The 72,089-nt window shown below is 38.0% G+C and overlaps 1 protein-coding gene and 2 non-coding genes across 5 annotated transcripts; 2 read left to right on the forward strand and 1 right to left on the reverse strand.

Annotated features, from left to right (window-relative positions):
- Positions 1 to 7,010: 7,010 nt before the first annotated feature.
- Positions 7,011 to 7,083, forward strand: trnar-acg. The gene has a single exon. It is a non-coding gene; the product is annotated as a tRNA-Arg (tRNA).
- A 324-nt stretch (positions 7,084 to 7,407) lies between these two features.
- trnar-acg lies at positions 7,408 to 7,480 on the reverse strand. Its single transcript has one exon. It is a non-coding gene; the product is annotated as a tRNA-Arg (tRNA).
- A 17,830-nt stretch (positions 7,481 to 25,310) lies between these two features.
- Positions 25,311 to 38,853, forward strand: rergl.S (RERG/RAS-like S homeolog). Of its 3 annotated transcripts, none has more exons than XR_005966617.1 (5): positions 25,311 to 25,561; positions 26,736 to 26,789; positions 30,228 to 30,304; positions 35,927 to 36,688; positions 37,945 to 38,853. XR_005966617.1 is itself a non-coding variant. In XM_041588237.1 (4 exons), exons 1-4 carry the CDS (start codon positions 25,414 to 25,416, stop codon positions 36,353 to 36,355), a joined length of 708 nt encoding a protein of 235 aa, XP_041444171.1. In that variant the 5' UTR covers positions 25,311 to 25,413; the 3' UTR covers positions 36,356 to 37,008. The 3 variants fall into 3 exon arrangements, 1 of the variants encoding a protein (XP_041444171.1); XR_005966618.1 differs by having other exon boundaries at positions 35,927 to 36,408; XM_041588237.1 differs by lacking the exon at positions 37,945 to 38,853 and having other exon boundaries at positions 35,927 to 37,008.
- Positions 38,854 to 72,089: the final 33,236 nt, after the last annotated feature.

A 72,089-nucleotide genomic window follows, 5' to 3' on the forward strand; every position in this document is an offset into this window, starting at 1 on the left:
ACGCTAAAGACCATAGTGCCAGCAACACCTAGTCTGTTCTGATGAATAGTGTTCAAGTCTTCCTAACAGATGCAGGGGAGCCCTGTTGCTACCGCTGTATCAAACATTGTGGGCTGCACCAGTATGCACAGCACGTGTGCCTCTAAATATTACATTTGGATGGCAAACTCCAAGTATTATGCTATCCCAACTGAGGCAATTTTGAACTCAATTGCAACTGCTTTGTATCAAAATGCAAGCACAATTGTGCATGTTTTTATGTATCAGATGCAACTGTGCCAAATGCAACAAATCTACACAGGCTTGCAATTATGCTGGGGAAAAACATGGCAAATTGCATTTGCACACTGCACTTGCAGTTATTAATTACCGTAGTCTTTTTTTTCTTGTTCAGCTTTTTGACTCAGGGACCAGCATAGACAGTGGCCCTTCTTTTTAATGGTTTGCCACTTTCCACATCAATTTGCCCCATTATCACCAACTGGATACCTCAAGTCTATATTCATGTAAAATAGTTTCCTTTCTTTTACCTTTTTCTTTCAGCAGAGAAAAAATGAAGAGATTCCACAGAAAACAAGAGTTGCCGGATCTCAGAGCCACAGGTTGTGGTGCAACAGAATTTGCCTGTAATAATTAAGGCTGGTGAATGTGAAGTATTTCCACTTGTAGCAAGTGTGGAATGTGCAATTTATTTGGATGTTAATTTTTTTGCGTAAAGCTCTGGCCCCTTTTCCTTTCTGAGCACTCGTTCTCTATTTGAGTATGAAGACCTCAGAGAATGGGCATGCTCACTGCCTCTGCTCTAATGGAAATCAATCAGCCATGTGCAGTATGTATTTAAAGTATTCATAGTCAGAGAGAGAAGGAGTGCTCAGAAAGCAAAAGAGGCAGCGCTTAAATGCTAGGAAGTAACTAAAGAGCTGCGGTTGAACTGGCTGTAATAGAGAAACAAAATAAATCTGAATGCAGAGAGAAAGATGTTATTCTGGGGTCTATTTAACTTTAGATATAAAAAAAAAAGTTTACTTATTCTTTAATGTTCATTTTGTGATGAGTATCCTCTGCAAGCTAATGTGTATATAATGAAATGAAAAATAAAGAAGAAACACGAAAAAATAAATTACAGTTTATATAATGTTCTGGTCATTCTGGCGGGGCTATCAACAAGAAACTTCTGCTCTTGATGCAGCGATGGAGAACATGAAGCTCAAATATCTGTCAAGGTAACAGGCACAAACTGCTTTGGAAGCACATGGTTTGTGTGATATCCCTTAGTTACTGCCACCATTGTTACTACGGCTACTGCTCAGCCACAGAATGGAGATGGCCAAGGAAGACCACAGGAAGAGCTGGATTGCTTGATTTTTATAGTAGGATTTTTTTTATTAAGTGGCAATTAAAGCCTGCATTTATTATACTATGTAGTGGCAATTAAAGCCTGCATTAGTATAATATGTAGAGCTTATCACTTCAAATGAGAATATCAGAATAACATAGCCAGCCGTTCGGTACTTAGGTTTTTGGTCAAGGGCAGGGTCTGGGTTGGTAGGCACTCAGTCGCTCACACTCTTTATGGGAAGGGCATGTCGATCAGGAGCTCTTCCCTCTTGGCCCATTACTGTCTTAAAGGCTACACTGTTTTTATTATGATTATTACTTTTAATCCCCTCTTAAAGGTAATTTAAAAAACAGATTTAGTTATAGCATCCCAATACAGATATGTGCTACGCAATGTATTCCCCTGGCCAACTTTAGTTAAGAATGTTGACTGACACCTCTTTATACATAGTTTTACCATGGCAATGGCAACTTCTTATTAGACCTCATCCACCACATCACTATTCATCTTCCTATTCACTGAAGCAAGTACATTTGAAAATGATCTGTTGCTCATAACACTATTAAAGTTACTGATTATACTCCAAAACATGCTTTTACAAGTGATATGATAATAAACACTAAACTCCCCAACTACAGATGTCAAACTTACAGGTTTATAATCACCAGACGGAGACCTTTTGTTCTCTGACCCTGGTTACTCTATTGTACAATATGTGATGAGGAAAAGAAATTGCGCACATTCAACTTTCTATTTATTAATTTGTTTTTTCTTAAAGGCAATAAACCTTAATGGCTGTTGACTTACATTCTAGTTTCTGTGATTTGCAGATCATAAATGCCTTATTACCCCTTCCGCCATATTGCTTTGCTTATATTTGAAATACATTGCTTGGCTTTATAATGTTTACTATGGGAATAAATCAAGACTTGTAATTGTTTCAAGGAGTCTATGAGTAAGTGCCTTGTGCATGAAACATTTAAGGCTATTATGTGTCCTACATAATAGCCTTTTACAATTCTTTTACAACACATGGCTTGCTTGTGGGGGTCTCTGGATGCCTGCTGAAATCTTGTAGGTATGAATTGCCTCCTCATGCTGTAGGTCTGGTCAGATTGACCAGTTTACGGCTGCAAATTAATCTATGTACAGTATGTATGTATTAATATGATGATGATGCTTTCAGGTAAAGTGTTAGCCTGTTAAAAAAAGCAAATTTTGATATGAAGCATAACAAAATTGGTGTAAAGATGATACCTTTATTGGTTAACTAAGATGATAATCACAGCAAGCTTTCAGTATATTGCAGTTCCTTCTTCAAAGCTGATCATAAAGATATTGGAAGAAAAAGAGCGAGAAAGAAAAAAAAAGTGTATAATGAGCAATGTTTTGCCTTTATGCTCAAAGCACTGGAAAAGGAGCTTACCAGTACAAAGTGGAACAAAGTGAAACTATTCTGCCCCTTCAACTTTGTGCTATGAGTGACAGGTGGACATCACCATACCTATTGCACTAAAGAATGCGTAAAGGATTGTAAGCGAACATAAACTATATAGGCTCACAAGCAATACAATACATCTCTAGTAATAAAGTTTCTTATCAGCTTTCTCTTTCTCTACAGATCTGTATCCCTCTGGGAGCTGATAGAATGGATTGCATATTGCCTTACACGAGAACCAAAGCCTATACATGATGTACATCACATTCCATTATTTACACCAGTTGAGACACACAGCGGCCCTTATAGTAGAAAAGATCCCTGGTTTCAGACTTGCTTGTTGTTCAACCTCATTTTTTTATGGTAGGAGTGTGTGTATACAGTCAAGGGGAGCAAGTTTAAATATCTAACGGAACATAAAGTCAAGTTATATTTTTATATATACAGTATATGTTAAATCCAAATAAGTCAGTAATCGAAAGGTACATTTCTAGTCTAATCCTTTATTTAGAAAAAAAGAAGTGTACAATACTATACAGGTATTGGACCTATTATCCATAATGCACAGGACCTGGGGGTTTTCTGGATAAGGGATCTCCATACCTTAAATATTAAATAAACACAGATTGTCTTGCCTCCAATAAGGATTGCTTTTATCTTAGTTGAGATCAAGTACAGGGTACTGTCATATTATTATAGAAAAAAAAAATGTTTTAAAAATGTGAATTATTTAATTAAATTGCAGTCTGTGGAAGATGACCTTCCTATAACTTGGAGCTTTCTGGATAACAGGTTTCAACAGGTATAATAAATCCTATACCTAGAATAAAAAAGTAGTCTCAGAGCAGAGCGCCATCAAAACATTACAGCAAGTAAAAAAGACAATAACAATTCCAAGGAACTGACCTATACAGGTATAGAACCTAGTATGCAGAATGCTCGGGACCTGGTGTTTTCCGGATAAGGGATCTTTCCATAATTTGGCACTTCATACCTTAAATCTACTAGAAAATCAAGTAAACATTAATTAAACCCAATAGGCTTGTTTTGCTTTCAATAAGGATTAATTATTTCCTTAGTTTGGATCAAGTACAAGGTACTGTTTTATTATAAAAGAGAAAAAGGAAGCCATTTTTAAAAATTAGGATGATTTATATCAAGTGGAGTCTATGGGAGACAAGCTTACCGTAATTTGTAGCTTTCTGGATAACAGGTTTCCGGATAACGGATCCCATACCTGTATAATCCTTTGTTTACAGTGTCGCCCAGTCAAGTCACTGAGTCTGGCCAATTGGGGTAGAGCAGATGGACCAATTCAGGGCCGTATTTACATATCGGGCACCCCTTGGCCCACTGCCATTTGCCGCCCCTGTTTCCTCCTCAATATTCGTGTAAATAGGAATGGAACACAGGAAATTAAAAAAATTATTGTATCTCCTGTGCATCCCCAGTGTTTTTTTATCCAATGTGGGTTTGGTTGGGCAGCATTCCGACTCCCTAAAATCCTGCTGCCCTAGGCCCAGGCCTTGGTGGCCTTTCCAAAAATCCAGGCCTAGACCAACTGACTGACCAACCCAGCTCAGTCTATTGGTCCCTTTGTAAGCAGGTGGAAAATTTGTAAAACAGTATCTTTTTGTATATATAGATGCTGATCACGAAAACAAAATAATTATGCAATCACATATGATGTTAAACCATGTCTCACATAGCAAGAGCAGGGCATTATCATCCTTTTCTATGAAGTCTAAAATAATATGCAGATATGTTAGGTGCGGGCTCATTCAGGTCCACAGCCACACTTATTTTGCAGGCTGTGGGCAGGTTTGGGCTGAGCTTTACTATCTGCCCACCTTGTCTGTGACCATACTTCTCTCTGTTCTCACTCGATACATTGATATTTATAGACTTGCACCTGTGTGCCCCACCCCTTCTGTGACATCAGAGATGGGCGGGTAGGGTGTGGGTCTATTAATACTGGAGGCTCGGCAGGTAGGGTTGGGGTGTTGATCAGAAGTGAGCATTTTAAAAATAGCGTGGACCAACGTTTTGTCACTAATGTACAGGCCAAAAGACTGTGGGTGCACCAAATGCTGAATTCAGTTTGGGATTTGGCAAATCCTAAATTGGAGATTTATTGTTGTCCTGGGAAGTATTTTTAAATCTGGGCTAATATGCTCAAATAATGATATGGTATATGTACACAGCACATCTTGATCCTTTCATTGGCTCTCCCCTTAGATTGCAAGCTCAACTGGTGCAGGGATTGATGTGAATGATGTGTAATAAGAAGTTTTGCCTCATGTACAAATATACTTTGTCTGGCTCTGTTTACACTAGCGCTTGGGGAGCACCATACCGTGTGAACAGAGAAACCAAGTTGGCCAACTCATTGTTCACTCTCCAGGAAACTCTACCTTTTGGGAAACAGTGCCATTGTAACTGAGCCTTCTCATGCATTAATGATGGTATCACTATCTCCGATTTTGGCTTTTCAATGCTGTTCCAGTACACTTCAGTGAGAGCGGTGAAAGCTTGTAATAAAAAGGCAATACGTTTGCCTGGGAGCCTTAACCCCTATCAGCCAATTAGATATTTGCTTTTAAACAGGTGACCAGTAAATGCTAGCTACTGATTGGTTGCTATGGGTTACTGCTCCTAGGCAAACTTAGTGCCTTTTATTACATAACCCCCATAGAGTTTTGACCCTGGAAATGTGTATGCCTTCATCTGTGATAATGTATGCTCCAGCTGTGGGTAAGATTGCCATGCCAGGCCCCCTGTTACCCAGCATAATAATAATTAATAATATTTGCACCAGGGCTCATTTATTCATGGCTGGGTGCAGTCAACTAGAAACCCTTTGGGGTTGTACTTTATAGGGGGCTACATATTAGGAAGATGGTTGTCTGCTTACATGCAGTTAACCGGCTCTTCCCTAGAAACCCTTTTTTAGACTGTGGATGATTTTGCCACCCTAGGCCACAAATCTGGGCCTGGGCAGGTAGGCATAGAGGTTTGTGCCGAGCATGTATAAAATGTTTTTTTGCTTGGGGCCTAGGGCGCAACAATTGGGGGGCGCTGGGCAGTTACCTCTTCTGCCTACTCCTATACTGGACCTACCACTAGACTTGCACCCGACAATGTCCCTGCCACGCATGCACGCGCAAAAACTGTTGCTACGCGTGAAATGGAGATTGGGGGCGAGCTGGCCGGCTGGGCTGCCAAGGGTGCCCTGCCGGCCAGGCCTGCCTCTGCTTGGGGCCCAGTGTCCTGTAGTTATAACACTGGCGCAGGTCGACTTTTTGTCATATCACCATACCTGCCAACTGTCCTGTTTTTCGTGGGGCAGTCCTGATTTTGACAGCTCAACCCGCAGTCCTGGATTGTTATTGAAATGTCCCGACTTTCTCTTTGATCTCCTGCAATAAACAGCCAGAAAAAGATACGACGTTTCTAACTTAGTTGGCTATAATATGTGGCAGCTGCACTTAGATACTTTTGTAAGAATTTAAGATAAGCAAAGAAATAATTGTAACAATTTGATGCAAACCACAGTTTCCCCTAGACCTGCTTATCTCAATTACTTTTATTAGCAAAACAGTAATACATGAAAAAAAACACAGAATTGGTTTCATCCAATCACTATGAAGCTCCTGACTGTTTTGACCAACCCGCCCCCCAATGCTTCAGTTATACAGCAGGACACACTGACTGACTTGTGACGCCCACGTGACTGGCACATCAAACTGATATTTCCGTAGGAGCCGCTAATGAACACATTTGTATCTCACGGACTTGAGACAGCGCCTAGAACCAAGCCGAATACCCGGTCGCAGCTCTTCAGGATCACAACTTCCTTAGCGCGCCGTCTGAATCGCCCGCCCCGCGCGTCACTTCCGGGATTTCGAATCCCTTTCAAGTTCCCTGGCAATTGTAATGGAGGGCATTAGGGCACTACATTGTATGCGCGCAAGGATACACGTAGCTTAGCAATCACTTTACCTCTCACTGGCCAACTCCGCCTGAGCGTGTTACATTGTATCAAATTCCAGATTCGCCAGTGCAGAATCAAAGCGCACGGGAATAGTCACGACGAGTAACTGTCACTGAATAAAACAGAGACACTAAAAAGAGAAGAAGCCATTCACTGTTGAGTGTTGTACTTACTTCGTGCTGAGGGAACTTTTCGATTCATTTCTACTTCAGGGCTAAAAAGGACAGTGACATACACATGGGCCAGTGGCGCAATGGATAACGCGTCTGACTACGGATCAGAAGATTCCAGGTTCGACTCCTGGCTGGCTCGGAATCTTTTCCTCCTCCATCGCGTTCTTATTATTAATAATATATACACGGACACACATGTAACTATCTCAGCTGCCTGCATGCGCTGCAAAGCCAAAACACACGGAAACTCTGTGCACGTGTTATACAATATTATTCCGGAGCACAGTCATTGCTGCCCCTCCAGCCCAGATATCCACTGACTGTTATCCCTGTAACCCTGCCCTTCCTATATACTGACACCCGCTCTTGCATTTTATTTATATACATCAGCGCCAAAATAGTAAAGTGCAAAGAGAAAGTGTATTCCGAAATTTATTAAAAAAGTTAATAAAAAAAAAAAAAGCGAGCCAGCCAGGAGTCGAACCTGGAATCTTCTGATCCGTAGTCAGACGCGTTATCCATTGCGCCACTGGCCCACGTGAAACTTCTTTGGTGATATGGGACTTACCATAACATTTGTGCCCAATACACCCGCATGTCATCGTTTTTAAGGAGCTGTAAATTTAGTCTGTAAAAATATTTTTATTGCCAGTAGATGGCTTTTCCTTTCTAGTCCTATTTTACCGAGCCTTTACATTATTTAAAGGATTGGTTCACCTTTAAGTGAAGTTTTAGTATGTCACAGAATGGCCAATTCTAGGCAACTTTTCAATTGGTCTTAATTTTTTTTCTTTGTATAGTTTTTGAATTATTAGCCATCTTCTGATTCTTTAGGTGGCCATACATGGAGAGATCCGCTCGTTTGGCGATGTTGCCAAACAAGCGGATCTCCCTCCGATATGCCCACCTTGAGGTCGGCAATATCGGGTTGATTCGATCGTGGGCCCTAGGGCCCAACGATCGGATCCTTACGATGCCCAAACGGGCGGTCGGATCGCGGGACCGCATCAACGAATAGATGCGGCCGCGATCAGACGGGATTTTCTGTCCCATCCGATCGAGCTCTCGATCGATGAAGCTCGTCGGGGGTCCCATACACGGGCCAATAAGCTGCCGACACGGTCTGTCGGCAGCTTTTATCGACCCGTGTATGGCCAACTTTTCTAGCCTTCCAATGGGGGTCATTGACCCCATCTAAAAACAAATGCTCTGTAAGCCTACGCATTTATTAATATTGCTACTTTTTATGACCCATCTTTCTATTCAGGCCAGTGCTGGGCCACGCTGGGCAGGCGCGGCGCCTGCACAAATTTGCGTCCATGTGCGCATGCGCGAATTTGCGCTCCCATGCGCATGCGCAGAAGCGTTGAGAAGCGCAAAAAAATGCAGAGTCGGGGTAGGCGACAGAGAAGGTACGCGCCTGGCGCCCTCACAGCTTTGCGCCCTAGGCACGTGCCTACTCTGCCTACCCCTAGTTCCGGCCCTGATTCAGGCCCTCTCCTATTCATATTCCAGTCTTTTATTCAAATCAGTGCCTGGTTGCTAGGATGAAAGCAACCAGATGGCTGAAATTGCAAACTGGAGAGCAAATGATTAAAAAGCTAAATAACTCAAAAACGACAAATAATAAAAAATGAAAACCTGTTGCAAATTGTCTCAAAATATCACTCTCTATAATATCATACTACAAGTTAATTTAAAGGTGAACAACCCCTTTAAGACTGACTTAAAGGGGTGATTCACCTGTGAGATAACTTTTAGTATGATGTAGAGAGTGAGATTCTGAGACACTTTGCAATTGGTTTTTTATTTTGTTTTTATTATTTCTGGTTTTTGAGTTATATGTATTTTTTATTCAGCAGCTCTCCAGTTTGCATTTTAAGCAATCTGCTTGCTAGGGTGCAAATTTCCCTAGCAACCATGCACTGTTTTAATAAGATACTGGAATATGAATAGCAGAGGAGCTGAATAGAAAGATCAGGAATATCAAGTAGCAATAACAATACATTTGTAGCCTTATAGAGCATTTGCTTTTTAGATGGGGTCAGTGACACCCATTTGAAAGCTGCAAAGAGTCAGAAGAAAAAGGCAAATAACTATAAAACCATAAAAAAATAAATAATGAAAACCAATTGAAAAGTTGCTTAGCATGCCCTTTCCCTATCGGAGGCGAATGTTTCAGTGTTTATCATTATTCTTTGTAGTGTAAGTTTGAGCGGTTGATAAACGTCTACTTGTTTTTGTAACACAATATCATGTGCAATTGTCCAGAATGGCTCACTGTACCATTATTTCATTGAAATATCAGTATGCCTTTAAGCTTTACACTTCTTTGCTCTCAGCATATTATACACAATTACCCCATAATGTACAACTATGAGCGCAGATCGAATGAGCATAGTGACACTGTAACTGCTAAGGTAATGTAATACAGAGAATAATGGAGGGTAAATACTGTATCTGTAACATTGCAAGTCCTGGCTTTGATTTGGGCAGAAAGATCTGATCATGAAAGGCCCTATTGCTGGCATGCAGATGTTGGCACAGTGATGCTTGGAACTACATGTTTTTTAATGGCTAATTACATTTTTAATGTCCGTTTAAGGATAATAAGAACATACTGCAGATCTTTACCCAGTGCACTTACACACTAGATTTTTTGTATGTGTCCCCCTTTAAAGTGGCCAAATGTAGGGACCCTGTATTGGTGCTGCGAGCATTACTAGACATAGGCAGGTAGAATAGCAGCATTAGATGTACCTTTATGTACATTTATGGTGACAAAAAAACCTCTTAAACCACCCAACAAGGCACAATGGGACTGTTCTACTAATACAGGTGCTAAATTGCCCCATTGCAGTTGCCCATAGCAACCAATAAAATCTCGGCATTGCTGATAGAAGACTTATTAACAATAAGGGTAAGGACACACATAGGTGATTGTCCACTTTCCTCCATCTGCGTTTTGTAGAGACAGAGATGTTCCACCCCATAGCTCTACTGACAGGCCAGGTGTCAGCCTGTGTGGAGTTACACAGAGCGAATTTTTGCACCAATATGCACACCATGTAACGCTAAACAAGCATTGGTGCCTGTCAGTGATGCTATAGGGGTATACGCAATACGGCCTGTACTATTGCCATAAACCCTTTCTTATTTCCATCATAAGTCCATATATAACACCTATTATTTAGCACTACCTACATCTAATTTTTGTGAAAGTGGGCCCTGAATGTCAGGCTCTTTGATGGGCCACAAGTGTTCATGCAGCAGGCTTCCATAAGATTTCAGGTGCTAGTTGATCTAAATAGAATGGTATCAGATTTTGAAACTATACAATGGGAAAAAAAATACTTTACAGTAAAAGGAGCAGCATAAATGGAAATTATTGGCTGAAAACATAGAAATATTACAGAGCAAGATTTCTGCACCCTAATGTTTTGGAACACAGGAACCAATGAATCAATTGATATTCTAACATTTTATTATGGAGAATATAAAGATAGCCATACACATATCTATATTGTTAGATATTACTTTTTTTTAAAGATTCTTGTATGTGTTGACCTCAGCAGAGAAACTTCTACTGATACTATCAGTAATTTCATCTGAAAGGCCTTTGCGCACTATTGCGCACGTGCGTCCTCGGTTACGCGCGATTGCGCACGCGCGTCCCCGGTTGCGCATGGTTACACACGCGCGTCCCCGGTTGCGCGCGGTTACGTACTTGATTGCGCACTGCTGCGGCGGGGGCCGAAGTGGCCAGCCGGGTTGCCTACAGCGTTCGACTGGCCTGGCCCTGCACAGGTGGCAAGGGTTGATGTTCCGAACTGGCTTGTTTATCTGGGTGGCCCATCTGCCGACCACTTTTTCCCCCTAGAATTTTTGCATATTTAATCAATCATTTAAGATACAAAATAAGAAAATTATTGGTCTTATTATCATCAGAATATTGATGTACATGTGACCACCTGTATGCCACATGTTACTTTTTGCAGATGTTGATGATCTGTGGCTTTTTGAAGATCTGTGTATTGGGAACTGAAAGCCAGAGAAACTGACCTGTGTCCCACATTCAGAACAGTGACATCTTCTATATGTTATATCTTATATACTGTATCTTTTCTATGTCAATTGTAAGCACAAATGATACACCATGAAGCGCAGTTTTTAAATTGTTACTGAGTGTGAATTTTGCCTTAAAAGAGAACAAAATGAAGATGGGTTTGTATAAGAATAATCATGAGTCACATGCCCAGGCACTTTGCAATCCAGAAGCTCATAGAAGAAAACTATACATGATACTGTCTGGATTATTTCTCAGATGGCAATAAAAAAAGGGAAATTGTATTTACAAATGCCATGTCAGAATTCAATGGGATTTCCCCCTTCCCCCTGCTCACATACGGAGGATGCTCCTCAAACCTTTACAAGGCCACATTTTGCATCAGTGTAATTTACCAGACCACATTTTGCATCTGTGTAATTTGTGTGTTGCTCCCTGTTTTTACTCACAGAATGGAGCACAAAGAACAGCTCACTCTGTATGCAGTGCAAGTATAGGAGGCGGCCGCACATGTGTATCTCCTGGGACACCCCTTAGCTTGCAGGCCACGTAGAACACACAAATTGGGGAGGACCAGGGGTTGGAGACGCAATGTGCAAGTGATCCCCGTACTTAATGTTTGCAGTGTACAATTTGCATCTTCCTGCACTTGTGTCATTGGTTAATGAAACTACATGACTAATGTTACTCAGGCATAGAATTGAGAGGGAAAGCAAGATATAAAAAGAATGAGAATTTTAGTGAATACAACAAGCACAGTGTTTGGTAGATATATTCTACATGGCACATGTTATGTCAACAGAACCTGTTTCCTCTAATATGTGAAACCCAACAGGTTCTACAAAGGGTTTTGAGGCCTGCAACTAAATATTTGAAAGTTGCAGGTTTCAGCTTTACCTGTACACCTGACTACAAGACTCCCACTCTCTTACTAAATGATTTATATGTTTATTTGCAAGGAAACAGCATCATCAGGGGTGTAACTGCCGAGGAAGCAGACCCTGGCACTGCTGTAGAAAGTTCCCCAGGACAGTTTCCAAAAAAGGAGCACCAGCCTGGGAAAAACAGTTAAATTTAGGTTTCCTAATATATGATGCAGAACTATTTTGAGTTATTTTTTGTGTACATAGACTAGGGAATAGTCCAAATTAGATTTGAATTTGAAAAAAATTCAAAAATTCAAATATCAAAATTTATTATGTACTGTCTCTTTAAAAATTTGACATCGACCATTCACCATCTAAAACCTGCTGAATTAATGTTTGGACTTTGAAAAATCAAAGTCTTGGACTTTGAAAAATCGAAGGTTTTTTTGGAAAAACTTAGAATCGAACTCGGTCGAATGTGCTATTCCTTCGAATCGTATGATTCAAATTTGCCGAATACGGACCTTTTCGATCGAAAACGGGCCTATTCGAACATAAAAAAACTTTTCTTTAATTTCGGGTGGTCATTTTCGAATTCGAATTTTCAAGTTTTTTCAATTCGAAATTCGACCCTTGATAAATATGCCCCTTAGTGTTTGTGAGAGTCTATTCTAACTAGAATGGTGGTGACTAGTACAATGGAGCATAGCTGTCTTTTGAAGTGTTTAATTAAGATACTGTTTGAAAGGGGCAGGTAGAATTAAACAGGAGTCCAAACAGTTAATGACATGCTGGGGATTTAGTTAAACCTTTAACTTTTGGTTTAAAAGAAATGCTGGTTGTGTGTGGGACTTAAAGGGAGCCAAGGGACAGAACCAGAATGGTTATATTGAGTTGTGCTGAAGGGGAAGGAAAAAAACTATACGTTTTTAAAGACTACTAAAAAAAAAGGTATTGAAATTCTTAAAGGGACAGTAACATAAAAAATTAAAGTGTTTTAAAGTAATACAAATATAATGCAGTGGTGCCCTGCACTGGTAAAACTGCTGTGTTTGCTTCAGAAACACTACTATTATTTATATAATTAAGTTGCTGTGTAGCAATGGGGGCAGCTATTCAAAGGAGAAAAGGCTCAGGTTATACAGCAGATAAGCTCTGTAGAGCATGGTGTTATCCGTTATCCACTGTTTAACCTGTGCCATATAACCTTTTTTCAATTTCCACCATTGCTACACATGTGCCGGAATGTCAGCTCTTATCATAGACTGACATTTCCAACGTGATTGCTTCTCGGCCTTTGGCCTTTGCATGGCCCCTTCTACTCGGCCTTGAGTCCCTTCCCTAAGGGGTTGGGCTCTCGCTGCTATTGGGTTTAAGGCAATTCCAGCAAAATCTCAAGAGGACCCTGCTCTCGGCCCTCCCGTTACTCCTTAAATGGTTAATGGGCTGCTGCTATAGGGAAACAGGCATGCTCTTGTGAGAAGGCAATCCTCTGATGGCGAATGATGGCGTCTGACGTTCCTCCTGACGCTCCCCAGACAGTTCGGCTGTATGTTCCAGAGGAGAAGAAACAGACATGGGGATTGATGCATATCCAGAAGAAGATAATCGAGGGGATTCTTGGTATGACGCATGATTCCATTTTTTGCGTCCAATCCTTTCCCCAGCAAGGATTTTTTGACGTTACCTTTTGTACCGTGAACGAACTGCATACCTGCTACCAAAGGTATTTGGAGATTGGAGAGCATGCTGACTTGGAAGGAATCCGTTTTGTGATGTACCGTGCAAGGCAAAGAACACCAGTGATGGTGCATATGTTTAATCCTTTCATGAGGAATGAAGAGATCCATGCCTTTTTACGGAAATACTGTAGTTATGTATCACTTGGTGAAAAACGGAATAATGTTTTTGGGACCTTTAATGGTCAGAAAAGGTTCTGGGTTGAGTTTGAACGGGACCCAAATGGTGTTGGTGGTTTGTGCCATCCTCCCCAGTCCTTTTCCATTGGAGAAAATAAAGGCTTTTTGTATTACCCAGGACAACCAACTTTTTGCCGGAGTTGTTTTAATTTTGGCCATAAAAAAGAGGACTGTACAATTGGTCAATGCTGTAGAAACTGCTGGAAACCTGGGCACAAGACTGCTGAGTTCCAGATGGGAAGAAAAATGTCACCTATGTGGCTCAGACGTGCATCTCGCGAGACAATATCCAAAAGTAAAGTCTTATGCGGCAGCAGTTCGCGGTCCTTCTTTGGAGATGGAACATGGAACAGGTGAGACTGAAAGCAAAGATTTAGAGATTGTGGAGCCTGTTTCCCCATTAAAAGAGGATTCAAGGGATGTTCCAGAGGTAGTCCCTGATCTATTAAGCGCGGAAGGTGAAAACCCAGAAAATATTTTGGCTGAAAATGCAGAAAATCCTGGTGAGATGGAAGTTGACAAACTCTCCCTTAAGAGAAAGAGTGATCAGGAGAGCAACACTTCTACTCCATGGACTGATGACTTTTCCAGCTCAGAAGTAACAGGTGGTGAATCTTCAGCAACCATTGATTCTGATTCATCTGTCCCATCTGCTGCCTTTTTGGATAAAGAGAGAGTTGAGGAGTTGACTCGAACTTTGTTTTTTTCAGAGACAGAAACTGTTATTTCTAAATCAAAAAAGAAAAAAGAAGATGCTTTCCAAAAAATGCAAGGTACTAGGGAAGCTCAAACGGCTGAGCCAAAAACAAGTGCCAGAACAAATGCTAGAGGGATGGCAAAAAAAAAGAACGATACATGAAGTTGTTTTGTTTTTTCCTTTTCTTTAAATATGCAGCTCCGAATAGGTTCTATGAATGTGAGGAGCATTAAGACTTTGCATAGGAGAACTGCAATATTGAAAAATGTATCATCATTTCATTTTGATATTTTATGTCTACAGGAATGCTTTTTGTCTGAAGAGCCAAAGATAAGCGGGTGGGAGAGTGGGTCATGCATATGGTCTACAAGTACTGAAAGAAATGCTGGAATTGGTGTTTTATTTAAAAATAATTCTTTTGTTGTGAGTAATGTTGTACATATTTTGCAAGGCAGGGCACTCTTAGTACAGTTTCATATTAATAATACTCCCTTTAAGTTAATAAATGTATATGCTCCTGCAGGAAGAGAAAGAGAAAGACTTGAATTATTTGAAAAACTAAAAAATTTTCTAAGTGGAAGAGAACAGGTTATTCTGGTGGGGGACTTTAATTGTATTCTAAATGCGGGTGATAGAGAGGGTACTAGGGTAGAGGGGAGTGGTTTAGATAGTTCAAGTAAGGAACTTAAAGATTTAATCAACACTTTTGGTTTCCAAGATGCTTTTAAGAATTTAAGCGGTAATCAAAAAAGGTTTACATATTTCAGTGATACAGGAAATGTGTGCTCAAAAATTGACTTTATTTTTCTTTCTAGATCATTTCAAGTCCAGAACTGTAATTCGCGAAATTTCCTTTCTCGGATCATGTATGTTTGGAGTGCATGGTAAACATAAGTGGTGAGAGTGAATATGGCAAAGGAATATGGAAATTAAATTTAACTTTGTTAGATGATGAAGTAATAAAAAAGGAATATGAGGGTCTGTTTAAAAAATGGCATTCGAGAAAACATGAGTTCATTAACATAGTGGAGTGGTGGGAATGGGTGAAGATGGCAACAAAAAGATTTTTTGTTATAAAGGGATGTGAAAAAGTTAGGAAGGAAAGAAATGAATTTCATATGTGGCAAATAAGACTTGAATACTTAGAAGAATTGAGAAGGTTGGGGGAGGAAGTGAACGATGAAATAAAAGAAGCAAGGGAAAAAGTGAGAAATGTATTGACGGAAAAAGGGAAGAAAATTGTAGCACAGGCAAAATTGGTAGTTAAGGAAAAGGATGAAAAATGTTCTAAATTTTTCTTTAAAAAGGTGTTTGGAAAGAGAACAAATATGGTGAATGTGCTTGGAAAAAATGGGGAGTTGGTACAAGGGAACCATGACGTTTTGAATGTAATAAGAGAGTTTTATAATGATCTCTATACAGAGAAAGTGCAAGATAGATCTATAGAAAAAGAATGCTTAGAAGAAATTGAGTGTTGTTTGGATGATTTGGAAAAAGAAATTTTAAGTAAGGATATTTCAAAAAGTGAGTGTGATGAATGCTTGAGGAGTATGAAGAAAGGTAAAGTTCCAGGCAGTGATGGGCTGTCAGTGGAATACTACTGTGCATTTTGGCATTTAATAGGGGAAAGTGTGTATGAAGTATGTAAGAATGTTTTGGAAATGGGTCAAATGTCAAAAAGTATGAAAGAGGGTATTATTGTTTTGTTATATAAGAAGGGAGAGAAAAGAGATCTGAGAAATTGGAGACCTATATCGTTATTAAATGTACAATATAAGCTGATAGCTAAGATTATTGCAAATAGGTTGAGAGATGTGGTTGAGAAAATGGTGGGAGTGGAGCAAGTATGTGCAGTTCCAGGAAGGCAGATAAGGGAAAGTTTGATGTTGTTACGTGATGCAATCTGGTATAGTAGAGAGAGAGGAGTGTCTGTGGGGGTGGTAGCTGTGGATTTTGAAAAAGCTTTTGATCATGTAGTGCATGAATTTATGTTTAGGGTGTTAGAGTGTATGGGTGTTCCAGAGAGGATGATGGGATGGATCAAATGTTTGTATAAAGAGATTGTAAGTAAAGTGCAGGTAAATGGGTTTTTGAGTGAGGAAGTGGATGTGCGTACAGGAGTGAGGCAAGGATGCCCACTATCTCCAGTATTATTTATTTGTGTGATTGAACCTTTGATGTGTATGTTAAGAAAAGATAAATTGGTAAGGGGAGTGGAAATACCTGGTAGTGGCGGAAGAGACTTGAATGTTATAGGCTATATGGATGATGTAACTGTAATATGTAAATAAAATTTGGGTTTGAGGAGGGCAAAGATGTTGATTGAGATGTTTTGTATGGCAAGTGGTTTTAAATTAAATGTAGAAAAGAGTGTATGTAAGGTGTTTGGTGTATGGGAGGAAATAGAGTGTTGTGGGTGGCCCGTGGAAAAAAAAGGGATTGAAGTGTTAGGTGTGATTTTTGGAGAGGATTTGTATGGGAAGGATAGTTGGGAACGAGTGCATAATAGAATAAAGAAAAAAATTGACTTCTGGGCTTTAAGGTCTTTAACTATAGAAGGAAGGATACTTGTAATTAAAGCAGTATTGTTACCAATTTTGCTATATATAAGTTGTGTGTTTCCGGCTCCGGATAAATGTTTGAAAAAGATTATAAGACTAATTTTTGTGTTTTTGTGGAATTCTAGGATGGAAAAACTGAAGAGAGTAAAAATAACAAAGAATAAGAAGAATGGGGGTAAAGGTTTGATGATGATTGAAAGATTTTTGGCAGTAAAGTATGTGAGTATATGTGTAAATGTAAGTAGAAAAGAGGGTCTGGAAGGTTGTATGGTGAGATATGCGGCTGGAAATGTTTTGCGAAAGTATGGCCTGGGGGTGATAGATTTGAGAAAGCCAGTGTGTTTTAAGGTACCCTGGTTTTATGTTAGGATGGAAAGGTGTATAAGGAGGAATCATTTGGAAGGTGTTGGTGTGGAGGAGTGGCGTGATAGTAAAAGTGTGATGAAGATTATTGAAGCAAAAGAAGAAATGGAAGTGATTGGAGGTTTGACTGTTGAAGAAAGTGAAACGGTGTGGAGTTTGGTTAATGAAAAATCTCTAATAAATAGACAGAAGGACTTGGCTTGGATGGCTGTGCATGGATGTTTGCCAACGCGTGAGTTTCAGAAAAAAAGAAGTCTAATCAATAGTGAAATATGTGAGAGAGAGGGGTGTGGGAGGAATGAAAATATTCCTCATGTGTTTTGGGAATGTCTGTATGCAAAAGAAGTATGGTGGAAAATGGGAAAGATGATTAAAGGCCTAACGGGTGTACAACTTTTAACATTTCACATGATGTTATATGGTTTATGTGACATTGATAAAAAACAAAGTCAAATATTATGATTAATAGTTAATTGCATAAAGGAGGTTTTGTGGGATGTCAGAAACATTTTGGTCTTTAATAAAACTGTGATTACAGTGGATGAATGTGTAAATATGATCCGAGGAAAACTTTTTCTTTACGTTTTAAGTGATCAAAATAGATTGGGAACAGTAGATTCAGAAGGTATATGGAAATACAAAAAGTGGAAGTTCTGGATTTGAAATGATGAATTCATTTTGTCCTTTTTCTCTGTAGAAAACTTCAAGTTAAAATGATACATTGTTGATTGTACTAAAAGAAATGCAACATGATTTTGTAACATTGATGAAGTTTTTGAAGTTTTGTTTTTTATGATGTTTTACAATAAAAAAAAAAAGAAAAAAAAAAAAGGCTGTTACATAGCCTGGGAGCTTTATGCATTGCATTGCATTGCATTGCATTGCATTGCATTGCATTGACTTGCATTGACTTGCTATTGTGGTATTGAGGGCACTGTATAAGTCTTGCTATGCTGCATAACTTATGAATGCTGATTCATCATTGGGCAATTATATTGCATACATTATAAAAGATGTTCTCTCATTGGTCAATTATTTTGCATAAATTATGAAAGCTGTGCTCTCATTGGTCAATTATTTTGCAAAAATTATGAAAGCTGTGCTCTGATTGGTCAATTATTTTGCATAAATTATGAAAGCTGATTCCTCATTGGTCAATTATTTTGCATAAATTATGAAAGCTGATTCCTCATTGGTCAATTATTTTGCATAAATTATAAAAGCAGAGCTCTGATTGGTCAATTATTTTGCATAAATTATGAAAGCTGTGCCCTGATTGGTCAATTATTTTGCATAAATTATGAAAGCTGTGCTCTCATTGGTCAATTATTTTGCATAAATTATGAAAGCTGTGCTCTGATTGGTCAATTATTTTGCATAAATGATGAAAGCTGTGCTCTGATTGGTCAATTATTTCGCATAAATTATGAAAGCAGAGCTCTGATTGGTCAATTATTTTGCATAAATTATAAAAGCAGAGCTCTGATTGGTCAAATATTTTGCATAAATTATGAAAGCTGTGCCCTGATTGGTAAATTATTTCGCATAAATTATGAAAGCTGATTCCTCATTGGTCCATTTTTTTGCATAAATTATAAAAGCTGAGCTCTGGTTGGTCCATTTTTTTGCATAAATTATAAAAGCTGAGCTCTGGTTGGTCCATTTTTTTGCATAAATTATAAAAGCTGAGCTCTGATTGGTCCTTTTTTTGCATAAATTATGAAAGCTGTGCCCTGATTGGTCAATTATTTTGCATAAATTATAAAATCTGTGCTCTCATTGGTCAATTATTTCGCATAAATTATGAAAGCTGATTCCTCATTGGTCCATTTTTTTGCATAAATTATGAAAGCTGTGCCCTGATTGGTCAATTATTTTGCATAAATTATAAAAGCTGTGCTCTCATTGGTCAATTATTTCGCATAAATTATGAAAGCTGATTCCTCATTGGTCAATTATTTCGCATAAATTATAAAAGCAGAGCTCTGATTGGTCAATTATTTTTGCATAAATTATAAACGCTGTGCTCTCATTGGTCAATTGGTTTGCATAAATTATGAAATCTGTTCTCTCATTGGTCAAATTTTTTTGCATAAATTATGAAAGCTGTTCTCTCATTGGTCAATTGTTTTGCATACATTATGTAAGCGGTGCTGTCATTGGTCCTTTAGTTTTATTTTTGCATACCCCCACCGGCCCTCTCCATATGTTGTATAATGGAAATGTTAAAGCCGTAGCGATGGAAAGTGAGTGCATTGGTTCTCTTATGACTGTGGTGTTAAGGTCCATGTAGCAGTCTTGTGCTGGTTCCGCTGATCCTCCTTTTGGCTGCTGGTAGTGATTTAGCCATGTGCTCTACTCCTAACTGGCAGTTAGGCTGGTGGCAACCATGCGAACCATGCATGCTGTGTCCAGATTAGTCAATTTTTTTTGCATTAATTATGAAAGCTGTGCTCTCATTGGTCAATGTTTTGGCAGAAATTATGAAAGCTGTGCTCTCATTGGTCAATTTTTTTGCATGCATAATGCAAGCTGTGCTGTCATTGGTCCTTTATTTTCAATTTTTGCATACCCCCACCGGCCCTCTCCCTATGTTGAGTAATGGATATGTTAAAGCCGTAACGATGGAAAGTGTGTGCATTGGTTCTCTTATGAATGTGGTGTTAAGGGCCACGTAGCGGTCTTGTGCTGTTTTCGCTGATCAGCCTTTTGGCTGCCAGTAGTGTTTTAGCCATGTGCTCTACTCCTGACTGGCAGTTAGGCTGGTGGCAACCATGCGAACCATGCATGCTGTGCCCAGATTAGTCAATTTTTTTTGCAATAATTATGAAAGCTGTGCTCTCATTGGTCAATGTTTTTGCAGAAATGATGAAAGCTGTGCTCTCATTGGTCAAATTTTTTGCATACATTATGTAAGCTGTGCTGTCATTGGTCTTTTATTGTTGCATACCCCCACGGGCCCTCTCCCTATGTTGTATATTGGAAATGTTAAAGCCGTATCGATGGAAAGAGTGTGCGTTGGTTTACTTCTGACTGTGGTGTTAAGAGCATTGTAGTAGTCTTGTGGGTTTTCTGCTGGCCAGCCTTTTGGCTGCCGGTAGTGATTTAGCCATGTGCTCTACTCTTAACTGGCAGTTAGCGACCATGCGACCATGCGACAAAAAAAGTTGTCGCATGGTCTTTTATTGACCAATAGTCATTGGTCTTTTATTGACCATGCGACCATGCGACCATGCGCTTTTCGCTTGCTATTTGGCTGTTGGGAGAGATTTAGCCTTGCACTGTTTCATAGTTTGGGAGCATTTTTTGTCCCAGGTCTTGCATGCCAGTATTGCCTTGCGATCGTGGCATTGCGGGCACTGTATCTGTGGTCTCGTTGGTCCAATTTTTTTGCATAAATTATGAAAGCTGTGCTCTCATTGGTCAATTTTTTTGCATGCATAATGCAAGCTGTGCTGTCATTGGTCCTTTATTTTAAATTTTTGCATACCCCCACTGGCCCTCTCCCTATGTTGTTTAATGGATATGTTAAAGCGATGGAAAGTGTGTGCATTGGCTTTCTTATGAATGTGGTGTTAAGGGCCACGTAGTGATCTTGTGCTGTTTTCGCTGATCAGATTTTTGGCTGCCAGTAGTGTTTTAGCTATGTGCTCTACTCCTGACTGGCAGATAGGCTGGTGGTGACCATGCGAACCATGCATGCTGTGTCCAGATTAGTCAATGTTTTTGCATTAATAATGAAAGCTGTGCTCTCATTGGTCAATGTTTTGGCAGAAATTATGAAAGCTGTGCTCTCTTTGGTCAATTTTCTTGCATAAATTATGAAAGCAGTGCTCTCATTGGTCAATTATTTTGCATAAATTATGAAAGCTGATTCCTCATTGGTCAATTATTTCGCATAAATTATAAAAGCAGAGCTCTGATTGGTCAATTATTTTGCATAAATTATGAAAGCTGTGCCCTGATTAGTCAATTATTTTACATAAATGATAAAAGCTGTGCTCTCATTGGTCAATTGTTTTGCATAAATTATGAAAGCTGTTCTCTCATTGGTCAATTTTTTTTGCATAAATTATGAAAGCTGTTCTCTCATTGGTCAATTGTTTTGCATACATTATGTAAGCGGTGCTGTCATTGGTCCTTTAGTTTAATTTTTGCATACCCCCACCGGCCCTCTCCCTATGTTGTATAATGGAAATGTTAAAGCCGTAGCGATGGAAAGTGAGTGCATTGGTTCTCTTATGACTGTGGTGTTCAGGTCCATGTAGCAGTCGTGTGCTGGTTCCACTGACCCGCCTTTTGGCTGCTGCTAGAGATTTAGCCATGTGCTCTATTCCTGACTGGTAGTTCGGCTTGTGGTGACCATGCATGCTGTGCCCAGATTGGTCAATTTTTTTGCTTAAATTATGAAATCTGTGGTCTCGTCGGTCAATTTTTTTGCATAAATTATGAAAGCTGTGCTCTCATTGGTCAATTTTTTTGCATGCATAATGCAAGCTGTGCTGTCATTGGTCCTTTATTTTCAATTTTTGCATACCCCCACCGGCCCTCTCCCTATGTTGTTTAATGGATATTACAAAAAAAAGTCAAGAGATTTCCCTCCCGCCCCTAATTTGCTTATGCAAAATAGGATTTGGATTCAGGTCGGCCGAGAGCAAAGATTCTGCCGAATCCAAATTCTTCTGAAAAAGGCCGAATTCTGGCCTAATCCCGAACCAAATCCTGGATTCAGTGCATCCCTATTCAGAAGTACCTCTAGGGCTTTCTTTATGATGTATGTGTCTAACTTAATCCCATTAAGGGTATAAGTGGCCCAAATGTACAACCTTACATCAACATTAAATCTAATTTACCCAGTCCACCAATTTGTCCAGATCTTTCTGCATTGATGCCACATCCTGAATAGAAGTATATGGCCTGCATAGGTTTATGTTAAAGCTATCAGCATACAAATGCAAATTGCTTCCATTGGCCACCCCTAAGTCATTAATGACAAGGCCGGATTTCACAGATCTGCGGCCCGAGGCCGTATGGTACCAGCGCCGACCATTCGCGTGTGCATGCCCCCCGCAGGCTGCATGGTCCTAGTGCTGAATGCTGGCCATGTGCAACCCCTCCTTCACGAGCGTGCTCTTAAGCACCGGAGTACTGGGGAACTTTAAGTCCTTTTTACTTTACTTTTACTTCACTTTACTTTAATACGGGCCTGATTAATTAACAAAGTTAATAAAAGTGGGCCTAGTACAAAACCCTGCGGCTCCTCAATAGACCCATTTATAGAATGTTTCATTGACAACCACCCTCTGTACATGATCTGTATGATATGTACCTTGGACTGGGTACGGACCAGTATGACTGGTGCATAATCTCTAAAGTTCTTCCTAATATGTTGGTTCTATACAAATAAAGGATTATTTTCCATTATCCAGGAGTACTTTAAAAATACATGTGGCATTACATGTCATACATAAGGTTTATGAGTGGCTATTGAAAAATGTGTGCCAAAACGTTGTGTAAAATTTTAAGTAAACTGCTGCAATTCCTGCCCTTGGGTATCAGCATACTGGGCAGAAGTCATACAATACATCAATGTATTTCTCTCCTTTCCAAGAATCTAGTCCCCGGAGTTTTGCCTATTAGGTATCATAGATGAAGTAGTGCCATTACAGAAATCCAGAACACTTCTAAGGTCGATCCTTTTCTGATCATAACTTTGTAACTAAACTTTGTAACTAAAAACCCCTGTCTTTGTTAACACATGCATTTGCATATCTACTGAATTACTTAGACAGGGGCCCAGGGAATGTGCACTGACCCATTTGGATATGCCAGTAGCACTTCCCTTATACTTCTATATATTTTTACTTAGCAATGCGGGTGCTCCCACAACCCCCCTTTTGTATTTGCTCTTACAGCCTGGAGCTTTGGCTAAGCTTCTTGTGGCTTGTAGCACCCCCATACCCACCCCTATTAATTAATAGTGGCCCTATGCTTTTAACTGCACCATATTTATACATTTTTTTAAAAATGGGCTGTTGGTTTGGGCAATCACTCTCTCTTAAAAGCTGAAATTCAGCAGCGGGGGAGGATTTAGCCCTCAGACAGAAACCAAGGTTCAGCAGACTTTTACTTTTTACTTTACTAATGCTATTATGCAGAGAGACACAGGATCCTCAATGCTATGACTGGTAGGTAAACAAGTTAGGGACCGCCATATGGGGTTTACCTTGACGTGATATGGTGGCTTTTCAACTTTATGATAATAACTTTGTAACTAAAAACCCCTGTCTTAGTTAACACATGCATTTGCATATCTACTGAATTACTTAGACAGGGGCCCAGGGAATGTGCACTGACCCATTTGGATATGCCAGTAGCACTTCCCTTATACTTCTATATATTTTTACTTAGCAATGCGGGTGCTCCCACAACCCCCCTTTTGTATTCGATCCTTTTCTACGCAAAAAAACTAGTAATTATGAAGTGGATGAGCCCTATTCCACCCTCACTGCAGCAATGGATTGACTTAATCAGTGGTACATTACCATTAATCAAACTGACATACAATGCTAGGGGAACACCTGGGAAATTTGGGAAAATATGGGACCCTTGGATAGACATTAACCCCCATGCATCCCTTTCGGATGATTGATAATACTCTGAAATAATTGAGGTTATTTGCTAATTATTTCTCTATACATATAAAATACTTGTAAACGAAGCTGCATAAGTGTAAGGGCTCTTACACATGAGCGTTCCGACCTGCGCTCCCCTGCGTTCCGTTTTTTGGCGTTCAGCCGCAGGAGAGCGCAGGAATAGACGCAAGTCATTATTTGAAATGGGGCTGTACTCACTCAGGCGCGTGTAGGCGCCGAACGCAGGAAAAATGCAGCATGTTGCGTCTGAACCTGCGGTCGGCACCTACACGCGCCTGTGTGAGTACAGCCCCATTTCAAATAATGACTTGCGTCTATTCCTGCGCTCCCCTGCGGCTGAACGCCAAAAAACGGAACGCAGGGGAGCGCAGGTCGGAACGCTCATGTGTAAGAGCCCTAAAGCATATATGTGCTGTTTATTGTTTGTTTTTTGTTTTTGTTTAAAATGCAAAATAAAAACCTTTAAAAAAAAGAACTGCTGCACCTCAAGTTTACCCTATAACCATACCTGCCAACTAGAGTTGCCACCTGGCCGGTATTTTACTGGCCTGACCAGTAAAAATGTTCCTTGGTGCCAATGTTATTTATAGGAAAAAAACACAAAAATATAGGAAGGTTGGTATTTTTTTCCAGAAAAGGTGGCAACCCTACTCCCAACTGTCCAGTTTTCAGCTGGACAGTCCCGCTTTTGACAGCTCAACCCGTCCCGACTTTCTCTGCACTGAACAGCCAGAAAAAGAAACAAAGTTTCTAACTTAATTGGCTTTCGGCGCCAACTTTTTTGTCCCTCTTTTTTTTTTATCCTGACAATTTTTATTAGTTTTCAACAATACAATCATTATATGGTATATAATGGTTCAAAACATTGCACTCATTACATTAGCCAAAATAATATACACACAATTAAACAAACAAACAAACAGAAAAGAAAAATAAATAAATAAAGAAAGGGTAGGGGTAGTGTAACCTTTATTATATCTGCATGACTCTCAGGGTAATTACCATTCATAAAATACATATAAGCTGTAAATAAACTAGATATTGACCTTAGACATCCAAACTTTTTGAGCTTCCAAAACTGTTTTTTTCCCCCTTAAATTCATAAATAAAATGTACATACACATGATTTGTTATGTTTTAATATAATAACATAGTAGAAAAAGTGCCATCGATAAATAGTTTTGTCCTTTTCCTGTTATGCTTACAGAACCCCATTCTAGAAAACGAATGGTACATTCCATTGAAATGCCTTTGCTGCTGCTGCTACGCATAGGCTCATTCCCAGTCAGTGCTTGAGGAGGGCACATCTTACAGGGCTCTACTGTGGAGTCTGATCTGCAAATGGTGCTAAAAATCCCTCTGCGCAGATCTGTCAGCCTCAGCCCTGAGCATCACTCCTCTGCAGCTCCAGCAGAGATGACTGGACCCACCACACTGAAAATGGAAGCAAATATCCTGGTCCTTGGTGCAGAGGGAGTGGGGAAATCAGGTAAGGATGTAAATATGTCCAAACATATACAGAGTTATGACATGTCTCTTTATATACATCTCTAAACCACTAAGGGGAGACCTTTTGCTTCAAGAAAAAATAAGTTGCCAAGAACACAAACTCAGATGTATGACTTATTTTTCTGTTTATTTGCACACATTTGTCCTCATTTTACTGTGTAGAAAAAATGCCAAAATTACTCTAGGGTAGTGATGTACATTAACAGACTATCAGAGGATGCTGTGTATTGTAGTTTTAAAAAAGCTAGTGGGGCACAGTCCTGGCAAGCAATCAGCCCTGGCAAGCAATCCCTTTGTTTTTTAAAAGTGCTGTTTAATACATTTCCTTGTATGTATTTTGTGCGAATCAGGTATAAACTCTTTTTCAATGTTAAATGTGCCAGTGAAGATTTCGCATTTTATAAGGTAAAATTAGTGTCACTGGGTGCAATACATGTGCCTCCTGTTAATTGTTGTTCCCTTCCCGTTAGGTTTTCTATTTATCAGGATATTGCAGACTGGTCTGTTAACCTGATGACTTATTTATTTGAGATAGGGCAGGTGGTTGTACCATTACAGAGAGTCTTTTTTAAAAGGGTAGGGTGCGCTATTAATTGCTGATAAATTAAATCCCAGGGACCTGTATAGGGAGACAATATATAGAGTACGTTTGTACGATATACGTTTATTCAAAACACCAAACATGTGAGTAGTTCCATAGAAAATCTGTAAAGGTTCTCTTCTGGGCGTACTACTCTATATATTGTCTCCCTATACAGGTCCCTGGGATTTAATTTATCAGCAATTAATAGCGCACCCTACCCTTTTAAAAAATTCATATTTGAACACAGTGGACAGGTGGATCCACAAAAACCAGCGGTGCAGCTTTATCACACATATTTGGGTGACCGCGCAAACCTCAACTCCATACCGCACAAATTACAGAGAGTCTGTTACCTCAAATTGGGTAACAGGCCAAATGCAGAATAACCATCCTTGAACCACCCAGAGGCTGTCATAGGCAGCTGGGTCTTGTAGTTTAGTGACAAATAAAGGGTTGCACGTTAGCAATTCCAGGACTAGAGCAGAGCAGGGGTAATGAAATCTAATCTTGTTTATTTATCATACACTTTGTTCTTCCATGTGTTTGTAACATTTATTGTGTTCATTTCTAGCACTAACTGTAAGGTTTTTGACAAGACGCTTCATTGGAGAGTATGGGGAGCTTGGTAAGTATCCACTTGACAAGACACATTTCTCTCTGTACATTTAGGGGCTGATTCACTAACTTAGAGTGAAGGATTCGAAGTAAAAAAATTTTGACCATCGAATGGGCTACTTCGACCTTCGACTGCGACTTCGAATCGAAGGATTCGGAGTAAAAATCGTTTGACTATTCGACCATTCGATAGTCAAAGTACTGTCTCTTTAAAAAAAACTTCGACCCCCTAGTTCGGCATCTAAAAGATACCGAAGTCAATGTTAGCCTATGGGGAAGGTCCCCATAGGCTTGGCTAACTTTTTTTGATCGAAGAATATTCCTTCGATCGTTGGATTTGAATCCTTTGAATCGTTCGATTCGAAGGATTTAATCGTTCGATCGAAGGAATTATCCTTCGATCGAACTATCTGCGCTAAATCCTTCAACTTCGATATTCGAAGTCGAAGGATTTCAATTCCTAGTCGAATATCGAGGGTTAATTAACCCTCGATATTCGACCCTTAGTGAATCAGCCCCCTAGTTTATGATCTTACTAAGGGGGAAATCCAGCCAAATACCCCCCTTCCAATTTTTGGCACAATGAAGGTATATGTAATTCTAAGCATAATTCCATTATAATTAAAACTTGCTGCTGATTGTAAAGGTATTTGTACTAGTATGTAATTGCTATTAAAACAGTATTTGTGCTATTCCCTGCACTGCTGGCCCTGTATACATATAACATTGAAACTATTTAGCAAGCCGGCTCTCCTATAGCCAATACTCAATTTTCCACAATGCCGTGAAAACCTCTCTGATGTTCTTTCTTCATAAATCCCTTCAATGAGTATGCAAAGCTTTGTGGGAACTGGAGATTTGGGTAGGGGAGCTGACATTATGTCATTAGCAATCCTGCATAAATTGCAGAGTGTAGTTCCAATGCTCCTTACTGTCTATCATAGGGCATAGGGACCTGCAGCAATTCTCCTACTTGCAAGTGCAAGAAAAAAAGTGTCGATTGCACCTGTTTTTTGTAATTTACCCTGCATGTAGTAAATGATTCCTACAGCATTTTGAATTACACCATCATGCCATACTATACACACTATTCACACACACTATTCACTCTCAAAAAAAGATGTAATTGTGAGGGTGCAATTTTGTTTTTTTATACTCCACACTCTTACTATTATAATTAACACTACAAGTAACAAATACATATGTAATATACCTATACTCAACTTCAGTATCTAACACATGATTAACTTCCCTTAAATTAGTAGTAATCCCCTCTCTTTTCTATTATTATGCATTAAAATAGCAGCAACTTCATTATGCTGCACGGTGGTGTGTCAGGGGCTGAAAGCAACACCAGTATTGTATTGTAGTGCAATAATTCGATAATGTCGATTTTGTCAAGTTTTTTTTTCAATCTGATTTTTTCGAGAAAAATTATTAGTAAATTCTTGGATGGGAGTTAAGTTGAGTTTGTTTTAATGAAAAAGGTGAGTTTTAGTAAATAACCCCATGCATGGTAAATTTAAAAATTCAAATTTTTTTTTAAACTCAAATCGAATCTGGACAAATCCCTAGTTGAATTACACTAAGATAAACTCGAAATTCAAATTTAAAAATTAAAATTTTCAATTCGACCCTTAATTAATCTGGCCCTAAGGGGCTGGAAATCAATTTGGAGTTGTTTGGTGGACTTTTAAAATTATTAGTTTTTTGATGAAAAAATTTGAATATAATTTGATTCGAGTTAGCAGGTCGGATCTATTCACCTGAATTTTAAAATTTCAAATGTTTTAATACATTTCAATTGGTCGTTTTCTTCCAATTTCGAGTTTATGGGAGTTTTTATAAACTCCCATAAACTCTAAATTCGACCCTTGATAAATATGCCCCCACTGTCCCTTTAAGAATTCAAATTTGACTATTCTCCATCTAAAACCTGCTGAATTGTTTTTTTAGCCTATGAGGGACCTCCTACAATCAATTTGGAGTCATTTGGTGGACTTTTGGAAATCACATTTTTTTTTAAAAAAAAATTTTGGTAAAAAAAACCTCAAATCGAATTTGATTTGAATTCAATTCGAGTTTGCAGGTTGATCCTATTCAACCGAATTTAACACATTTTTAATATATTTTGATTGGTCATTTTTTTTCCGAATTTCAAGTTTATGAGAGTTTATGGGAGTTTTTATAAATATGAAAATATATGTTAAATTATATATATGTATATATTATATATATGTTAAATAAACATGTTTTATTCCTCTTACACATCTGCAGTTATATAGTACAAATAAGTTGATTCAGCACCTGTGAAGAAACAGCCATACTACTTGCTGTTGCTAAGGAAAAATTTTTAGGCATTAACTCTAAAATCAGCTTTTTTCTAATCGCTATGGATACTGTTGTTATTGCAGTCTGTGGGGTATGACTTGGGTGGAGTAAATGGTAGCTACTGCCCATATAATAATGAATTATATGCCATAATAACATCTATTGAAATTGTTCTAAGGTACTGTAGCTTTAGGGATAATGGCACATGGGACTCTTTCTTAGACAAGCTTTTTAGTAGCCAGAATATGCCTTCTAGCAAGAGTCAAAACAGTATATGGTTATCAACTTGTATTCTAATATTTCCCATCATTTATACTATGAATGATGAAAAGCTAAACATATTTTTATTGTTTCCACTGTTACCAAAGCTAGCTCCTATCTCAGGAGTGTTCTCATAAACATTTTTATGCACATAGGTGTTCATGAACTTTTGCAGTACAATTCCATTGATTCTGTCCCCTTATAGAGGTTAATATATATCCTACAGGGAGAAGTGGCTTTACCAACAATTTAAGATTTGCCCCCATCTACCCAAGAAAAAAACCTTCGGTTTTTCTGATGGGGAATCATGTTTTATACATTCTTTGGGTTTGGACCATATTGTGGCTCTTGTTTTTTGGACAACAGCTATTAGCAATGTCTATGAGATGCTGGGACGTATGGGCCACCAACATCTTAAAAGTCAAAAGCTGGGTATCCCAGAAAGTTAATTTCCATAGGTGCTATTTCTGTGACACAGTGGAACTTAGCACGGGCACCTCATTTATCTACAATGCAGATATTGAATTTCCTACACATTGTCTGGGAGACATCAGTAACGTTATTACTGAGCATGCTGTATCTGCTCTTCCCTACATAAAACCATAATATCATAATGTCACTATATTTAGATGTATCTGATCATTTCAAGAAACTGCCTAATTCACTTAGAAACCAAAGAATAACATCATTTATCTTCAGAATGCATCACAGACCACATATTTTCCACTATAACAAACTTTGTGAAAATGAACAAAAGCAGATGTGGGAGACTTGTAGGAAGCAGATCAGCAGAACATACTGCATATACTAATGAAACTGTTTAGCTATATAATAGCATGACTCTTTTTTATTGCAGAATCAATATATAGTCACAGTGTCTGTGTGGATGGGAAGGAAGTGATATTTAATATCTGGGATTTTCCATATTCAAAGGTGAGGCTTTTTATGCATATCAGACTGTTAAAGAAGAGGGCCCTTTATTTTTTGGCATTTTAGTTAATAGACCACTCTAAATCAATTGTATTGTCAGATTTTCAAATAAGATGAATATTAACTATAAGCATATTCAGGTTTATTAATGATAACGTATGATTATTTTACTCAATAGAATACATACTCATGATTGATATCATGCATATTTGATTAATCATATAGTGTTGAGTAATGAATGTTATATTTTGTTTTATATAAATTAATGTTTAGTTGGTAAGAAACTTCTGTTCTGAAAAGGATGTTTTATCAAACTCCTAACACAGGTGTATAACCTTTGTGCTTAAAGCAAATCTCAAAGATTGTATATTCCTTGGTGTCTGTGTGAATAAGATGAGAACACCTTGAAGGATTTTACAAACTATCCACAGTATAGAGCACACCTGTTTGAGAGGGTAATAATTAATCAAGGACAAACCAACTTTGAATGGCTAGTGTGTTCACAAGTATATTGTATGTGTACTGAAGGTATTAAGGAGTTACACAGCATTGTTCTAGTCTGAAGCAATGTCAAAAATAATGTGTAACATCAAATTAAGAAAGGTCAAAGGCTATTATGTATTTTTTAGATATTTTTAGGTCACAATGTTTGAGGCAATAGTGCCATCTACAGGTAGTGTAGGACATCACGCCCAGGGGTAAATGATTGACATTTTACAAAATATTTAGATTAAATGGTGATAGTTTAACTTTTGGAGACTACCCTTCAATTCCAATTGGTTAGTTAATTAATCCCAGGGGTTGAGTTTTAGACAGAAAGGAGGGATAAATTAGGAGACACTGGGATACTAAGGGGAATTAAAAAAAAAGAAACTAAAGAAGGATAAGAAAGGAGGGCTAACTGAAGAAGAAATAGTCTACATCTGAAAGAAAGAGAAAGGAAAGAAATCTAAAACTACTTGGAGACTCTAACTATAAGAAGACTCATTCTTCAACTAAAAAGAAAAAAAGAACCAGTGGGTTTTAAAGATCCAGAAAGTGAGATCAGGGCATCCAGAAAGTGAGATCAGGGTGACATCACAGGCCAGTGAAAACTCTACATGTGGTAAATATAAATTTTTGTTATACTTTTTCTCGATTAAGTTGTATGCTTGGATATTTATTATTCCTATGTGTATTATAGTCATACCCTAAACATTGACTTTCCCAAAATTGCAAACTGGGAATAATCTGTTTAATTTGGGTCCATTTTATTTTTCATTAATATATATGATATCCAAGTTAATGACTTAATGGGAAAATAAAAGATTGAGGGTAGAATTCCTTAAACAGACCAGATCAGTCACATATTCCTCCTTTGATTCCAATACCTTATTATTAATAAGAGTGTATATTGTCTTGTGGATGCTTGCCATATTGATGATTTTGGTCTTATCAATTAATATCTGTTGATACATTTTATCTTGTGTTTATATCAAGAAGTATTTGGTGGATTTTAAAAGAAGTGATAATTTGATTTGTTATTATTATATATAAATAAATAAATTATTTTGTTAAATAGTTGTCCTGATTTTTCACCCTTTGTACCAATTGATTGGGAAAGCTCGATATCGAATTCAGAGTTGGGCATATATTATTTAAGACTCCTCCTGTTTATTACTTATAAGGAGCCTTAAATTCTTTTAAATAATTTTATATAATTTCATTAAATATTCGCACAAATAGCCCGACAGTATTAGCTGTCAAATTCCTTCCAATGCAGAATTATACAGGGCCATAGCCCTGTAACCCATGTCAACCCATCAGATGTTTGCTTTTATTACTGTTACTTTTTTAGACTGGCGAAGGCTGATTGCTGATTGGTTAAAGGGTTCAAATGATATTTACCCATGTTTGTTCATAATGCTGCGAAAAATTTTAATTGGCTCTGGATAAATGAATTCAGGGGTACTAGTCAGACCTTGATCAAATATCCCAAAATATTTATTTCAGTGTGAATATTGCCTGTGTTGCTCTATCCTTAAAGGACATGTCAACCCAAAAAAAAAATAATAATAAAAAGCAAACATAATCTAAGCAATTTTGCAATATATATTCATTACACATTTTCTATGGTTTTTAAATTATTTGTATTTGTATTGCTTTTGAAAGCAGTATTTAACAATATTTAATAAATCCATATTGTAACATTGCCTATAATTGCGTTATCTTTTATTAGACAAAAAATTATTTTTTGGGTTGACATGCCCTTTAAGGATCATGACACATCGTTTACCAGATGCCCCTTTTTTGGGTTGCTTCAGAACTGGACACTCTCTTCTAATGTCAATAGAGAGTTTTCATTTATATGTACATTTTAAAAGCATCTGTAGGCACCCTGGCAACCTCATGCTGGCAGTGGTTTGCTTAGAATTCAATGCCACAGCCGTTTGCCCTAAACTTCTTTTACTGCTAACTGACCGCCACTCACCCTCACTCACTATACGCAACACTTTCCAGTGTTCATGTTCATGAGTGTATGGATTCTTAACTCATTAACAGGTGTATTGACATCAATGCTCATTCAAAAGAGAAAATTCAATAGAAATGATCCCTATAGAGATGCCTTCAGTTTCATCTTGCCCCTGTGTGCATGATCACGGCCTGATATCCATTAGGGTGCATGCACATACGAAGTCCTTGACTTATCAACTGTTAAAGAAAGGTTTTATGTACAGGGGTGATTTGTACCTTGTCCCATATTTGCATATATGAGCATATTCCATATGTATTTATTAATATTATGCAGGCAGCATGGATATTTGAGGCCATTATTGTTTCTGGCCTACAGTTTTCATTACTCCTCCCTGCTCCTGTTTAATAAAGTAGATACTGTGTATTTTTACCAGCAACACTGGTAAAGAAATAAACAACTCTGATATATTTAGGGGCATATTTATCAAGGGTCCAATTTTAAATTTATGGGAGTTTATAAAAACTCCCATCAACTCCCATCAACTCGAAATTCGGAAAAAAAAAAAGACCAATCGAAATTTATTAAAAAATTAAATTGTTTTAAATTCAGGTGAATAGGATAAACCCGCAAACTTTATTCGAGTTTTTCACCAAAAAAATAATAATTTATAAAAAAATTATTTTACATTTTTTTTTAAAAGTCCACCAAATGACTAAAAATTGACTAAAAATTTACTGTAGGAGATCCCCCTTAGGCTAAAACACCATGTCGGCAGGTTTTAGATGGCTAATAGTCGAATTCAAATTCTTAAAGCGACAATACATTTTGATTTTTTTTTTTAAAACTCAAATCAAATTTGGACTATTCCCTAGTTGATTACACTAAAATAAACTCTAAATTCACATTTTAAAAATAAGAATTTGCAATTCGACCCTTGATAAATCTGCCCCTTAGAGTACTATAGTACTTTTAACCTATAATATTGTTTCCTGGAACTAGTAAACTGGGTTAAAACATGGCTAAAAAACTATACTGATACAGTCAGTCCCAGTGGTACTATGTCTATTAAATTAGTGGTTTTTCAGAGACCATATATTTAAACTTCAGTTGGAAAATAGCTGGATTGTGTACAGTGTTTTTTTTTCATAATAAGTTCTACAGAGACAGGGGACCTAGTAATGCAGTAGTCTGTAGAGCTAACAGAACACAGTACTGTAGTGAAAGATTTGTTGACACACCTACCTCTGTTATCTTAATTCAGAGTGATTCAGAAGGTGCATGCAAAGACTAATGACTTCAAATGCAGCTTCAATGAGGAAAATCTGGGTTTAAAAGGGCACTGTATTGGATTCATTTTATGGTACAGCCTACATGCAGACTGTTTCCGGTAATGCCATTCTTGGAATGTTCATTTACAGCCTTGGTCAGTTGTCCTTGCCCCACTATCGCAACCCTATGCTGCTTTATTGCAGTGGGATATTAAAGGGATTCTGTCATGATTTTTATAGTGTAGTTGTTATCTTTAAATGACACTGTTTACACTGCAAATAATTCACTCTACCATGTAAAATCTATTTTTTTAGTTGTAATATTGGTGTAATATTGTTTCTCCTAGTCAATGTACCTGAAGGAATTTTTACGATTGAGCACTCTTCTTATATCTACCAGGGAACTGTTATCTGGTTACCTTCCCATCTGGTTACCTTACCACTGAAGTTTATCAGAGCACAAGTCACATAACTGGGCACACCTGGGAAACTGACAATATGCATAGTATCATGCCAGATTTCAAAATTAAAGTGATACTGAAACTAACATTTTTCTTTTCAAAATATTAATCTATATAAAAGTTTTTCACTAATTTTCACTGCTTTTGTAAGTAATTGTCCCTTGAAGTTCCTAAATCTGACTGTTTTGCCAACCTGACTGTCCCTTCTAAACCTGTCAGTTAGAGTTTCTAATGCCAACAGTCTACTGCTTCACAAACATGGCAGTAATGTAAAAGCATCAGGCAAATACATTTATGGCACAATTATAAATAGCATTCAAAGACAATGTTATGATACATAAGAAAATAATCTTTTTAATTATCTAAGTATCTCTATAAATATAAAAAAATCTGTTTGATCTTTTGAAAAGCTAATTTCAGTGCAGACGTCTGCTGGAGCAGCATTTTGAAAAAAAAACATGTTTTCCCGTGACAGTATCTCTTTAACTGTTCAGGAGTGCTGGGGGAGGTTATAAGAAAGGGTAGTTCTCAGGCAAGCAATAAGTATTGGAAGCACTGGTAAAAATTACATTTATGTGGACTTTGCATAAATCTGCCCTGGGTAGTTTACTATTTATGTTTTAAAAAAAGTCTTGTTTGCAGTGGTGCAGCCTATCAGACATCCGATCACTGTACCATTAATATGTGGTTGGAATAGTGGCTATATTTTCCTGTCCTTGCAGCCAGCAGTATAACATCCATAGCTGTTTGACATTTGATCTTTAGCAGCCCAAGTAAAGATTTCTTATAGAAAAAAGTGCCCTCACCACAATATTGGGTCCCGCAGGTGACACTTGCAGTCGGGTTAGATAACAGCAAAGACACAGTCAGGCAGTTGCATGTCTGGGCTCCTGGGGTGGCAATGAATGGGCCCCCATTGACATAACATTAGACATTTGAAAAATTGGTATTTAATGTTTGTATATCTACTTCATTTACATGTATTTATTAGCTGTAGCCCCAATTTCTTTCTAACATTTGTGTATGCCCCCCCCCAATCAGAACAAGTTTATAGATCTAAAAATTATATTTTATATAGGCAGCAAACGACACATGCCTAGGGTGGCTGCATTGGGTGGTGGGGACATTGGGAGTAGAAAAAACAAAAACTTAAGTTGTTGTAGGTAGGGAGGAGGTACCCCTTTCTTGCAGGTGTGCTGATTGGAATGGCTACATGACATTCATTGCTCTTAGGCTTCTTGAGGAATTGTCACTGTCTTTGCTGTACACTGATGCTAATGTGCAAAAAGTGGCGCTTACACTATATATGATACCTATGTATGTTCAGCTGCATGTTTAACTGGCAGTGGGACAGAGAATGCTGTGGACTAATGAACATGCATCATTTATCTTATTAGTGAAACTGTAAATTAAATTTGTGCTGGTCTTGTTTTCTTTCAAGGATCCAACTGAGGAGAGCTGTGCTGAGGAAGAAAAGCGTATGCAGTGGGCTGATGGCTATGTCCTTGTGTATAGTATATGTGACAGAGCCAGTTTCAATGTCATCTGCCAAACAATCCAGCTTATTAAAGCAGCAAAAGACTGTCTAGGAACAGAGAAACTTCCCATTGTAATTGTGGGAAACAAACGGGATCTCCATCACCTACGTGTTGTGTCTAGTGAAGAGGGCAGGCTTTTAGCTCTGTCTATGGACTGTGACTTTTATGAAGTTTCAGCAGCTGAAGCATACCATGGTGTTCTTATGGTTTTTCATGGGTTAGTGGACAAGATTCGTGAATCCAAGCTGGTTATAAAGAAGGGTATGGGAATACGTGGCATTGTAAAGAGCATGTCTGCAGTGTTCGCGAGAAGAAGAACAGATTCTCTGTGATGCCTCTTACACATGGCTTGTAGATTCACATGATTTCAAATCCTGTGGTGCAGGTGCCTTTATTAACAAGACTATGCCTATATATATTGCATTTGAGTCATTGATTGTTCTAACAGTATTTATAGGGCTATTGTGTTGAATATAATCAGCTTGATATTCAGTGGATGTTTACTGTAGAACAACAGCTGTCACTGTGAGATAAGCTAATGTACCGCATCAAAGCAATCACAGATTCACAATGTTTCTGCATCAAGGACCACTTTGCAACATTCATCATTATATTTTGTGTCTACTCGTTGATGGGAAAAACAGTCACTTTAATGATCCCCTGTTGTGAGTACCACTTCAGACATAGAAATGCTAATCATAATAGCCTGACTCAACAAGCCCCTACTGAATTGTAAAGGCTTTGCTGGAATCTACAACTGTATAAATGTATTACAGTATATGTAGCAGGGTGGAAAGAATGGCACTCTCTGAAACCAGATGATAGCACATGTATATTTTCCACTAATGTTTTTATGCACAAACCCAAGATTTGCTTTCCTGAATTTTCCTAGGGTGATACAGTTAACTACTGTAAAAATACATTTTTATAATACACAAAAGCCATGAATATCCTGTAAATTATATCCTTATAAACGGTGAGTTCTGATGTCATCAGTTATAAACAGTGAGTAGTGATGTCAATTCTGTCTCATGACGCACTGAAATTTGTGTATTATAATAAATAAAGTACCCCCAGTTGTAAAATACGAGGATATTAGAAGTTACCTCGGAGTTCCATGACCTGTATAAAAACACTCGGCCTTCGGCCTCGTGTTTTTATATGGTCATGAAACTCCTCGGTAACTTATAATATCCTTATATTTCACAAGAGGGGGTACTTTATTCACTATATAATGCTACTGTATACACAGCACTATTTATTTTTCCAGTACTGTAATAGTACAACCAGGGGGACAAAAGATTGAAATGAAAAAAAATATACATTAATAAAGCTTAGGTTCCGCAAGGGGGAATGCAATTAAAAGTCACAAGCATTATTTAAAATGGCGCCTTTGCGAATATTTAGCAATGTAAAATCAGTTTCTGGCAAATATTACATTGAGCATTTTCGCTAAGCAAAGGTTTAGTGTTAACAACTGCTCTGGAGTTTTTTTAAAATATTTTGTTACAAAAAAGGTTTTGCGATTGCGAAATGTTATTACATCCACTGCAAACATTCACAAAAAACATTTGTTCGCAAACTTTGCAATGAAGTTGTTGAGGTCTTTATTCAGTCAAGGACGCAAACATGGTCGCTAACATTCACAAGCATCTTTGCGCATGATTTTTGCAAAACATATTACATTCCCCCGACAGTCCATGACAAAACGAAAAACGCCCGCATGTAATACAAGGCACTTAATTTGCCCAGTAACTAATGGCAACCAATAATATATTTGCTTTTAAACAGGTGACCAGTAAATGCTACGTGCTGATTGCTTGCTATAGGTTACTGCTCCTGGGCAAACTTAGTGTTTTCTTTTACATAACCGCCTAATTAGTCAGTCTTGATGCTCATATCTTTTTCTTTCTTCTAACAGGCAAGATCAGAATTTCCACTAGGTACAACGGATATTTGTTTAAACAGGGAGTCAACCTGCCAGCAAGACCCTATTGTTTTATGAAGGAATTTGCACTACATCTGATTTTGGCATTGGATGGGACATGTTTTCTGTTTTGTTCATCCAATGCTATCTCCAGAGATTTGCTACAGTGGTTTTGCAGACTCGTCTTGGAGAATTCCACTGTTCAATCATCGCATTCATTCTGGGATAATGCTTCCAGTTCCATGTCATGCAAAAGGCATTACTACAGAGCTTGGAACTGTTCTGCATTCCACGATTGTGTGGACTCTGCAACTTTGTTCTCTCCAACATAGACATCACTGTTATAGATTAGATTTTGAACTGTGTTGTGCTTTTTCAGATAATACATTGTTATATGAATGTAAAAGAATGATGGAGGGCATCACTGAAAATCATCTATGGGTAACACCACAGAGAACTTGCTTTTGCAGGTCATTATCATCATTTTGGGATTGGACAAAAAAATTGTGGTCTACAATCATTGTAAATTATACACACATTTCTGTAAACTCTGTAAATAATGTATGTTGTTTTATGTTTGGAACAAAGTGAAATCTTCATGTTTAATTATACAAAATCTTGCGTGTAATGAACTTGAGATGTGTGCTGTAAGTATCTGTTGCAAATATATAAATGTACACATCATTATAGATTACTAGTTACTAGTGGGAGGCTAGTTCAGGAAGTGTACTTTAAAAAAGGAATGTTGGATTGGTAGAGTTGTGTGCAACTTAAATGCTTTCCCTTACAAGCCTTTGGGGTAGGTTATGATGTTAACCTGCTAGGTTAATGACCTCACCAAACCAGAGGTTCTTAAAGGAGAAGGAAATCTACCGAAGCAGTTTATTTTACCACTTCAGTAAACAGCTCTAGAAGCTCTCTCTGTTTGTTTAGGATATCAGCTGCCATATTGGTGTGACATCACTTCCTGCCTGCTCACTCATAGCTCTGGGCTCAGATTACAGCAGGGATGGGGGAGAGGAGCAAACTGAGCATGCTCAAGCCCTAGCCCTGAAGGTTTCAGCTGAAAGAAGGAAGTCTGATACAGAAGCCCATGTATGTGCTGTGCTGTGTTTCTTTTGACAGAGGACTCAGAGCAGCATTACTTTGAGGGTTTACTGGTGTATTTATATAACTCTTATAAAACTTACTTAATTTTAGCCTTTCCTTCTCCTAAAAAATATGTATGACCAGTTTAAGTGCTTTTCTAGACATTTTCTGTTATGCATTTACAATTGCATAAACAGTACATGAAGTGTCTAAGTCTGCCTATGTTTAAGATACTAGAATCTGTAGGATGTTTCAGTATTCAGGGCCTGGCGTAATCCTTATAAACAGATCCAGCTGCTAATGCAAACAACTCATGCCATGTCATATGTCATGGGAAAGGAAAATATGAAGATGTGAATATTATAAAATATAGTGTTGTGCATCTGAGCTATAGTTTCCCTTTGGTATATGTTTGACTCATACATGTAAGTGGTAAGTAGCTTCTCTTCTTCGTTGTATTTAAAGGAGAATAAAGCTTAACTAAAGAAGTAGGCTGCAAATGTTGTACATTATGGTTTGGACTTCTGTACCAGCCCCAGGCAACCACAGCCCTTTAGCAGGGAAGATCTGTGTCTCCAAAGATGCCCCATTAGCCCCCCCCTTTTTTCTTTTCTGCTGATTCACTGCACATGCTCTGTGCTGCTGTCACTTACTGATCATAGGGACCAACTCAAAATATACAGTACACATCGATTATAAATGTCACTATATAAGGTTGCTTTGTAATTAATATAGATATCTCCTACATAAAATCAGCCCTGTAACATCAGCTTATATTACAGACAAACCTCATTTTGGACAACGACTAAGCTTAGCTTCAGAGCACACTGAGCATGTGAGTGTTACAGACACTTTACAAGATGGTGACCCCCTGTGAGAAGTCCTGGATCATTGCTGCTATTGGGAAGCTGTAACTTTAAGCTAGTGCAATAAGTTTAACCATATAAATTTTTAAGTTTTAGTTCTCCTTTAAATGCAATCCTATTTGGACTGATGATAAACAGGGATACTGGTGTACAAGTACAGACAAAGTACTGTTTTTATTTTTTTATATTTTTTTGCTGACAAAATTGTAAAAAAAAATGTATACCAAGTGCTATTTACAAAATCCACTTGACATTTTCCCATAAAAAGCAACAGTGCTCTAATGGTATGGTAAACATACGCCTTAGGAGAACAATGTCACTGGTTATGAGAAAATAGTTGTTGTGACAATGAGTAGTGAAACCAACTTTTAAAAACCCTGACTAAGTCTACATAATGCCGCCATGACAGGGATGTTTATCCACACTGGAGCTGGAAATTCACAACAGGATTTCTGTTTCTGGCATGTTTAAAATTGTGAATGAGTCTGAAAGCAAAGCTCTAGACATCTGGGAGTTTATACCTTTTGCTCTCTCTAGATTTAATTTTCCTAATGTCTTTTGTTTTGTTTGTATTTACTAATTTTAATGGAAGCCAGTTGCCAAGAAAATGGTATGTTGCAGTTAAATACAGTTGACTTTACTGTAATTTTCCCTGCAGAACTTTGATAGATTGGAAGCACAAAATGGATTGCAAATAGAAAATCTCTAAGGAATCAGAGAAGGAGAAAAACAAATGTTAGAAGTACTTAGTGTTTCCAAAATAGCCCCAGGATTAATATGCAACTTATTTCAATCAAGAGTTGTTCTTTCATTTCACGAGTTTTGCCTTATCAGTTTCTTTAGAAAGTTTTTAGAAGCATTTCCTATGTGATTTCCAAGGTTCTGGGATGTTTAAATGCTTTTAATGTACACTGGCTCAAGCCATAAGGTGGGGCTGCAATTGTCGGCACATTAAAGGCACCCAGCTTCTCCTTCTCTCTCTCTCTCTCTCTCTGTTGCCTAGCAGTCATTCTTCTCTGGAAGGATGTCTCTACAGCAGCCTCCCCAGTGACACACAGTCACCATCACACCCTTAATTATTCTTCCTTGTCACCCAGGACCTCTTTTCTCCTGCCCTTGTAATGAAGCAACCCATATACTCTTTGCAAAGCCTTTGTCTTGCCAGCAGTTTCCATAGCACCAGGACACTTGTGGTCTCCCTGTCAACTAACACAGATATTTTGTGTGATGATTACTAGTGGTCACCACTGTTGGTGCCATTGTGCACTATATAGCAGATAGCACCAGAGGTGGGCCGCTATACCAATGCAGTGGGACCAGAGTCAGTCTCTGTGTAGAGGGTCTGGGCCGTTCCATTTACCAACACTCTTTGTAATCTATCCTTCAAACAATACTATGTTCCAGAACAATAATCCATAATTTAAACAGTAACCATCAGTGTGGTACTTTATCAAACTATTAAACAAAGTCTAAGTAGATCATATCCACTGTCATCCCAAAGTCATGTTTTTTGCTCACCTCCTCATAAAATGCAATTTAATAAGTCTGGTAAAAAGTTTTGTGTATGAAACCATTCTGGCACAAACTTGTAGTCAAGTATCTAATCACCCCTTCCAAAATCCTCAATTGTGTAGACAGTCAAAAAATAGCAGTTCAGAATTTCTGCAAATGTAGTGCAGTGTTCAAAGTGCAATTCTCACATGCCAATGACAATTTTTTACCCACAATGCAGAGTTTTCCCCAGATTTCCAGTGTAACTGTAGCCACATGGGAAGTGAGCAATGCATCAAAATGAATGCAATTACATGTGAGCATTTGTACACAAATCACATGGAAGTTGCTGCTGACATGTTCAAAGTAGGGATTGTGTCAGATTTTGTTGATTTTTAGTATGCAATGCTAAACCCCATTAGCACACAATTCTTTTGTTGCAAGTTTTCAGTGCCTAATGACTCAATCCACCACAGGCACCCTGAAATTAACTCTACTCCTGGGGAAAGCTTGTGTGGCAGCCTCACCACAGTTCTCTCTGCATGGCCAGCTTTATAAGGCTGTTGTATTTCTGATAGGCTGGATCTTTATCAGATCATCCTCTTACATTGTGTTTGCTGCCTAGTACGGACAACTTAGAGAGCACTTTGATTTTTTTATAAAATACTTTGAAAATTTAATATTTTATATTAAATATATGTATTTTTATTTGTTCAGTAGAGAACTGAAAATACACATGGGGTTCTTTTTCAGATACTGGAAATCGCATGTGCCTCGTTCACTTGGGCCTTGCTTTATCTTTATTTGCTGATTACTAGGAGCTTTGCCATATCAGGAAGCCTACAATTAAGATTTCCTGCTATCTAATTAAACCCTCGTCAGATGTAAGGCTCTGATTATATGTAATGATCCAGCAGAAATCCTAATAAACATGTCATCTTTAAAGGATGACAGTTCTTTGTAGTTGTATATTAAGATTAAACAATTGCAGGATATTGTTTTCAAATCACTTTCCTACACTTTCACTTCATTTTCTTAAATCAATTTGTAGTTTTTTCACCGATGATGTGATGATGTGAGCCTTATGTGGACAGATTTTATGGTACGCTTAGTCACCCACATGTTTAGTGTGTTCATTATAACAAACAAGGGAAAGTTGTGCTCACCACTCATTTTTAAAAACATTAAGCGGAGATGAAATGAGGCTGTGAACACAAAATTCACAAAGACAAATACAAGAGGTCCTCTGCATTCAACCTATTATCAATATATTAAAGGGATACTGTCGCGGGAAAAATTTTTTTTTACAAAATGTATCAGTTAATAGTGCTACTTCAGCAGAATCTGCCATTGAAATCCGTTTTTCAAAAGAGCAAACAGATATTTTTATATTTAATTTTTAAATTTGCTGTGGGGCTAGACATTTTGACATTTTCCCAGCAGCCCCCAGTCATGTGACTTGTGCTCTAAAAAACATCAGGAACACTTTACTGCTGCACTGCAAGTAGGAGTGATGTCATTAGCCCGCCCTCCTACAAGCTGAAGTAATGTAAACCGAGCCTTTTCTAGTCAGCCTGTTAATTGAACAATAGGCAGGTATCAAGATAACAGCTCTCACTGACAACTGTTCAGAAAGATTCTGCTGAATGGACTGAGAGGAGTTCTGTAGCTGCCTGCTGTTACCAGTGCTTTGCTCCACAGCCTTAGACCCTGGTAATAGTGGGCAGGGAGGAGAAAGGCAGTGTTGGGCTTGGAAATGTTAACAGAGCTATGGTAGTGAAGAGTGCAATTGTGAATTATTTATACCTCTTATAACAAAAGCGCAATGCCAAGACTGATGATAGGGAACAGAAAAGGGAAAAAAAGGACATTCTCGAGAAGCAGGAAAAACTAAGAGGGATGAAGTGTAGGAAGGGTTAAATAGTTCAGGGTTGCTTTCTATAGTTTATCAATGAAGAGAGAAGGGAGTAGATAGTTATATATAAACACTGCAGGCACGGAGTGAGTCTGTGTGGGGGTGGGATAGCAGAGGGAACACGGTCACAGTTCTATCACCTTATCTTGTGACCAGCCTCAAACAAACAAATGAAGGCAGCAAGGAGTAAAATCTCCCCCCTCCCAACTCTGCAAACGCTATCAAAGGAATGCAGAGAGTAAATGTACCGAAGGGCAGGAGCTGTTTTAGTTTTCCTTTATGCAAAGGGCTGCTCGTGGACGCTGGAGAGCAAACCGGAAGTGGGAAGTGAAAGCAGTAGCTGTTCTGCATACCATGTGACCGCTCTCCTGGTGACATCACACGCATGAGCAGAGAGGGGAGGGGGAGGACACAGAAGGGGAGGGGGAGTGCACAGATGGATCCTCATGTCGCAGCACGACTTGGCTTTCTACCAGAGGCTGGCTGCCTCCAAGCACACAGGTAATGCCGTGCCTGCTGTTAGTGTAGCCCTTGATGCATGTATAATGAGCAAATATGGAAGCCCCCATGACAAAATAAAAACTATAATAACTTATGTATTGAAATGTGAATTAACATTTTATTTGCCAGACAGTGTTTATTGAGGTGTACTTTTTAGAAAAAGGCAAAAAAAAAAAAAAGTTTAAAATGATGACAGATTCCCTTTAAGGACATTGAGATATTTTGTGCCTTAATCTACTAAAAATACCCTTTAAACAAAACAGGGATTGTTTGTCCATATATTGCACTATATTTAAGCTGGCCAACTACGTCAAAGTCATCCCCAGTATGGCCAGTCCTACACTCAACTTTCAACTGATGCATTAAGAATCCAATTGCTTCATTATACATTTTATAAAGTGACTAAGTTTTACTCGCAACTTACTTGCTGCTTTCAAAGTAAAACTTTCAAAGTAAAACTGCCATTTTATTGGCCACCAGTGGGATCACCTGACAATAGCTCAGATCAAAGAGAAATTCGGGACTCTTCATTAGGAGATGCAGCTCAGCCCTGTCCTTACTACCTGCCTAAGGCTAATGCCACATGGGGGCTGATCTTGGTCTGCAGAAAAGAGCAGACTGAGAATAAGACCAAACTTTGACATTAGCTTTCTTCTTTTGCCTACACCTGGAACCATTGCATTGTCCTGGATGCAGGCACATGTTGTGGATTTTGGTGTCGAAATGCTAGAATTTGCATTTTCACACTGAAATCTGCCACACGTTCCTGTACCAAGGCCGATGCAGCAGTTTCGGGTGCAAAGAAGAAGCTAATGTCAGCAAAGATGAGTTTGAGCTTTTCTGCTGGCTGAGATCAGCCCCCATATGGCATTAGCCCTAAGGCAGGAGGGGAGGATGCCTACATTCCAAAATATTTTGTTCACTGTCCCTCGACTCTTCTTTAAAAATGTAAATAGAATCATCAAGGCTAGCAGCACTTACCTGGGAAAAACTTACAGCAGCCATTGAAAAAGGGGCCACTTCTATTTTTATTACCTAGCCTCCCTAGCTTCCCTAGTTCAAATTTATTGCTGTTTCACAAAATATGTCAGATTTGCCCATCACGACGTATAATATGTAGTTAACATGATTTTGCTTTGGGAAGCATACCCCATAGAAAGAGTGCATCCAATTCTCTTTAGCACCTTAGTACAACTGTCCTTCCACATATGTTATTCTTAAACAATGTCGGTTTTTTTCTAGTAATTGCACTGTGATTTAATGGGAACATATGTGCAGCTGGAAAATTTCCACTGCTCTGAAGATCAACTTGAGACAAAATAAAAAAAGAGGGAGACAGAGAACAAAAGAAAACGCATTGGAAGCTCAGGTCTTGTATCCTTAATATTAACATGGAAGAGATCCAAAGCAGAGCAGACACATAAAGCTTATTGTACTAGTATTTATACAGCATTAGCATCATTTAATTTAAACCAAACATCCACTGACATAAAATGAAAACAGCATTAATTTTTCAGCTGAAATAGTACCTATTGGAGAAGTATGATTGAGAAGACAATCACACTTATAACACTGAGATGTCATCCTGAAGAGATTATATGTGCACATTTTAATAATTCTTTCTCAGGTTAGCTTCATGCATTGCAGAGCTATAAGTAAAATTGCACACACATATGAGCAACTGACAGTATGGCATGTCCCTGTTACAGTTTATTGAGAACAAAAGTACAGAACTGTATGCGGGAGTTGGAGTTTATTGAACAGAAGAGTACATTGCAATCTGATTTAAATCACTAAGGTAGTGCAATACAGACTTATAGGCAGGGATGTATACAGAGGGTGTACCACTCCTCCCTAGCATTCAATGGGTCTTATGTAGACAGGTTTAGGGATATAGGATAAGGGGGGAAATCATGATTTTTGGGGTCATATCTATTTTGGAGTGATATAAGGAGAGATGAACCTAATTTTGCTTGTGCCCATAGTTACCCCACTGGGCAGATTTGCATTCTTCTGAAACAAACTGAACAGAATTAATATCCACTCCTAAAATAACCTGCTTGGTTTGGCTTCATGAACCAAACTGCTGTTGTTTTTTTTTTAAAACACAGATCTGCCAGCATACACATTAATGACTGTTGCTGGGTGGTAGTCTTAGACAGTGTTTGCTATGTGAGAGGTTTGGGTGGGAGGTGTTCACCATCTAAGGGAGGGCATATTCTGTGGGAGTTTGGAAATCAGCATTGATCAAAGTGTGTAAGGTGGTGTCCCCCTTAGTAGTATAAAATATTGGGAATAACCATGTAAGGGTTCCGTTGGCTTCTCTCATAGAGAGAGGTAGCTGACACTAGATCCCAAATGCTTCAAAGGCATCAGTGAAGTGAAAAACCTGGGGTAACTATAATCCTCAATGGAAGTTGTAGAGGAGGGACCTGGGACAAAATAGTGGTGGGCTAGACCCTACATGTCACTCACTCTAGAAGTGGTCAGTAGATCCAGAGAAGTGAGTAGAGGAGTTAGACACTCCATCAGTGAAAGTAGAAAGTGTAGTACCCCATATTTGAATCTCCACTATAGGGCTTAGGCTCAGGGTACAGGGGAATCCTTTGTGACACACGTCAAGGCCCATGTAAATTGGGGCTAGGATCCCTAGCTACTGATTTCAAATAATTCCCTACAAAATCCCTAATAATGTGTCATCTTGAGAAATATGAAATGTATTACTGCCTCTGCACCAATTTACCCTTGGGGAATAACCCAAAAGTTTGGTACTGACCTAAACCAACACAGCCTAGATATTGGAAACTGCACTGCAAACAAGATGCATTTGATATGACCCCATTCCTTGTTTATTACATGTAACTAAGAAATTAAACTCCCACTCTTGGGTCATTAGAAGGAGAATACAATGCTTGTCTGCAAAAACAGGTTATATAACTTATAAGAAACTGATCGGTGTCCTGCAGTTATCTAAAGCAGTTTGAAAGATACCCCTCTCCTTGCATAGGAACGACTGAATGAGGGCTATCAAAGGGATATATTATTATTTCCTCTTTTGAACAAATCTAATAATGATTCTGTACAGTATTTTAAAAAGAGAAATGGGTATGCAAAAGAAAGCCACTTTTGACAAGCTATGACTAAGTTCTTATACTACCAGGAATTAAAAGAATTGCTCAGTTTAAAAATTGAGTATAAAAATAAAAACTAGGTAAACAGCTTGTGCAAAATAGAAAATATTTAAAATTTAGTTAGCTAGACAAAAATGTAATCTATAAAGGCTGGAGTGACATAATTGTCAGAACACTACTTCCTACTTCGCAACTCTCTTATTGGTTACCAGTCAGTAACCAACTAATGACTTTAGGGGGGACTATATGGGCCATAACTGTTTGCCTTTTAAATCTGACCTGCATGCTAAGGATCAGAAGCAAATGTTCCATGTGGGCCCCCCTTAAAGTCACTGACTAAAGGTCCCCATAGACTTTTTCTTTGTGAATGACCGATTTTAGTGCAATCAAATCATTCCGTCAAATTATTGTGAGGTTAGTGGGAATCACACGATTGTGCATCTAAAGATTTTTCATCCGACATCTGTCAGAAAATCTTTTGGCGAAGTTAAAAAATTTTCATCGGTCACAGTGATATCTATCTGCAGGCCAAGTAGGCAGCTACCCTCAGTTTTCCTGGCTTCAACTAGACATATAGTTTGAAATGGTCTTTTTAGTTGATGGATAAATAGTACATTTAAACGATCGTTTCAAGACAATCTTGGTCTCACAATAACGAAAATATCTTTTAAAAATCTTTACATCTATGGCCAGCTTAACTCAGAGTTAGAGAACTGAAAAGCAGGAAGTAGTGTTCTGTTATGTAAGACATCCAGTATCTCCAGGCTTTATACATTATATTTTGAATAACTAACTGTATTAGAAACATTTTTAATTTTGCACAGCCTGTTTATTTTTGCACTGAACTGTTCCTTTAAGGATTATAATACTATAGGAGGGTTAGGGGAGTTAATAAGTTTTGGAAGCTAGCCTTAAGGCTAAGTGCCAAATGATCAGGTATGCGGATTAGGTCAAAAGATCCTACTGTTTAGAGATCTTTACACCAATCGCCAGCTTCATGCAGTTAAATCAAGGAAATTAATGAAAGTATAGGTAAGTTTGGTTAGAAATAAAAACATACTATTGTTCACTCAATATTTCCTACATATTCTAGGACAAGGGGTAAAAAGTGAACAGGTACAATAATTTCCTTTTAAATAAGAAAAATGACGCAGCAGGGAGTATTTACCATATTGAAGTATGGTGGATTTTACATGGCTGTCTTTCTAGGATACAGTGTTGGGCCTAATCCTCACTCTTTAACTTCTTGACAGAGAGTTACATTTCATCTGATATATTCTCCTCTGGGACAAATCAATCACTGTGACCCCCTACTAGTTTCATCCTGTGTGGGTAGGTATAAGCTTGCCTCGTCCTACAAATAGAAATGTTACTGCCCCTTCAAATGGTAAAGAAAGGCCAAAAACCTAAGCAAAAAATATGTCACAAATATAGACAAACTGATTTAATGAGATATATAGTACAAACCATACACCATTTGTAAGAAAGCATTTCCTTCTGGATAATATCATATGATCATAATCTGCTCTAAAAACATACACTGCCTTAGGAGGATGAATCCCTGAAGGTTTATAGTGTCAGAATGGGATGATCTAACCCTGAGCTGTATATGGTAAATCATAACATTCATGATTAAAAAGAACACAATTCATAGACAGTGAGCTTTTAAAAGCTTAATGCAGTATGGAGGGGAAAAGTCCACAGTGCTGGTTATGAATGTGTTATGACTATGCTCAACAACTGTGACTATTCTTGTTGATACATAAGTTGGTGGTAATAGATGTTTTACTTCAGAATGCTACTATATATCTGCCAGAGCCATAATGTACAGTGCAAATGTTTTCATGTACATTTCTTCTCATCTTTTGAAGAAGGCAAATCAGATTCACTGACCCTTAACTTGGAAATAAAGTAATGTGTGTAGTCCTGCAGTAGACATAGTGAACCGCCTACTGTTAAATACTATATAATAACCTGTAATATATAGCTTGTTGTTTAGTGATGTTATTAGTTACAAATCATTTAAATGATACAGAAGGTTGCTGATTCAATTAAGGAATATCAACCTGGAAATTTATATTTGTACTTGGATAGAGAACTGGCTGAAGGACAGATTACAAAGAGTTGTGCTAAATGTAACATTTTCTAATTGGACCAGAGCTTTTAGTGGAGTATCGAATGGGTTTGTCTTTTGTCCTTTTTACTTGTTTCTTAGTGACCTGAAGTGGGCATTGGAAATCATGATTCTATTTTCGCTGATGACACTAAATTGAGCAAAAGTATAAGTTCCTTGAAGGATGCTGCCGGATGCTCTGATTGGACTAAATTGGAAAACTGGGCAGCAAACCGACAACAAATGTTCAGTGTTGATAAGTACAAAGTTCTATACTTTAGTACATACATAATAATTGTAGTGTGTTGGAGGTATCCTTTTTAAGAGGAACTGAGAAGTATTTTTGTCATTTAAACAAAATATGTAAAAATTGATCTGGGCTTTTGATACTCTTTACTACACTTTTTCTTTCATTTACTGTGCTCTATCGGCGGCATATAACTCATTCCACATATTAATGTTATGTTAAACATTGTACATACTTTTGTTCGTATATTACATTTAATATACCAGTTTATCAGAACTAAATGACATGTAAGTGGAAGTTTCCACAGCTCACAAAGGAAATAGATATTCCATGAGTAACCAAGAATGTGAAGTACTATACTGCATATTATAGACTCTTTATGCTGTGAAAGAAAATTAATGGGTTTTGACATAACAAGATACTTGCTTATTTCCCAAAAGCCCTTTGTTTTCAATGAACTACCATGCACCCACAGTCAGTTTTATAAGGTGTGGAGTCGAGGTTGACGTGTGCTGACCTTGAGTAAGCTTTTACATTTGTTCCAGTCTATTACAAAATGGAGCATCTGATGATGGCTGATTTTCTGCAACATCTGGATCAGTACTCTCCAGACTAATCTGCTTTTCCTTGTCCTCAAGAGTTTTATCTGCTGTGAAGCGCACTGACTTTTCCTGCCTTACATTATCACAGGGAGTTACTTGTTATTTCTTTGTTAACATCTTTCTTTTTCTTGTCTTCTCTTTTACACTTAGAATTGGAAAGCTACATGATAGGAAACAAATGCATTTTTTGTCATAAGTGATTATTATAATATTAAATTTTTTTCAAAGAACAAATTCACACACAAATCCATACAGGGGATGATTCCATAAATGGTTGCCAAGGCCAGAGTGGAACTAGTCTTACATCATGCTTCCCCAGTTTGCCATCATTATTGCAAGGGCACCGACCATTGCACCTCCTACATAATATGGTACAAAATAATATTAAATTTGTCATACAACATTATTGTACATGTTCCCTGTCAGTTAGAACTTGCATTCAGACAAAACTGCCTGGTTCTGAGCAGAGTACAGAGTCCATGTGGCATAGTACCTCAAAATCAGGGGAGCACTTTGATGAATAAAAATGCACTCAAATTTACAATGACAAATGACATTAAGTAATAACAGTCCCAAGCTCAGATTGGATTTTCCTAAATTAAGTAGCTTTCTTCTTCAGCTGAGGTCCCTAATCCTTATATTACTCTAGATCTTCTCTAATACTGTCCTTATATATTGTCAAACAAAACAACTTTGTTGGTGCTTCATTGCTGATTCTAAATAACAAGGGAAGTAAACCAAAGTCAGCTCATAGGGGACAACACACACAAAAGCCAATCAGATAAATAGAGCAGTTACTTCATGGCATTTCATGATGACTGCACAATTTAATGTTCTCAAATTAATGTATGCAACCTCATACACCTGAAGTGGATTCTGTAGAATGGAATATCGATGGAACAACAGGTAATCATCAAGCATCAAACGCTGCAGGTAGAGCAGAATTAAGAAAGAGTAGTGACCTTTATAGAGGCAATTTCTGTAGTGTGATGAGGATAGAAACCAAATTGTAGTAGGTTTGTAGGATGCTCACTATGCATATGCTGTTTCATTTATTTTGATGAGTAAGAGAAAAAGGGAATTTTGGTTGATTTAAAGGGATTTTAGAATGCTAAGAAGTTTCTGTAAGGATCGTTTTGATGACTACATGTTTCAATGCAGGTAGCAATATGCATTAAAGTGTAAAGTGAGGGTCGGAGCAAATATGGTTGATAACTGGGGAATGAGATGGGATGGAACATGATCTGGAGAGCTGGTGTTGAGATAGGAGCTAAAGACAAAGAAATAGTCTCCTTAGTCAGCTGTAGCTATGGGCATAAGGTATGACTGTATTGTCCTTTGGGTCTCCATTATTTACTTACAGATTTTTAGAAATCGTCGAGAAAATGCTTTTACTGATGTGAAATAATAGAGATTGCATGAGGTGGAATAGATAGATGTAGAATCAAGATCTCACTAAAAATATGTTGTACTTTTGAGAATATGTGCTAGTCAGCTAGTGGGAGTGTGCTATATTGGCCTTGCTACATTATAGGTAAATGTAGCAGAAAGTTAAATATGCTGAATAGTTGTTTGGCTTTTGGAAACTTTTATCAGAGAAAAAAAGTGGGATTGCTTTGTAGAGGAGAAAGCATTCCTGGAGTCTTGTAGGTAGGGCAATATAGTATGTGTGTTCAGTGTTGAAGTCATTTTTTCTCCAGTGGTATTCTAGTCAGTGAGGCTTACATTTGTAGTTGTTTTGCGTGTTTTCTTCCAGTGTTAAGTGTAAGTATTAAGGGATGGTGATCAGATGGGGAAAGGGATAAAGCAGAAAAGACAAGGGTAGCAGTCTTGAAGGATGGGAGCTGATGTTCACTGTTTAAGGTCATTGGAGGAGGAGGAGGGATTGTGAGTTGGAGGTAGGTGACCCATCAATATCAATGGGGATTTTGAAGTCAACCAAGATAATTGCAGGCATATCTGAAGAGAGTAAGGGTGGAAGCCAAGCTGAGAAATCATCTAAAAGTTGTAAAGTGGTATTGAAAAGCAATGGGTTATTGTATCCCATTGAGCAAAAGCAGAGTAGGAACATGATATATGGGCAGGAGTGTCTGGAGTTAAATGACTTTTCATGAGTTTGTCTGTATTTCAGGCATTTTGAAGGTGTTTATGTAGATAAGGGGCAGAGTATGGTCTGGAGACAAAGCTTGAGAAATCCACAGCATTTGGAAGTTAAAGTGTAGGATTCTGTCTACAATGGTACTTGATACCTGCTGTTCTGACTGCTGTCCAACTCTATCGGTATACTTAAAATTGTCATACTGCCAGGCTGTAGACCCCTATCGTGCTGCCCCTATACTGATTCGAAATAAATAGTTAATGAGAGTCATATGGATGAGGGGAGGGCCCAATTGCTTAGCAGACATCAAACATGCCCAGGTTAAAAGATAGTGCCTTTTATCTGTTTATGATTTGGTCGCAGACACGGACACAGGAAATTCAATTAGACTGGGGGAATAATAAGGTTGATGATTGATCAAAGAAAATCAGCACACAAGGACATGGAAATAAAGACATACAGTAACAGTAGCAGATGGTCGTTCAAATCAGGAACATTGGATGGCAGGCATAGCTAATGAAAGTGTGTGGCTGGCAGTGCAGTTTAGTGATGGTAAAATCAGAGAGAATAGATGTGAAACAGTTCACAATGTCTAACTTGAGGGTATACTTAAAATTGATATACAGGTACGGGATCCAGAAGGCATGGGACTTGAGTTTTCCAGATAAGGGGTCTTTCCACAGTTTGGATCTCCACACCTTGAGTCTACTAAAATATAATTAAAACATTACATACAACCAATTGGATTGTTTTGGTTCCATTAAGGATAAATTATACAATATCTTAGGTGGGATCAAGTACAAGATACTGTATTATGCCAAGGGCATCAGAATTAAGGGGTATCTATCTATCTATCATCTATCTATCTATCTATCTATCTATCTATCTATCTATCTAACTATCTCTGTCTGTCTGTCTGTCTGTCTGTTTATCTGTCTATTTAAACAAGCACCTGTACGGAACCTTTGCACATAAACAATGATTCTGTTATTTTTAAAAAGTTTAAAAGTTAATTTTTTGCCCAGAGCAGTAGAAAATTCTAATGTCCTAAGACTGATCTGATCTCAGCACAGACTTCCTGTGAAGCTGGATATCTTTCTAACCGTCAACAAATAAATATTGTGCATTTAGACAGGAGATAAGTATCTGAAAAGTGACAGGAATATTAATTCTAAAGTTGTTATTATTATAGTATATGTATAACATCTGCTTTTCTTTTATAATTTCAGTGCTTTTTCAATAAAAAAAGTATATGGTTCATTACGCATTTGTGATATTCTTTCAACTTTTCTGGGTTGACCTGGTCTAAGCAGTTGAATTTCAATTAAGAGGACAGCATACATATATGCCTAGCCAAATAGGTTCAAATAAGTAAAGACTTTGGGGGCTATTTATTAAAACTCAAATTTTTCCCATTATATTAATAATAAGGCTCTAGTCCGACCCTAATTCCAAGTCTGAAGTATATTTAATGCAGGGGGTTCAGTGTTATTAGCTAGGGATATATGAAGCTGATTTTGGGCATATAATATGAGGTTGTGGCCCTCTCTGTTATTTCTTGCTTCATTTTACAGAGACTGTAACTGGATAAATAATTTGCTGTGCTTTGTTGATTTATACACTAGGGACTGGTGTGCCGATGCAGAAAATTGGTAATTTTATACGCAACATAAAATCTCCACATATTACTGAATGAACAAAATATGTAAGCAAAAACATTATTTCAAAAAACAGCATGTGAATATGTTTTAATGGAATAAATGGATTCACTGCACATGCTCTGTGCTGCTGTCACTTACTGAGCTTAGGGAGCAGCTCACAATCCACTGTTTATACAGAATAGAAATGTCACAATAAAAGGCTGATTAGTAATTAATACAGATAATTACTACATGGCAGCACAGAAACCTAGCATCAGAACTCAATAATCCACCTTGTGGCATCAGGTTATATTATAGGCCAACCTCATTCTCTGTTTGCTCATTTGCGACTACCCCTAATCTTAGCTTTTTAACAGCTGCTCAGAGCCCACTGAGCATGTGAGTGTCACAGACACTTTCCAAGATGGTGACCCCGAGTGACAAGTTTGAAGTCCGGGATCATTGCTGCTATTGAAGCAGAAACTTTAGGCTGGTGCAAAAAGTTCAGTATATAAAATATGGCATTTTTATCCATATTAATTTTTATGGTTTAGTTCTCCTTTAAACATCTCCAACAATCACAAGAATGCTACAAAATGTTTGTTTAAGATTGTGTATAACTACACATTTGCCCACACTCTTCAGTTGCAATACATTTCATACATACAAAGTTAAAAAAATACAAAAATAAAGTAACAGTATTTTTTTTAAATTAAATATTTTTAATAATTTATTTATTTTGGAATAATTGCCTGAGTTAACATCATATGCATGATGACTACAGCATGTGAATGCATGCATGTGCTGTTACTGGTCTTCCTCTGCTTATTCATGGTAATGGTCCCTTCATTGGGCTGCATGTGCCAAATCTGTAGAAATCTCATAGAAAACAAAGAGACAGCTCCAAGAATTCTGCAAACCATGAAAGCTCCATTACGCTGCACCCAGCACACAGGATGTTGAGTTTACTCCCACAAGTGACTAGTGTCTGCCTGATAAGTGCAACCACATCCTTGGGGAGATTCACAGCTACTCACAGATGCTTGAGGGGTCACTGAATACCAATTGTTCCCAAAGGGATTACAAACTCAAAATTTTTAGTGATTACACCGCACACCAGGAAATTTACTCACTTTTGCTGCTGTAGTGGTGCTGGTTATCCGCTGACCCGACAAGGCCCCTCAGCAACAGCAATTCAACCATTATGGATCCGCACACACCAGTTTTTCTGCAGTGGGGAAACCCCCTTTCCTTTATTTATATTCACCACCAATATCAACGTTTCGGGGGGTACAACCTCCCTTCGTCAAAATTTTCACATCTAATAAATAACTGAGACAGCCAGTAAAAATTTCCACTACGCTTTTTCTTCAGCTAGGACATGACTTTATAAGCAAAAATATGCAAGCTCCGTTGTTTGCATTTTACACGTACTACAAAATAAAATAAAGACAAGTCCCGTGGAAACGCTGGGCCACATTTCATTGAAGGAAATTATTTGTCCTCTTGGAAAAATGGACTTAACTACAGCTGTGAGTTGTTAATAGCACAGAGGCCACAGCTTTGCTAATTTAAAGATCCATTTCTATGGGAGGGTAAGTGTATGCTATGGATGAGATGAAAAAAGGTCAGAAGCTATGCCCAAGGTCATTCAGAGTAATCAGGCGTCTGAGTGTTGCTGTGAAATTCCAAGCTGCGGGATGTACTACTGCGTGTTTCCAATGATACTTGTAGTCATGGCCCCGAAGGAGTAATTGATTTTGTTTTGAATATTATACATTTAAAGCACCCTAGCCTTACAGCTCACATATCCCACATGCAGTGAGAAACAGGATACCATCTCTAGGAGTGCTACAATGTACAGTAATGCAGATATGACTTCCCTCACATCTAGTCCCTTTTTCTTACCACCAGGAAATGAAAAATCCTTTGCAATTTCCAGCCAAAAGCAAAGAAAACTTCCCCAGATGAAGCAATTTATTTTGACATCAGCTCTCTGAGGCAAAAAGGAGAACAGTTAGGGATCAAGACCATTATTATGATTTTCACAACCATGGTTGTCAATATGGTTTATACAGGCTGGACAAGTAAGTGTTTAAAAGTGACTGTGACACAGAGGGAAGATTCTCAAGGGAAGGTATTTCTCTCCCAAAATGCTCTTTGCTTTAACCTCTTTAAATCTGATTTGTCATGAATTCCAATTTAGTCAGTTTGTGATTTATTATATAAATTCTAGGCAATTCACAAATAAAATCACATGTTAAAAGACAGATATTGTACAAGCACAAGTCTAGCTCGGCACTAGGGATGCATGGGAAAGTTACACTAAATTGCAGCACTGCAAAGTCTTGAGTAATTAAAGAAGAGTATAAAGTAACAAGCAGGAAATAAACATCTTTATAGACAGTAAGAAAAACAAAGAGTTTAAGAAGATGGACAAAGGAAAACAAGTTATTATGAAGCTTCCATGAGTTGTTTAATATATATATATATATATATATATATATATATATATATATATATATATATATATACACACACAAAATGCTTAGATAAATAGTTTTTTGGTCCATTCACATTTTCCATACTAAGCTAAAACATGCAACTGGGGAAAGCATGTTAGCACATAGTTTTAATACGCTGAGAGCAAGACAAACAATCAGCTGTGATAAGTAAGAGAAGAGCAGCATGTATTGCAATAACATTGACAGTATATAATTCAATCCAGAGAAGCCACATAAAAGTGAAAAATCTCTAATTAAGTAAAGCGGAGAGAGCTACTAAAACCCGAAGGAGGAAACACTTAAGAATGTAATGATATAAATCACTACTAAAGGAACATCACGAAAGGTTCTGGAACCCCCAGAGTTCAAATTCCTTGAGTGGAAGCACTGGCCTGGGTTACAAAAACACATTGACAGAAATATTTTTTATGTTTGCTAGACTTGGTTCCTTTCCCATTTTCTTCTATACAGAAAACAAGAACTTAGACTTAAGGGCGGTTCAGCGATCCTCCATCGTTCTGCATGCATAAGATTATTTGAAATTATTAATCAAATCTATACGGGGCGATCCGCTGGCTGCTGCCATCTGAGGCAGCAACCCCGATGCCGCCCCCCTCTCCCGCTCCGCGCTTAAAAGTTTAGCGTCAAAGCGGGCCAATGGGGGCTGCATTGCTAGCGCAGCGAGCGTACTGCGCTTTTTGCACTAGCAGAGCCGAATTTCCAGTTTAAAAAATGAAAATTCAGCTCTTAAAGTTACAGCCCTTGTAACTGGCTGTTAACTGCCGCCTGAGGCAAGGTGCTCACCTTGCCTCATGGCAGGAACGGCCCAGTCTGTACAATATCTTACAATTTAAGGGACACATTCAGCAGTGATCCCCAGCCAGTGGCTCACGAGCAACATGTTGCTCACCTGGAATGTTGCTCTCAGTGTCTTCAAATCAGGTGCTTTTTTGAATTCCTGGTTTGGAGGCAAGTTTTAATTGCATAAGAACTGCCAAACTGAGCAACTTCCAGTCTACATGTGGCTCATGAATTGCAAAGGTTGGGGACTCCTAGGGGCAGATTTACATATGGTCGAATATCGAAGTTGAAGGATTTACCGCAATTAGTTCGATCGACAATTGGCACAGGTACAATCCCAGGTCCCTATGTTTTCACACTCTGGCCATCCAGTGAAAAAGGGTCCTTGTACACCACTCTGGATACCTGTGGTTTCTTAATGAGTACAGCACCGTATTAATGAGCAAGGTAAAGGCAGCACTAACATGAGCAGGGTGCATAAAGCTTAGAGCTGAATTTGATGTTTTTTTGGAGAAGTGGTTGAGAGGAAGATGTAAATGATGGTGCATGAAGTTGAAAGCTAAGAACAGCACAGAGCAGATTATTGTCCTGTCAAGACACTGGCAGATGAAGCTTATAGGCAAGAGAATAGAGATAGAGGGAGGAGGCATATATAAAATCCACAACATTCATGACAAATTTGCAAATAATATAGATGTATTATGCTAATAGCACTACATTTTGTGTATATGTGCCAAGTATTAAATCAGTGAGATAGTAACCCTATTTACAGGACAAGATTACCAAATGAATACAAAATTCCTATATGAAAGCCCTTCAAATATTTCAAGTAGTTTTTCTCAGATTCTGCACTATTAATTACTGAAACGTCAAGGGAAGCATATTCTAAGCTACTACATAGCTCATAACGCAGCCTCTGCCTCCCCCAAAACCCTGGGCATGGACTCTCAGAACCCCAGGACTGAACATGCTCCTACAACACAGGATGATGGTGTAACTGCTGCTGTGTAATGTTGAAGCGCCCATAGAAACACCAAATGTGATGATTAACATGATTAAAGAAAGGGATAGCATATACTTATAAGTAGGCAAAATGTTATACAATTTATTGCTTTGTCCAGAGAAATCCAAGACGGTGTGGACCACCATATTTCATTTTGCCTTACCATATTACAGTGTCGGGCCAGGCCGGCCGGGCGCTGTAGGCAACCCGGCCAGCCACTTCGGCCACAGCAGCAGCAGTGCGCAACCAAGTACGCGCGTGCGTAACCACGCGCAATAGGGGACGAGCGTGCGTAACCATACGTAAACACACGCGCAACCGAAGACGCACGCGTGGAGCCGAGTACGGTCGTGCGCAAAGCAATTTTTTATACAGAGATCAGTACTCAGCTAACTCAGGATTTTCCATCAGTTTATTTTCCCAACAAGCCAATGTTGACTAAGTGTGAGACAGAAAGGGCGAAGAGAGAGAGGAAAAAGATAGAGAGAGTAAGTGTAAGAGAGAGTGAGAGAGGGATAGGAGAAAGACAGATAGCGTAAGTGTGGGAGGGAGAGGAGAAAGACAGAGAGAGTAAGTGTGAGTGAGAGATGGAGAGTAGAAAAGAAAGATAGAGTGAGAAGGGGAGACAGAGAGTCACTGTCAGTGTGGGGGAGAGAGAGAGACCTAGTTAATATTGTGAGTGCTGAGGTGTAAGACTGGGATGGTAAGACAAACCTACTTTCATGCATACCAGGCTGTAATCAGCCATTGTATGCCAGGCCTGCCAGTGGCCATTGTGTTGTGTCAGCTGGCATGATATATATATATATATATATATATATATATATATATATATATATATATATATATATATATCATGTGACTTTTGTATATGAAATTCTGTGGATTTCCCATGTATGTATCTCTCGTCTGCATGGAATTAAATTAAAAGTAACATGATAAATAGGCTAACTAAATATCAGTTTAAATGAAATTACCCCTTTAAGTACAAAGGTAAAACATTAACAGAAAATCCATTTGGGAGTGGTAAGTTGAATTGCCTTTTAAGTCTCTCAAGGCCTGTAGTAAGACAACCAGGATATAGAACAAAAGTTGAAGTTCATAAATGAATTAACAGGGACTCTGAATAATACAATAGAGAGGAGTTCCACTGAGTTAATAGTGACAAAGTGAAACAAGAAGTGTTATCCTGCAAAGGGTTAAGGTTACTGATTGTTTGGCTGGCAAAGTTAATGGGCACAGGAAATAGCAAACAGTGGAAGCTGCTCAGAACCCTAAACATGAATATGGCTAAATGCCATATTTTATATACTGAACTTATTGCACCAGCCTAAAGTTTCAGCTTCTCAATAGCATCAATAATCCAGGATTTAAACTTATCACAGGGGGACACCATCTTGCAAAGTGTCTGTGACACTTACATGCTCAGTGGGCTCTGAGCAGCTGCATAAAAGTTAAGATTTAGGGGTTATCAAATTATCAAGCAGAAAATGAGATTTGCCTGTAATATAAGCTGATGCTTCAAGACTGATTATTACACTCTGATTCTAATTACACTGGTTTCTGTGCTGCCATGTAGTTGTTATCTGTATTAATTACTAATCAGCCTTATACTGTGACATTTATATTCTATGTGTACTATATATTTTGAGTCGACCCCTAAGCTCAGTAAGTGACAGTAGCATAGAGCATGTGTAGTGAATCAGCAGAAAAGAAGATGGGGAGCTACTGTGGCATCTTTGGAGACACAGATCTTCCCTGCTATAGGACCGTGGTTCCCTTGGGCTGATACAGAAGCCCTAAACATAATGTACAACATTTCTAGCCTACTTCTTTAGTTAAGCTTTAGTTCTTCTTTAAAAGTTGCTTAGAATAACATTTTCTTTCATCATGCAAAAAGCAGTTTTTGGGTTAAAATGTCCTTTGATGACAGAATCTTCCATTCATGGATAGCCCTGCTTATCTGCTATACTGTTCCTTGTCATACCACCCAGTTAAATCTCTAGTTTCAATCTTTTCATAGTTCCTCACCAGGATCTTATGTAAAAATACTTTACACGGCTTGTTCATGTTTTTGCAGTGACCCATGCTGTCCATAAAACTGAGAAGCCTTTTTCCATAACACAGACTGTAAATGATCAATTAACTTGTTGTTTAGTGTATCCGTGCTGTGCGTTGCTGTGCAGATAAAATACTGTAGGTACAGTATTTGCTGTTTTTTGTAGCTGTGGGCCTCTATATCTCTTTACATCTGTGCTCGTGTTTATGTCTCTCTGGCTTAGTTTATCTTTGGATATATGTGACTTGGCTGACAGCCTAAATGTACTTTTGGTATGTTTCAGCTGTATAATGATAATGTTGAGCATTATCAAAAAGTAAGTAAAAGGGGATGTATCTAAACACAATAATACTTCCAGGGGGCAGTGTGCTGGCTGTATCTACCAGTATGATACAATTGATACAACACCAACAAGTTAAAAACTGACAGATAAAATAAACCACAGCAGAAGGACTCAGCATGTATTTAATAAATACTCAAATTGTTATGTTATTGGTGCTTTATGTGTCTGATATCTTCTGGGTTTTTTTTAAATGAGTGACACCTACCATACTGTTCCTAATTAGAGCACATGGATACAACTTATTAACAGATTCTGAAGAAAGTGGATTTTTGTGTTGGTATATCAATGGAAATTGATCAGGTTCCATTTGCCATTGAATTCAGTAGAGACAGGGGAGTACAATCATTTCCCTCTTAAAATTTAATGGACAGATTGCAATGAAGCTTTTGGGAGGCTTAGCTTCCCCATATGAGTTAAACCACTAGTGACATGCATTATATGTTCTCCATCCTCTATGTTCTCTAGCTTACTATTGGTAGTGCCTGTTGGCCTGTGTGTGGACCCAACTTTACAGAATCCCTAATGTATACTGTATTAGTTCGGGGCATGTTTAGCTACTAAGTAGGATGAGGGGAAATCAATTTGGCTGAGGACTGTATAGGTCCATGAAGGCATTCCTAGGTGGACCTGTGTATCATAATGTTGTATAGAGGACTACATTTTTTGTGAGACAAATTTGGCCTGACCTTGTTTAAAAAGTGGACCTTTATATGCATAGCCAACTTAAAACATAATAAGAAACATCTTGTCCTTTTTTTCCCTGTAACAGAACAAGACACATATACATAAGTATAGAAGCCCTCCATGTTTTGTATTCTGTTTTTATATAACAATGAATATACTGCTAGTTCCTTTCCATCTCCATCAAGAGTGCCGCTGCTCTGAGTGACATACAGGAATTTATGCTATTATCTCTAGCCCCATGAGTTTACAATTCAAATTTTTTTATCAGTTTAATTAATTACTTTAAAAAATTGATCTAATCTTTAAAAAAGCAGATTATCAACAGTGAATTATTGCTAAGTTATAAGCACTCTTTAGGCATGCTTTCAAATAAAAGTTTCAAAACTGGAAATCATTTAAAAGAACACTGACCCCTTTTTAAACCACACACGTTTCCTACTGCCACATTTTACAGTGAAACATAAGAAAAAGGAAAAAATATGGCACAAGCCTTTCTTGATAGACATCTGAAATTCATTAAGTCAGTAAAGGACTGCCAACTACAGGAAGTAAATCTGAAAACGCAGATAACTTCATCAGAAAACCAAGCTCTGCTCCCCCCCCCAAAGAATTTTTCCTCTGTTTGTAAAAATAAATATGTCATATATCTTGTACAGACTGGATCTATTTATGAGCAGCAGAGGAGGGACATAAAAGACAGCAGGGAAATAGATTAAAAATAACTTTGAAGTTTTAAACATGCGTTAAATCAATTGCTATTGTATGGGGAACAATGCCTAATAGAAGGCTTTGTAGAAAAATCGATAAAAATTAGCACAACAGGGAAGACAAAAAGACGTTATAAAGGGTTTTCTTGTGTGGGCTGTAAGAGATATAATAGTTTATTGCCAGGAAAAAAAACAAGAATATGTTCCATCTACTTATTTACCCTTTGTACTTCTATAAACTCTCAGCTTATACAAGTATTTGTCAATTCAAATGCCTAAAACCAATAAACTAAACCCATGATTATATTAGTCATCTTTAGGTAGGTTATCTCTCACGTCGGCACCTGGCTTGACAGATAAAAAGACAATTTTCTTTTTAAAAAGAGGAACTTTTTATACTCAGAAGGTACCAGGATTGAGGCATAGACAGAAACACCCCACCTCTTGACTGTATAGTACAATATTGTATAAGGAGAACATGGAACAATGGGTTGACTGCTATAACTGTATAAGTATCCAGACTGCAAACAAATATTCACCCTGTGATGAGCTGTAGAGTCATATATTGAGGGGTGGGGGGATCTTATATGCTGATGTGATTCTAGATCTGGGTTTGAGATCTTACAGTCAATTCAAATGAGAAATGAGGACATTTCTGGGAGATATTACAGATATATTGTGGTTTTTTATCAATATTAGAAGTTGTATAAACTAAACCCTAAAAATGAATTTAGCTAGAAATGATGTATTTTATACTAAACCTATTGAACCAACCTAAAGGTTCAGCATCTCTAAAGGCCTCAAAGCTAAGCTTATGTCGCAAATCATCAAGCAGAAAATTAGATTTTCTTGTCATGTAAGATGATGCAGGTTGGCAGGGCAGGGTAGATTGTTAAATTATGATGCTAATTGTGATGGTTTCTGAGCTTCCATGTACCAATAATCTGAATTATTTACTAATCAGTCTTATATTGGGACTTTTATATTATATAAATTCAGTATCTTGTGTGTTAGTCCCTAAGCTCAGTAACTGACAGCAATACAGAGCATCTGCAGTGAGTCAGCAAAAAGGATGGAGAGATACAGGGACATCTTTGGAGCAGGGGAGTAACTACAGACCCTCGGTTGCAGGGGGGAACCAGAAGGTATAGGGGGCCACAGGAGGCCCTAATTAATTATAAATTTCAACATAAATATGGTAAAACAGGACAACTTCTGGATATGTTGGGGGGCCAAGAATTATTTTGCTGTGGAGCCCAATAATATCTAGTTATGCCACTGATTTGGAGGCACAGATCTTGACTGCTAAAAAGATATGGTTAATTTGGGCTGGTACAGAAGCCTAAAATATAATGTACAACATGTCTAGCCTATTAGTTTAGTTAAGCTTTAATTCTCCTCTAAAGCAACATCATTGTTGATGTAATAATTTAGTCAAAAAAGTGCCACTATTTCAACAACATTTCAACAATGTTGGCAGAATGTCTTAACATGCAGTTAAATATCGATTTTCTGATTTCACCCTAAAGAAAATCACAAATAATGGGATTTCACAAGGTCTGAGCTGGCAATGAAGTGTAGAATTTTGGATGAATTTGATGCCAGAGGTTTTTATATACATGGCAATTTAACAGGCAAAGGCAAAGTTGTGTCAGAGTTGTATTGGAATTAAAACACTTCAGTTGAAAATTTTACATGGGAAAATTGGGATACTTCCACTGATTTTTGGATGATTTCTAATTAGATTCTTAAGCCTTGAGAGACCCCACATAGTAGCAGGACAAGTTTTTTCATTTATAAAGTGAAGTACAAATTCAACTAATTTCAGCCAAGATTTGCCAGGAATTAACAATCTCATTGTGTTAAATGTCTTCAGCTCAAAATCTTTTCAAAGCAACATTAGCTAAATAGACTTCAAATAGGATCATTAACAGATCTCTAAAACATCAGAAATATTGTCCTGTAAACATAGCAACATTACACAACTTGAACATCCTCAGGCTTCATTAAACAAGTTGCTGATCTCCTTGGGAAAACATTTCACTGTGATTTCATCTGTCTGATTTGTAATGTACATTATGTTACAGGAAAGAACACCAAGGCATCTGACTTGTACATCTCTGTTAGTGGGAACTATTCCATATTTTAATCGAAAGAACATTATATTCAGTATTGTAGGTTGATGTTTATGGGAACTGTGACATTACCTATATTGGTATAATTGCAGATTCTGCACTGACTAGGAAATGTACTTTTTTGTATAGTGTTTTGATACATCTATTTTTGATGACATATAGTCAGTATTTCTGTGATCTCAAATACAGAAGATAATTACCAACTAAGAAGATACTGGTCTAGCTCAAATTTAAATTATGAATTTGCCCATCCTAGTCCCTAGTCCCCAGATGAGTATTCACTATAGGCAGTGGCATACAGAATTAAAAAGATGATATTCTACCATTTGTTTAATTCCCAATCTTCCATTCTTAGTTCTAAATTTTTTCTCTATCACGATGTGCTTTAAAGGGAAATTTGCTCTGGTATCTCTAATTAAATTGTACATACAAGCCAAGTAAAGTACTGTCAGAAGATAGAGTGGCTGTTGGGGTGGGCAGCCGTAGAAAGAGTCATACACAAAAAGTTCATTATTTGGCTGTCAGAAAAATATTCATTAGCATCCCATAGTTTTCTGGGTTGAGAAGGCTCCAAAAAGATTTAGCTGTTTAGTTTATCGATCCCATGCCACTGGTGTTCAAGATGCACAAAACAAATACGTTATGCCATGGTAAAACAGGACCAGGAGACACCTGGGTATGAAATAACATAATAGAGACAGAAAGGAAAGAAATGTCATGTCACATGGGTTAGAAAAGTTAAAACAATGTGATTATAGAAACATATCCAGGGGATTGTAGCAACAAACAGGAAACAATGGAATAACTAGATTTGGTGCCCCACAGCAAATTATATTCCTGGCCTGCCCACCCATGTGTAAAATGAATTGTTTCAGACAAACACTGAAATTGTGCACCCCTTCCCCACCAGTTGTCTGCTGTCTGCAGCACCCCTCAACCCTATGCTTTTTCTTTATATGTCCTTTAGGTTGCAATCTTATTAATTCATGTGTAATAACTATGTACTTGTTACAAAAAAAAGAATAATAATAATACTAATATAATGCATCCTCAAGAACATTAATCAATTTTCAGAAATAGCATTTTGCTGCTTCCTCTGTGTATTTTCCTTCTGATCTTTACCCTTTTAATATAAGAGCCTTCCACACATATGTAGCTTTCCTTTCTCCTCTGATAGTAATCATTTTAAATTTCAATCAAGATAAAACTGAAAGGACTTTTCAGAACAATCTATTTTGTTGCAGATTTTGGTTCTCTCTTGGATTTGGCAGTTAATTGGTTTTTGACCCGAAAAGGGCACAATAATACATTGGTACCAAGTAACTCCAAGTCAAGACTATGCAGCTGTTTATTCCTGTAAAATTTTGTAATGGTAAAGATAATAATGAAAGGGAAAAGCAAACATTCGTATATTATTTGTGCAGCAAGAATTAATTAACTAGTCCTCCTCAAGCCATTGGATTGTGTCCTGGGGTACAAAAACACAGTTTGGAAACTCAAGCATAAATATTGATCTTACGTTATATACTGTATATATCAGTGTTGGGTTAAAGGGCTCTGTAAAAAAAAGCTGTCATGCTTCTTGAATTAATAAACGTTATAGGGCTTATTTGCTAAAACCCAACTTTTTTCTGGTCGGGTTTTAAAGGGCACCTGTTGGGCAAGAATATTATCCGCAACCAAACAACTGATGTGGCACAATTTAAAAGCTTCCAAACAAATATGGCAGCAAGAACAAATAAACAAAATAACTGGAAAAAACATAAAAAGCTAACCTTAAATACCAATTGCAAGCTGGTATTAAAGTTTTAATGCTAACCAGTTAATAGTTCAAGGTATAAAGAGTGATCTGCACACAAGTCTAAATTATTATTTGAAAAATTGAGTTGTGCAGCTATATTTTTTATTTGGAGCTTTAGAAGAACATCATGAAAACATTTCAAGGGCTGCTGTACTTTATACCATTGCTCTAGATTAATCAACTGGCTGCAGGAGCTGCACCACTGCATCATTGTGTGTGGTTCCTTTGATTTTTGTGTCTCTGCAAGTCTGTCCAGGAAGAATGCTGGGATCGGTACAGCATTGCCATATCACACCAAGAATTCTCTTAACCAGTCTGTTTCTTCCCCAACATCACTTTGAACTGACAGACACGACAATGGCTTGTTAGTGCAGAGATGGGTGGATTTTAGCATGGCACAACAAAAGTATACATTTTAGAGCTAAATATGCCCCATATATACACTAACAGGCCAATGCTGTGATTGTTAGTGCACAATGATGTTGGGGAAGACCAAAGAAGATACACCAGGAGGAGAAAACTCCTGGTGTGACATGTCCCTAAGAGTGTGTGTGCGCCACACACAAAAGTGTAACACAAGGAAAAGTGTGGAAAACTTCTACAAACTCAAAGCTTTTATAAAAAAAAGACTTCTGAACCCCTAAAGGGTTAGGCAGCGATCTCCACACCATTTAGTAGAATTGAAAGCACCACTGTAGCAACATAATTTTTGCTTTTAGGGTGTATTTTTTAATTGTTCAGTATCTATTGTGCATTAATTTAGATCAGAGGTTTCCAAACCACATTCAAAAATATAAAGATTTGGGGAGCAACACAGGCATGCAAAATTTTCCTGGGGTGCCAAACAAGGGCTGTGATTGGCTATTTGGTAGCCCCTATGTGGACTGGTAGCCTACAGGAGACTTTGTTTGGCAGTACACCTGATTATTATGCAACAAAACTTGTCTCCAAGCCGGGAATTCAAATATAAGCTCCTGCTTTGAGGCCACCAAGGGGTTGGTGAGCAACATCCAAGGGGTTGGTGAGCAACATATTGCTCGCGAGCTACTGGTTGGGGATCACTGATTTAGATAATAACTATTCCCCTATGGAGAGGCCCCAAGAATTCTGCAAAAAAAATGAAACATTAAAGTGATTCTGACACGAAAAACTATTTTTTAAAATTTAAATGAACATTTAGGGGCACCTTTACTTAGTTCGATTGAAGGAATAGAATTAAAAAAACTTCGAATTTCGAATGATTTTTTTGGCTACTTCGACCGTCGAATTTGCTCCTTCGACTACGACTTCGAATCGAACGATTCAAACTAAAAATCGTTCGACTATTCGACCATTCAATAGTCTAAGTACTGTCTCTTTAAAAAAAACTTCGACCCCCTACTTCGGCAAGTAAAACCTACCAAGGTGCAATGTTAGCCTATGGGGAAGGTCCCCATAGGCTTTCTAAGCTTTGGTCGTAGAAAAATCGTTCGATCGAAGGATTTAATCATTCGATCAAACTAACTGCGACCTTCGGCAGTTGAATATCGAGGGTTAATTAACCCTCGATATTCGACCCTATGTAAATCTGCCCCTAAAAGTTACCTATAGGTCATGTTTTATGCAGATCTTAATTTTTGGATGATAGGTGCCCTTTAATAAGTTATTATAATCATTAAAATAGAAGTTTGGAGTTTTAAAAAATGTTGTAAACAGGACCCTGAGCTTTTCATGTAGTTTACCCTATTTGTTACTGATCATTATAAACCCTGCACCCTATATAGACCTGCTCTCTGGAACTTTGGTCTTTGCAGTTTTTTCAGTCTCCCATCCAAATATGTCCTGTCCTCCTCAACAATACTTTCTGGATAGTAACCATGAGAACTTTGGTACTTGTTGTTTTCATGCACCTTTTGGATTTGTTGTTACCAATGCATGTATGGCCAATGCAAACACCCTAGCAACTAGGGTTGTCATCTTTGTTGCCAAAAAATTTAGGCCACAGTGTAAAACTATGGGCACATAGGCTTGTCAGCCTTCATATTTTTGCAGGCTGAAAGAAGTGGATCTGCTCAGGCATTGGTGTAAATGGACAGGACTGTGATGTTTCTGGCTAGGCTGGTGAAATACTGGGCAGGTGCCAAGCATACTAGCAATAGGCTACATTGCATTTTGATATAAATACCACATTACCTTTTCTGGAGAGAAGTGCAGATCGATGGGCGAATTTTTTCGCCTTGTTTCACCGAAAAAATGATGCCCATAGACTTGTATGGTGTTGTGTGTCAAAACCATAGACTTTAATGGGCGTCGGCGACATTTCGCCAGCGTAGAATTTTTGGCGAAACAAAACGGGACAAAATTCGCCCATCACTAGATCTTGTGTTGCAGGTGATCCATGCCCATGCTCATTAGCAACACTGACTGGCACATAAAAACACATTACCATGAACAACATTTGCTCTGTTACCCCCTAGTAGCATCAGTATTGCTTCTACTTTTAAGGCACAGCATTAGAATTTTGGAAAAGAATGGAAACATCGCTCTTGCATACATAAGACTTTCTGTAACTTGCCCATATCTTTCTACAGAACAATAAATCATCTAAATGTTTATCTTTTGACAATTAGAGCAAGCGTGTCCCAAAGGGGTTTTAATTCCTGGCTTGCTCAGTCTGAAAAAGGCATTTGGTTTGATGAACATGTAAATATTAGTCAGCAAATCTTTTATACCATCTGTCTTCTTTGATCACACCCGTGGCTTTTTAGCATGGAAAAAGAGCAAGGTCTAATGTCTGTTTCACGAACATTAGTCTCCTCACTAGATCAGGACTATCTTTAATTGTGACAGGGATTGGTTTAGTTCCAAGTTAACTGGCAGATTAGTAGTCAGCACGACTTCCACTCCCTTCTTTGGTTGGGTGAACTTCCTCCAATGGCCACTTTCCACTGGCAATACTGGCAAAGAAATTAGTCCAGCACCCACAGTATTCAATAAAACGGCCTTTATTGGACCAAGGGCATTACAGCCCTTGGCCCTTGGTCCAATAAAGTCCGTTTTATTGAATACTGTGGGTACTGGACTAATTTCTTTGCTAGTTCTAGGTTAACAACACATAGGATCAGATTTATCAAAGGTCAAAGTGAAAATTTGAATTTAAAAAATTCTAATTTCAAGCTAATTTTTGTGTACTTCGATTAGGGAATAGTCCAAATTCGATTTGAATTTGAAAAAAAATTGAAAATTAAAATTTAGAAATGTATCATGTACTGTCTCTTTAAAAAAATTTTAAAACCTGCCGAATTGCTGTTTTAGCGTATGGGGGACCTTCCATTTGAAGTCAATTGGTGGACTTCGAAAAAAAAAATTTTTGGAAAAACTTTTAATTGAATTCGGTGGAATGCTCTATTACTTTGATTCGTATGATTCAAATTCAATCAAAAACTGACCTGTTCGGCCAATCAATTTTTTTTTAATACATTTCGATTGGTCTTTTTGAATATGAATTTCGAAGTTTTTCAAATTGAAATTCGACCCTTGATAAATCTGCCCCTTAATATGTTTTTCAGTGAATAGTTCATCTATGCTTACAAGAAAATAAATGCCAGACAGGGTTAGCAGGTTACCAGTTACAATCACTCTGCCAGGTTCGTAAGGGAATACTAGTACTAGTACTTACCTTGCCACTCTTGTTTGTAGATTTAGGTGAAGTTTACATAGAATTCTACCACCTACAAATCATAATAAAATATTGAATGTACATGGACATTAAGACAAGTCAAACATAAAAAAATAAAATAATTGTAAATGCTGCTGTAACGGTTGGCACCCTAAATCTAGAACCGATGCTAAGCACTCTGGTCTCGGCTCGTGCTTCTGCCTGTAGCAGCCGCCTTTGGCTTTGGGAGGAGCCCTCAGCTACTCAGATGCCGCCAGGTCTTAAAACGAGAGGTGCAAGGTGAGCGAGTGAGTGTTTAGTACTTTGTGTTCTCTGCCCTGCTGGTTCCGACTCCTGAAACTTAACAGACCTGGGTGAAAACTTACTTTTTCTACATTGTTTTAAGGGACAGAACCAGAGTTCAAAGTATAATTGTGACTGCAATTACATTTACATTACAATGTACAATTGGACCAGTGTTTTTAGTGGAGTACCGCAGGGCTCTGTACTAGGTCCCTTGCTTTTCAACTTGTTTATTAATGACCTGGAAGTGGGCATTGAAAGTACTGTTTCTATTTTTGCAGATGATACTAAATTGTGCAGAACTATAGGTTCCATGCAGGATGCTGCCACTTTGCAGAGTGATTTGTCTAAACTGGAAAACTGGGCAGCAACCTGGAAAATGAGGTTCAATGTTGATAAATGCAGGTTATGCACTTTGGCAAAAATAAAGTAAATGCAAGTTATACACTAAATGGCAGTGTGTTGGGAGTTTCCTTAAATGAGAAAGATCTAGGGGTTTTTGTAGATAACAAGTTGTCTAATTCTGGGCAGTGTCATTCTGTGGCTACTAAAGCAAATAAAGTTTTGTCTTGCATAAAAAAGGGCATTGCAAGGGGACATGATTACACTTTACAAGTACATTAGAGGACATTATGGACAAATAGCAGGGGACCTTTTTACCCATAAAGTGGATCACCGTACCAGAGGCCACCCCTTTAGACTAGAAGAAAAGAACTTTCATTTGAAGCAACGTAGAGGGTTCTTCACAGTCAGGACAGTGAGGTTGTGGAATGCACTGCCGGGTGATGTTGTGATGGCTGATTCAGTTAATGCCTTTAAGAATGGCTTAGATGATTTTTTAGACAGACATAATATCAAAGGTTATTGTAATACGAAGCTCTATAGTTAGTATAGATATGGGTATATAGAATTTAATTAAAAGTAGGGAGGTGTGTGTTTGTTTGCTGGGTTTTCATTTGGAGGGGTTGAACTTGATGGACTTTGTCTTTTTTCAACCCAATTTAACTATGTAACTATGTAACTATTAACTCAAGGGATGAAAACATAATTATGCCTCTTTATAGGTCCCTGGTAAGGCCTCATCTGGAGTATGCAGTGCAGTTTTGGACTCCAGTCCTTAAGAGGGATATAAATGAGCTGGAGAGAGTGCAGAGACTAAGTGCAACTAAACTGGTTAGAGGGAAAGGAAAAGGAAAGGCTGTCTCCCAAAGACTCCATTATAATAAAATAATTCAAATTGTTACAAATGATTTCCTTCTCTGTAATAATAAAACAGTACCTTGTACCTTGTCCAAAACTAAGATATACTTAATCCTTATTGAAAGCAAAACCAGCCTAGTTGGGTTTAATTATTTTCTAGTAGAGTTGGGTTTACATGATTTTCTAGTAGAGTTAAGGTATGAAGATCCAAATTATGGAAAGATATGTTATCCGGAAAACCCCGGGTCCTGAGCATTCTGAATAACAGGTCCCATACCTGTGTTAGATCAGTGAAAGGTATTCATGGGCAATAAATTAGAAAGTTACATAGAGATCAATTGTAGACATAGTAAAATGAATTAGGGTGGGTTTATGTTATGTTTTGGGTAGCCGAGGATGAGTAGAGTATAACAGTGCTTTATTGGCAGGTTCTCAGCAGCCATTACGCAACAGTAACTTTCACTTTTAAGCTGTCAGGAAGAATGTACAGTATAAGTCTGGGCACAGTGACGTCTACAGGCCATTTGTATAAACACAACATATTACTGCCCATGAATACCTTTCACTGATGTAACAGTATATATGCTGTGCCTTTCTAGCTTTCATTTGTATTTTGCCTGACGAACGGGGCCTTGGTGCTCCGAAAGCTTGCATTGTATTTTTATTGTTAGTCAATATAGGTATCACTTCTACAATACTTTTTGTATTTGTTTGTTTGTTTATTTGTTATTTTTGCTACTGGCTAACATGGTACCACAGTTTTTGCTTTGCAAATGAGTATTGGAAATTGGTTATATTATTATTTCCTTATATTATGAAAGTTTCTGGGTGAAAATCCCCTCATTTTTATATAAACTGGAATAAATCACATTCGGCTTGTTGATTTGACGTCACTCTGGTCCATACTGGAGATTCATATCAATGAGTAGCAAACAGCAATCACCAAAGTAAAAATATCTTAAAGAAGCTGCACTTATTAATGAACTTTACAAATGAGTGATAATCTGCCTTATCTGACACTCTGTCATTACTCCATTCATCCATCCATTCAAATTATCTTGCACAAATTTGTGCCCTGTTGAACTTTCACAGTTGATTCAACAAGGCTTCTGTACTTTTACAGAGGCAAAACCATTCCTCTGATGGTCTGTGCAGTGCTGCTTGTGATTTTATTGGGCATGCCCAGATTCCCATGATCTGTCCTTGTCCACACTTATGGAGTGCGTATATTAGTCTTATGCACAAAAAGCATTCATAGTGATCCAGACA

Source organism: Xenopus laevis, chromosome 3S, assembly GCF_017654675.1.
Source record: "Xenopus laevis strain J_2021 chromosome 3S, Xenopus_laevis_v10.1, whole genome shotgun sequence".
NCBI classification, from domain to species: Eukaryota; Metazoa; Chordata; class Amphibia; order Anura; family Pipidae; genus Xenopus; species Xenopus laevis.

What these genes read in the sequence shown, in the direction of transcription:
- rergl.S (XM_041588237.1), top strand. Translation starts at nt 25,414, where the DNA reads ATGGTGCTAAAAATCCCTCTGCGCAGATCTGTCAGCCTCAGCCCTGAG. An exon ending in AGAGGGAGTGGGGAAATCAG is followed by an intron (nt 25,562 to 26,735) that starts GTAAGGATGTAA and finishes GTTCATTTCTAG; the next exon opens with CACTAACTGTAAGGTTTTTG. An exon ending in GGGATTTTCCATATTCAAAG is followed by an intron (nt 30,305 to 35,926) that starts GTGAGGCTTTTT and finishes TTTTCTTTCAAG; the next exon opens with GATCCAACTGAGGAGAGCTG.